Below are 51504 nucleotides of genomic sequence, written 5' to 3'. Positions count from 1 at the left end.
CCTTCCTCGAGTGGGCGGCCAAGGACCGCATGGGGTCCCCTTTTATCACACATTATTTAGATGATTTCCTGATAATGACCCCCCCAGGTGGCAGTTTGTGCCGACCGCCTCATCGCCTTTCAGGCTTTGGCCAGCAAACTGGGGGTGCCCCTCGCGCAGGAAAAGACGAAGGGCCCCTCCTCCTGCCTCACATACCTGGGCATCGAACTGGACTCAGTTGCCAGCATATCTCGGCTCCCGGCAGACAAGCTTGCCTGGCTTAAGGCCTTCATAACTGCCACCCTTCCCCAGGAGAAGTGCACCCTAAGGGAGCTTCAGTCTATCATAGGCCACCTCAACTTCACTTGCAGGGTGGTCTCCCCAGGATGGGCCTTTTGTTCTCGTCTTTCCAGGGATTGCCGGGGGGTATCCGCCCCTCATCATCGCATCTGGCTCAACAAGGGCATCAAAGCTGACCTCCAGGTGTGGCTGGATTTCTTGTCACGATTTAATGGGGTCTCCCTCTGGCAAGACCTCCTGGACTTGGGCTCGAGCTTGCAAGTCCATTCGGATGTGGCCAGTAGCCTGGGATTTGGGGTTTATTTTAAGGGATGCTGGTGCACCCAGCGCTGGCCTTCCTCATGGGCAGGCTCGGGGATCCTCCGGGACCTCACATTTTTAGAACTCTTCCCCATTGTGGTAGAGGTGGTCATCTGGGGGTCCCTGCTTCAGGACAGGCGGGTCACCTGGTGTGACAATCTAGCCATGGTCAAGGTCATCAACCGGCAGTCCTCTCGCTCTGAGCGGGTCATGCGCCTCATCCGCCGCTTCATGTTAACATGTCCCGCTGCTAACATTACCTTCTCAGCCCGCCATGTTGCAGGTGTGGATAATGGGTTGGCTGATGCATTATCTCGCTTCCAGATGGAGAGGTTCTTCGTGCTGGCTCCAGAGGCTCGACGCACCCTCGATCCCTTTCTGGAGGACCTGTGGCTGATTGGAGGTACTCCGTGATGCAGGGAGTATTATGGTCAGTGGCCCCATCCAACCTCTGGGCTTACTCGGCAGCAGCCACCCACTTTCTGGCTTTCTCCAAGACTGTTGGTGGCCGGGGGTCCTGGCCCACTTCTCAGGACATGCTCTTGCAGTACATGGGGCACCTCAGGGGTCTGGGGCTTTCACCCCTGTCCATGAGGAGGGATCTGGCCTCCATTTCTTTTTTCAGCAAGGCTCAGGGCTTCCCCGACCCATGCTGTGGTTTCATCGCCCATAGGGCCCTTGAGGGTTGGGCCAAGCTAGCCCCCCCTGCGGCATGCTGTGGGATGCCCTTGTCCCTATGCTGACACACCAGGCCCGGCAGCAGGGCCCGCCTGATGCCATCGTGTTCCAGATCAGGGAGAATGATATCGGCAAGTGCGAGTGTCCGGATCTGAAGCGGTCGATATGCGCTGATTTGGAACACCTACAGGGGCTTTTCCCTCAGACGGCCTTGCTTTGTTTGGACCTGCTGCAGAGGCACGTCTGGCGAGAGGCACGCTGCCCCAAGAAGGTGGATGGCATCAGGCAGAGACTCGCCCACACCATGGAGCGGTTTATCTTGGATAAGGAGGGCCTCCTGATCAGGCACCCGGACATTTCACATCGCCTGGAGGCTCTATTCCGGACTGCTGGGGTCCACCTCTCCAGCTGGGGTCAGGACATCTGGCTGCAGGACATCAGGGATGGCCTGTTGACTTGGCTTCAGTGGTAGGAGCGTTGACGGGGAGCCCAGAGGAGGCTTCTGTGGTGGTGGGCATTGGGGCAGATCTCGTTTTTGGGGGGCCAGGTTCTGTGAGTCCACGCCCCCTATCAGGGGATCCCCAGAGGGGATCTTGGGAGTGAGCTACGGTAGGGCCTGCCCAGCTCGGGTGTGGCGAGGAAACCTCACTCCCAGGTGGCAGGGGAGTCCACTCAGGGGTGCACACCCAGGTGACTCCCCCAAATGCCACTCCTTGGGGGCCCCCCTTCGGCATGGCTGAGGGGGGTGGGTTTTCGGCTGGTGGCAGGCCAGCCGAAGTGTGCTGGAATCTGCCCCTCATGCTGCGCCAATGTTCCTATTGTTATGTTAATTTTACCCCAACGCTTGTCTCAGCATGGTCATTCCACGCTTCGCCTCCACACTCTCAGCATAGGCAGCAAATATGAAGAATGCCAGCCTTTTGAGTTGCGAGATGGGGAGTGAGCGAGTAAAAGGAGCAAAAGGGGCCTTGGGACTTTGACTATCTGAGTGCAGAGAGAACAATGAGCCAGGGAATGGATGGTAGGCCTTCTAGGAGAACACAGGAAGAGAGACATGCAGCCCAAACAGCCACACGTTCCAGTGAAGTCAGCAATGTGCATAGTGAGGCCTAGATTCTGGTTGTTTCAACATTTCCAAATGCCTCAGAATGCCTAAAACTGACCACTTTCTATGTGTCCGTGCCTCATTCCATTGGAGAAAACATGAGGGGGCAGTGCAGGTGAGGGAGGCTTCAGGAAATTAAGGACATCCTAATCCATCCTTAAGATTTTTTTTACTTATAAAAATAATTTCAGGAGAACAGAAATTTATATACATAATGTAAATAACGTAAAAATATAATCCTCACATTGTTTGTTCAATTTAACTTCATTTAAATCAATCCTTTTTACATCTTCACAATTTTTTTGATCCAAATTTCTAAATTTTATAGTGTAGAATAACTTTTTGCAGTATTGCTAATAAACAATTTATCGCTTAGGCAACCTTCAATTAAAAAATAAAAGTATAAATTATTAAAAAGACAATGTGAGTTGTTAAATTAAACTTATACTGCCAACCGTGCCAGGGGCTAGCCCCCTTTAGGCAGGTGGCAGCCATTTGACCCGCTGAAGGGAGGGAGACAGAGTCCTCCCCTCATCTGGGGTTTAGCCTTGGGGGCGGAGCTTTGCAGCGTTCGCTGGCTCCTCCGCCCCTTTTGGCCTCAGTCTTGCCTCCTGCTCAGGCAAGCAAGGTCGTGTTGGGTGCTTGCCTGGCTCGAGGCCTAGGAGGGCACGGAGAGCTCATCCCCGGTTCCCTCGTCGAGACGACGCTGAGCGGCCATTGGTGGTTGGGCGCTGTCGTCCCCATCTAGCCCGCTTTAGGCTCCTCCGAGAAGCCTCGCTGCAGGGGTTTGGGGCGGAGGAAGGGCCGCTCCGCGCTCGGCAGCCAGGGCCGGCATTGCGCCGGACTTTGCCCCGCACCTTCCATTTTCCCCGCGGCTTGCCTGCGCGTCCTGGCTCGGCGCCGCGGCTGGGGCCAGCATTGCTCAAGGCTTTGCCGCACACCTTCCTCTTTTCCCGTGGCTCGCCCGCGCGCCCCGGCTCGCCGCTTGGTTCCCGTCTGCCCTGCTTGTCCCGGCCGCGCCATGGCTTGTGGCTGGGCCACTTGGCGCTTAGTGGCCGAGGGTGGCGTAGTGACGGGTTTTCTGTTGTTTGAGGCTGGGTGGCCTTTACAGATTGCGTGGGTGCTCACGGGCGGGAAGGGCCTGCCTTTCGGGCAGCTTTTGTGTCGCTTGTGCCGGCACTCCCACCCCCATTACTTGGGGCATTCATTCCCATCTCTTTGCTGCCCTCCACCCTTCGTTTGGGTTAGGCTGGGTAGCCGTTTTGAGTGCTTCTGAGTGGCACTAGGGGTTGCCTTTTCCTTGTTGATGGGGTTGGGAGTTGGCTCGTCTAGGCAGCGGCCATTTTGTGGGTCAGGAGACGGCGGCCGTTTTGTTAGATTCAAGGGCGGCCTGGTTTTTTCCCGCTGCTATTACACCCCCTGGTGGTTTTGGCCCATCGGCCTCTGGTACTTTCTGGTGAGCAGTAGCCAGGGAGAGTATTAAAACAATAATAATAATAACATAATAGTTGTTGTTGTTATAAAATAAATAATAAAACCAAGTTGTGCTTTAGAATAGGATGGATCCAAAAAAAGGGATTGGCAACACCAAGGGCAAGCAGCCCGCCCGGCGCCCTCCCAAGCATCCTGTGGTAGCATTATCATCGGATGAGGAAGAGGAGGGTTCAGTCAGGCGGGATATATTGGCCAGGATTGCTGCATTGGAACAGGCCAGGCCATCTGTCCCCACACAATGGGAGCCTGCTAGTAAGAGGCCAGCTCGAGCGGCTTCCAAGGCTGCATCCATTAATGATATTCTGTCTCGTTTGGCTGCTTTGGAAGGATCTTCTGCTGAGTGTGCCACGGTTCCTTCAGCATCATCGGTTGGTCAGGCCACGGAGGAAGAGGCGGCAGAGCCTGCGGCATCTGAGACGGAAGCTGTCTGGCCTCAGGAGGCAGGTCAGGTGGCCCTGGTGGTTCAGCCCCCGGACAGCGATGGTAAGTGTCCCTGGCCTCAGCAGCTGGGTGCGTGGCCATGGGGTCAACCAAATCAGTCTGCACAACACACTACACACACACAACCCGCAGCTCTCGCAGGTACTTCGGGTGTTGGAATGGCTCCCGGGGCTGGGATGGCTGCGGAATGGGGCTCTTGGTGCCAGTCGCCGGGGCCTAGCCAGGTGCTTGGTAAAGGGCCCCAGACCAATAAAAGTGAGGGTACTTGGATTCGGTTTCGTTTTCTCAGCCATGCCGGACGCTCCTCTCGGCTGGTCCGGGAGGAAACGACCGGGCACCCTGACCGGGCGGCTGATCTGCAAGGATTAGCCCCCAGGACTCCCAGGGAGGGAGCCAGGGTCCGGGACGCGGCGGGAAGAACTCCCCGAAATCAATGCGGGGAGGGAATTGCCCGTTTGTCCCTATGGAGGCCGGCAGATGTGCGCGGCGCCTCGAGTGCCGCCGGGCAACGAGAAACGGCAAGTAAAAGAAACAGGCGGAAGCCTGTAAACAAGCGAATCCCTTCTGTTCTACAAGCGTTTGTGAAGGAGAGGTTGATCTGAAGAAGACTTGCTCTTCCCCTTCGTGGAGTTCCAGAATTTTGTTGGCGCCCCCCCCCCAAAATGGCAGCAAAGAAGCAAAGTCCCGCTCTCGGTAAGTCAATCTCGGCCACCTTGCAGAAAGGGGAGTCGCTCGAAGAATTGGTGCGCAGGGCGGTGGTGGAAGCCATAAAACCCTTTGTTGACAAGCTGAACGAAACTGATCAAAGGGTGGGCTTAATTGAAAGCGAGGTGAAAACCATTAAGGCAGCAGCGGGGGGGGGGGCAGAAAAGTCTGCTCTGGAAAGTGCGTCACTTGTGAAGGCTACAAAAAAGGAGCTGAAGTTGGTGGAGAACCAACTGATCGGGCTACAAGTGGAACGAACGCAGACAATTTTGCGTCTCCAAAACGTGAAAGAGGAGGAAAATGAGGATCTGTGGGATTTGGTCTCGGAACTACTGGCGACACCCGCGAGGACGACTAAAGAAGAGGTTAAAAGCGCCATTTTGGAGGTCCGTCGGGCTTCTTCAAAATATGCAACAAAGCGACAGTTGCCTCGTGAGATCATTATTGACTTTTCAACTAAAAAGATTCGGGACACCATCCTATATAACTCATACAATGCGGATTTGGACTTTATGGGTTTGAAAGTCAAGATTTTGAAGGACGTTCCATTTCTAGTCCGGAAACGGCGTTTTAAATATAAAAAGTTTGCAGCTCTTCTGAGGGACCATGGAATAAAGTACAAATGGTTATTCCCGGAAGGAATATGGTTCAGATATAAAGATCAGGCCTATAAGATATTATCAGAAGATCAACTAAAGGATTTTGAGAATAAAAACCCAGTACTCTGCTGCACCAAGAACGAAGAAAAGGAGGAGCCGGAGGGGGGGGGGGAGGAGAGCATTGCAACAGCAGTTGCACAGAGAGAATTGCGTCCGGGACCCAGAAGGGGGAGGAAAGTTTAATCAGAATTTGAAATGTTTATTCTCTGTATGATTAACCACTCCATCATTATTCTATGGAGCTATTTTTGTATTATGACAGTATGAAGGGAAACATTGAAGTGTAGTGTTTAGTGTTTGTAGTTCATTCCCCCCCCTTTTTCTTTTTCCACTCCCCTTTGTCCCTTCCCTCTTCCCTTTCCTTGTGATAGTCTGGTGTAGTGTTTTGTAGTTATGAAAAATAAAAAAATTTATTAAAAAAAAAAAAGTGAGGGTACTTGAGGCCATGTTGGCCAATTATCCTAACAGAGATGATGCCCAGTTTTTGTTACATGGTTTTTTGTTTGGCTTTAGGATACCTTTTCAGGGTCCCAGGACAGCCTTCATGTCACCGAATTTGCGTTCGGTGGTTGGCATGGAGGAAGTTGTAAGGGCAAAAATTCAAAAGGAATGTGCGGAGGGCAGGGTTTTAGGCCCTTTCCCCTTCCTTCCTGTTCCTTGTTTGCAGGTCTCCCCCCTTATGGGTAGTCCCTAAGAAGGCAGCTGGTGAATTCCGCTTGATTCACCATCTTTCTTACCCCAGGGGTGGTTCAGTCAATGATGCAATACCAGAGGACTTGTGCTCGGTGCGTTATACGTCCTTTGACCAAGCGGTCAAAGTCGTGAGGCATTGTGGAAGAGGCGCGGAGATGGCGAAATGTGACATTAAGTCGGCCTTTCGTCTTCTCCCCATACACCCGGAGGATTTTGAGCTCCTTGGGTTTGCCTTCGAGGGCAAATATTACATGGACCAAGCGCTCCCGATGGGTTGCTCCGTTTCATGTGCAGTGTTTGAACCTTTTAGCACGTTCTTGGAGTGGGCCCTACGTCAGAGGCAGCGCTGCCGTGACTCCGCCCACTATTTGGACGATTTTATCCTGGTTGGGCCCCCGGGTTCAGGTTAGTGTGCCTGGCTTTTGAGGGGGTTTATAGCTTTAGCTGATGAGCTGGCCGTTCCTTTAGCCCATGAGAAGACAGAGGGTCCCATGACGGTTCTGACCTTCCTCGGTATAGAGTTAGATACAGAGCATCAAACTTCCAGGCTGCTCCTCGAGAAGCTACAAGATTTGAGGGTGCGATTGTGGTCTCTCTTAGACAAGCGGAAGGTTTCGCTTTTGGAGCTGCAACAGGTCGTCGGACATCTTAACTTTGCATGCAAAGTGTTGGTGCCCGGCAGAGCCTTTTTGAGGCATCTCTGTGGTGCGATGGGGAAGCTCAGGCTCCCGCATCATAGGACGTGGATTTCTTCTGGGATGAGACAGGACCTGGAAGTCTGGAGCCAGTTTTTGAGCTGCTTCAATAGCATTTCTTTTTCGAGGCAGGAGTTGTTGTTGGAAGGGGATTTGCAGGTTTCCTCTGACGCAGCTGGCTCTATAGGTTTGGGGATTTATTTTAGGGGGCACTGGTGTGCCTCGCAGTGGCCCGCGGACTGGGTGGAAGCTGGCTGGTGCAGGGACCTGACATTTCTTGAATTCTTCCCAATCTTAGTGGCTGTTAACCTTTGGGGAGAGGAAACGGCCAACCACTCGGTGCACTTTTGGTGTGACAATATGGCAGTGGTACAGGTCGTGAATTCCCTCTCTTCTCGATCCCCCAGGGTGATGAAGCTGGTCCGAGCCTTCACTTTAAGGTGTCTGCACCTTAATATTTTGTTTTTAGCCAGGCATGTACCTGGGGTTAACAATGAGGTGGCAGACGCGTTGTCTCGTCTGCAGATGGACCGGTTTTGACAGCTTGCCCCAGAGGCGGATTTGCTGCCCACCCAGGTTCCTCTGGAGCTATGGAGGATTGGGAATCCGAGGCCTTCAGAGCTATCCAGTTAGCTCTGGCCCCTAGTACGAGGAGAGCTTACGACAGGGCGGTAAGTCGCTTCAGGGGTTTCAGGCAGGGGGTGGGTCTCCCTCAGTTTTGGCCAATCCCTGTCGAGCATGTAGCTCATTTTTGTGTTGCTCAGAAAGGTAGGGGGCACAGGGTTAAATACATTCGCAGTCAGCTTGCCACGTTGGGTTTTGCCTCGAAGGCCCGCGGCCTTGTTGACCCTACCAGTGACTTCCGCATAAGGAAGATGTTGGAGGGTTGGTCCCAGGAGACGGCTGTTATGAAGGCAGCCTATTTCCCCCAGTATCTTGCAGGGCTTGAGGAATGTGTGGCCCTTGGTTTGTAGTTCACCTTTTGAGGAACTGTTATTCCATGCCGCTTCCTTGATCGCATTCTTTGGAGCGCTTAGAGTCAGTGAGCTCGTCCCCCAGTCCCTTAAGGACGAATCTGGTCATGCTATTTCAGCAGCTGATGTTAAGTTTCAGGGGGACCAGGTAGTGATTCGTCTTAGGCGTTCTAAGACTGACCAGTGTCAAAAAGGGGTAGATTTGACGCTTAGTCAGTGTGCCATTAGGGATTTGTGCCCAGTGGAGGCTTTGAGGAAATACCTCAGGGCCAGGGACGCTGTTTTGCCGTGACATTGGTTCCCTGCCGACAAAGTACCAGTTTTGGACCGTCGCGGGCAGAGCCCTCTTGAAGTTGGGGTTAGAAGGGGTCAAATTTGGGACTCACTCGTTTCGCATAGGTGCGGCTTCCACAACCGCGGCAATGGGGTACTCAGGGGCCGAGATACAGAGAGTGGGGGAGTGGTGTTCCGCCGCTTATAAGTCTTACGTGAGGCCTCTGATCAGGGGCCAATCATGCTGACGCTGTTTTTCTTTCAGGTGCGGTGGCGTGGCGTGAGAGGATACGCATCCTCATATGTGGCCATAGTATGGTCTTTTGGGCGGCACACCAAGCGAGGAGGACACAGATGGGGTCCTAGCTTGGACTCAGCCGTTGGGCCACGGTGGAGTGGCAAGGCAGAAGAGGCCTGCGATGGGCTGGTTTGTTGCCACTGTTTTTTGGGGCAAGGACTTCCCCTCCCCCGCACATCCTTGTTGTCCATTTAGGTGGCAACAATTTAGGTCTTATGAAGGGTGTGGCCCTTTCTTGGCAGGCACAGGACGACTTCAGGGAGATTCTGAGGAGATGGCTCGGTGTCCTGATCTTTCGGTCGGCGATGCTTCCGCGCCGGGTGTGGCAGGAAGCACTGGACCACAGTGCTATTGAGAGGGCTAGGCAGATGGCCAATAGAACCCTCTTTAAAACAATGACAGGTGGGTTGGGGATCTATTTACCCCATCCGCAGATCCGGGCCAAGTCTGCAGACCTCTACAGAGGGGATGGTGTTCACCTCTCTAGCAGAGGTAACAATATTTTCTTGAATGACCTGCGGCACGGGCTGCGCTTGGCCTTAAGCCATTTGTGGGGCGTGGAGGCCTAAGCAGAGGCTTGGCCTCTGCGGTGGCAGGATGTTAGTTAGGGAACAATCTGTAGCAGGCTGGTGAGCACCCTTGGCAACTCCCCATTGGTGGGGAATTGGGGTCTGCCAGAAGTGACTGGCTGCCGTACGGCCCAGTTGCGTGGTTTGACGCCCTGGGTGGGGTACCCCTGTATAAGCCAGTCTCCCCCTGCTGCCGTACGGCTGGGTGGGGGAGCTTTGAAGGGGGAACCACTTTGCCTGGCCAGGCTAGGTCCCAGCCATTTGATGATGGCTCACACCCGGGGCAGCAGGTGTCTCGCCCAGACAGATCAGGGCGGGGTACGGAGTGACCCCAGGGCCTGACCTGTACGGCTAGTACGGCCCTTGCCGTAGTTTAATGTTTGCTTGTTGTTTATTAAAATGAAAACTGGCCCATTTTATAACCCGAGATACTGTCTCTGTCTCTTACTCCCAATAGTGGGGCAAATGATGTTTGTTTCAACTTGAGTATTGAGTCTACAATTTTACTTCGTAGAAATAACTATTGAGTATGTAAATACCCTCTTATCCCTTCTCTTATAACTCTAATTCCCCTTCCCTTTCCCCCTCCCCCTTTCTTGAGTACTTAATGTGTATATATATATTAAATTATACTTACAATAGTCTGATTTGTTCTGAAATATATTATAATTGTGCTTAAGTTTCCCCCCTCCCTTATCCTCCCCTGTAACCCAATTGATTTAAATCTAGTAATACAATATCACTCCTGGTATTACTCCCCCTAACTAAAATATTAATATAATTATTAACACCCCTTCTGTTAATTAATAAAATTTTGTTCTGGTCTGAAGGATTTAGAGTCAGATAATTAATTTTTTGAATTTATACTAATAAATATCTATAAAAGAACTAGTTCACTCTCCTTTCTTACTGTATAACCCAATTAATTATAGCCTTATATCGTTATATCGCTTCCTGAGTCTTGATATTGATGAGAGTTCAAAATTCAGATAGGAATATATAATTTTTGAAGAGATGAGGCCTTAACATATGAATAAAAGTCTTTCACTTTGTTCAGAAAATTTCTTCTCATTGGTATTTATTTTCTGTTTCCATACCATAGCTACCAGATGTTATAATATACCATGATATCATGTGGAGCCTTGTTGCGATAAATGCTGCATATCTTAACAAAAATAATTCTGGTGAACTTTCACTGCTTCTATTCCATTGGAGAGCATTATAAACACCATCTCCAAATATTTCACTGCTCTAATGTAGTTCCACCACAAACGTACGATATCACGAGGTTCATTACAGTATAAACAGTGGTTACTAATACCTCGATACGTCCTTCCCAATCAAGCTGTGGAGAAATGTCATTGGTGAAGCGTTTTTGTGGTAGTTTCTCTTAAGCTAAGGGTAGGCCAAAAGATAATACATTCCAAGTTCTACTATCTTTCTCATACCCTAAAGAGCATCTTGACCTGGACAGCCCAGGCAAGCCTGATTGCATCACATCTCATAAGCTATGCAGGTTCAGCCCTGGTTAATATTTGAATGGGAGATCTCCAAAGCAGGCCAAGGTTGTCATGCAGAGGCAGGCAATGGCCAACCATCTCTGTAAGTGTCTTGGCTTGAAAGCCCCAGCAGAGGTTGCCATAATTCATCTGTGACTTGATGGCACACTCTATCACCATTCTATAGAGCATTGCCATTTCTGTATATATTCTGACCTGATCCCCAAACACAATAAGCTGTAGAAGATATGCAGAGAACCATCACCCTTTGAAGGGACTCAAAACCCTACCAGGACTAGTAAATATCATCCCATCCCAATTACTCTCTCCCTCTTTTTTCTGTTTTCTTGCTAGTCTTCTGCGTGTACTGTGTGTTCTATGCTTTCTTGTCTTTTATTCCTCTTAAAATAAAGAAGCCTTTCCTGTTGTACATCCACCTGTTTGAGAGTTCTCTAAGAGAATAATCGTGGTATACATCAGTAGAGATTCCCCAGTTACCCTCTCTTGCTTCGTTACCTTTAATGTTAATTCCCCCAACTCACAAGGAGATCCTTCATTAGGACAACACTGGAAATTGGTAAGTGTAGAAGGAAGGTGCTTCCGGGGAAATTTTGCTTTTGGACCCATTGCCATCTCTGAGACTTCATCAATGTTGCATGTGTCTAGCATATTTTTCCTGTGAGATGGGCATCAAATGGAAAATGAGAGAGTATAGTTGTTTGTTCTAGCATAAGAGGCTTGCCCTTGGCGAGTCTGAACTGTGGGAAAGTAGGATATAAATCTTTACAATGAAGGAATAAACAAATTAATAATTTGTCAATTTATTACCTTTCACTTCCCCAAGGAGATCCAAGACTTATTTTTGAGCAGTTTATACACAGTAATTTTTAAAAATATATTCAAACATTATCTCCCAAAGAGAACAATTAAGGGAATCACTTTCCCCCATGAGATAATTTTAGGCATCAGGACTATGATAAAAGGACTGTGGGTCAGGCAGCAATTGCTTGTCATGCCATTTTCTCCTGAATGTTTTTTAGCAGAGAAGGACTAAACTTCCTCACAGATGAGCATGGCAAGAACACTTGGAGAGAGTGGTTTCTATCTATAAAAATGCAAGTATGGAGGAAAATTAATTTTATTGACTCTTTTTGCTTTCATGTATTTATTTGATTGTGAATACAAACAACCCCCAGGGAATAATGAAAATCTGATAGAAAATGACTTTTAGAGGGCTGTAAAAACAGAACTGTGTGGGGTGGAAAACAAAGAATGGTTATGATGCAAAGCAAGGCAATAGTATGTATACAACTGCCCCCAGACTCTAGATGGAAAGACACGCTAATAAGTACCGAGGGATGCTTGTGTGCGTAATGAAGATTGTATGTGTAGTCCTCAATACACATGCAGGCTTTTCTTGCTCAACACATCTGAATGTGCACGGCACACATGAATACCGCTTTCACGGGAGTTCCCTTTGTATGACTGCATCTGCAAGTGATTTCAGAGGGCAAGGTGCCAATTTAGCTCTGTTTGCACTGCAAGAACAAGAAATATAAGCTGCTTGAACTTGCTATTTTGCATTTATTGTGGATGTGGGGGAACTGGCATTCTTTTAGCAGTTGAGGAGGAACTGATAGTGAAAGCGTGAATGTATTCACGCACAGCAAATTGAAGTGTGACTGTGTGAGTGAGTACATGTAAAGTGAAATGAGGTTCACTTGAACATCCTTAGGTACTTAGTAAAGTGTATTTTCACCCTTTCTGCAGAGGGACTTTGCATTTCAGTGGGATGCAGCTTTTATCTCCAGATAAAAGGATCTCTGTCAAAACGAAAGCGTGTTCCATGCATCTCAGAAGGCACTACTGATGAGCAAGTGGTCTAAAAATATAAGACAGCTTCAGGAAAAAAGAGTTATCTTTGTAAATTAGAACATCCTTCTCACCCTGGGAAACATATCAATATTTTCAAGAAAACTGTTGCAAAATAAGCTTGTAATCTGACTGTAACAACTCCCAGCTAAAGGCTGATAACCACCTTATGAGGAAAACAGAAATCAAGCAAAATTTAAATTATTTCAAAATTCCAGAATTTATACCCAATCCAATCGTAATTCTTGGGATATGAAAGGGAGATGAGACACAGTTGTTTCTTGAATGGCTATATGCCCATGCATAAACTAGAAGACTCTAGACAGAAGTGAATTTTATGAATCAATTCCATATATGAATCAGTTTTATTCCTTGTTTCACTGGGGATTTACTGAAGCCCACAAAAGCAATTTTCATTTCTGCTATTTCTCTAGTCTCATACTTCCAGCTGTACATCAATCATGTTTTTCTCCCTTTGTATACATACTTACACAATAGTCACAACAGTGGCAACATCTTTTAATAATAGCCTTTTCTCTATGTTTTCAGTGCCCCCCCCCCGTTGTTTAATAGTAACTTTTCCTTATGTTTTCAGTGATGGACAACCGTATATATGTTGGTGAGTTTGTCCTCATGGGCTTAACAAAAGTCCCTGGGCTGCAAGATGTCCTCTTCTTTCTCTTCTTCATGCTGTATTTGACCATCATACTAGGAAACACCACTATTTTGTTGATAACACTGATTGAACCATGGCTCCATTCACCAATGTACTTCTTTCTTGGAAACCTCTCCTGCTTAGATATCCGCTACTCCACAGTCACTGTGCCAAAGATGCTGATTCATTGATTAGTTGTCTATCTCAGCTTCATTTTTTCCATTTCCTAGGGAGCAGTGAAGGTTTATTGCTAGGTGTCATGGCATATGACCGCTATGTGGCCATATGTAATTCACTGCGTTACACCATCATCATGAACAAGAAGGCCTGCATTTTTTTGGCAATGGCCAGCTGGACTACTGCGTTCTTCCATGCTCTAATGCACACCATTATGACTTCGAAGCTGTATTTCTGTGGCCCTAACTTAATCCAACATTTCTTCTGTGACATCAAGCCCCTCCTGAGGTTGGCTTGCTGTAGCACTGCCCTCAACCTCAGACTTCTCAATATTGTTACAGGCCTAATTATTGTTCTTCCTTTTTTTCTTACACTTCTCTCCTACATCTATATCATCTCCTTCCTCTTCTTGAAAATAAAATCCAAGGAAAGCAGAGGTAAAGCTTTCTCCACTTGTGCCTCACATCTCACAGTTGTAACACTTTTCTATACTGGGGCCATCTTGACGTATATTCCTCCCTCTTCTGGAGAATCCCTGGAACAGGAAATGATGGTCACTCTTATGTACACTGTGGTTACTCCAGCTCTGAATCCCCTGATTTACACCCTAAGGAACCAAGAGGTAAAAACTGCTATTAGGAAAGCAATAGGTCAAAGCTCCTTCCTTCACAAATGGGAAATTAACATGGGCTCTTTTGGTTCTTGTTCCAAAGAATAAAGACAAGCTATCCAGATGATTGGTGTCCATATTGGCTATAGACAACTAGGGAAGCTATTTATAGGTTAAGTCTTTCCCATTATATCTGCAATGTATTTGTTTTGAGCAGGGCTCTTGAGACGTGGCATAAAATCTCCTAAATTTGGACATTTATAAATAAATAATTAAAGTTGGACCTTAATGAAGTAAATTCCTCATCTCGCTTTATGAGCTGGAGCAAATGTGAAGTCCTCCTTATTAACGTAGGAGTTGAACACATCTGCTGGGTAATGTTTTCTAATGCACTCTACGTGGGTCTGCCTTTGAGAATGGTCCAGAAACTTCAGTTAGTCCAAAATGCTGTGGCCAGGCTGGTTAGAGGGATTGTATCACCTATGTGCTGAGACTACTGAAGGATTATCTCCTCCTATACTATCCAGCACACCAGTTAAGATCTGCCTCTCAAGCCCTGATTTCTGTACCCCTGCAGTCAGAAGTAAGGTGACTAAAGACAGGACATTTTCAGTAGTGGCACCTCTCCTGGGAATGCCCTCCCCCATTGAGGCTCACTTGGCACCGACTTTATTTTCTTTTAGGCATCAGATGAAAACACATCTTTTTACTTAGGATTTTAATTAGGGGGTTATGATATTAACTTTTTAATAGTCTGTTGGATAGTTTTTATGCTCCTTATGACCAGTGGCTTGTTTTTAATATTGTGGTGTTTTTAATTGTAAACCATCTTGAACAGAGCTCTGAAGAAATGACATAGAAATAGAAATAGAAAGTGGCATAGAAATAACCTAAGTAAATAAGATCAAACACTGGACTAAGTCATGAAGTAGTAGACACAGGACACAGAGAACATTATCACATGGACAAAAGATCCAGTAATAATAGTGGATCCAATAAGGCAGAAGAAGGCAAGACAAAATGCTGATGATACAGTGAGAAATAGAACATTTATCTTATCGATACACAAAAGAAGAGGCTCTATAGGTTTTGCACATAGCTTGACCAGGAGATTTATTTATTTATTTATTTATATTTCAATTTATATATCACCCAATTTTTAAATCAGTTTATGTAGTTTAAAATCAATACAGTTCATACAGTTTAAAATCAATAAAAACAAGAAAACAACAATACTAAAATCAATATACAAAACAATAACGAAATAAATTAACCAAGTGCAATGGTGGGGAGATCCCCCACCCCGATGGTGAGAGGCTGACATGACACCACTACCTTCAACCACCGAACGCTTGGTGGAATAGCTCTGTGTTATGACTTTTACTCTTGGGGGGGCAGATATTTCTTTTATTTTTTCCCTTCACACCCTCTGGGTTGTTAGCTGCCACCAGGAAGATTAAATTCCAATATATTTTATTTAAGTTTTCCCTTTGGTAACGTGTTTAAGCGTCAGGCTCCTTCGTGGTTTTATGTGGCCCTGAGGATAGGAATGGGATATAACAATGACAGCTACTCTGGGATATAACAAAACAAAATAAATGTTTATTCTTCAAGAAGCGTATTGGTTTCATAAAAGTAGTTCTTAAAGTTACTTCATTTAAACTCCTTCACACAGATCTCCTGTAAGGCTTCACACACAGTTAGCCTCTTTCTCTAGGCTCTATATTTCTCTCACAGAAAACTCCTCAGGCAGCACACAGCTAGCCTCTCTGACTCTTATTCACAGATTATATTTCTCTCATAACCACTTCAACATATTCAGGCAGCACACAGCCAGCCTGCTTTCTTCTCACTCCCCAAAACCTTTCTCCCTTGCCTGTCAGTCTCAACTGCGTTCACTCCACCCGGACTCTGTCATCAACCAATCATATCACTCACTCATCTCTCTCTCTCACCCCCACTCTTCACCTATTTCATCCAGCATTTAAAGAAACATGCACCCATTTCTTGAAATCATTACAAATCCTCCCCCCCCTTCTCCTTTAAGCGGAACACATCTCTTTTTCAGAAGAGTTGTGTGCAGCTTCCTCTGGCTTAGGGAATAGTTTATTCTCTTCATCAATTGGTGTATTCTGTTTCTCTAAGGACTCTAGCTGAAATCTGAGGTTTCTCTGGCTAGTTAGAGTCTTTTTCGGCATTCTATTTTCTATATCCAGATAAGAGTTTTTTTGCTCTGACATATCTATTTTTTCACAAATTAGCTTTAGTTTAGTAACCCTTTTCTGTAACAACTCATTTTCCCATTCAAAAATGTTTGTTTCTGCATTCATCTCATTCTGCCTGGCCTCCTCTCTTATGTCCTTTAACTCAGGATCCTTCATAATTTCTTTTTTAAACTCCTCAACAGTTTTTATTTATGCTTCCTGCTTTTTCTTGGGACATTTCAGCAGTACTACTAACAGGAGTTTGTGTCTCTCTTTTTCTCTCCTGCAATGTATCAATTGTGTCTGTTGCTAAGATACCTAGGGGCTTGTCTTCTGCTCCCTCGGCTTCAACTTGTAGCAAATCATCGGAGTCAGTGCATATTTGAATTCTTGCTTTTGCTCCCATTACATCTCTTCCCAATACTACTGGTATTTTTTGTTCTTTAATAACTGCTACAGGAAAATATTCTTCCTTTCCTCTCCAGTTAATTTTTAGCCGTGCGAGTGGCACTCTTTTAGAATTTCCCCACACACCTTGCAAGGATATTTGCTTATCTGCAATCAGGTTTTTCTTATTAGCAAAATCCTCCCTGACCAGTGTTACTGAGGCTCCTGTGTCTAGAATGGCTAAAGTATCTCTCCCATTTATTTGTACCACCTCTCTCAGTTCAGTACCCTGAGCAACCTTATCTGTCTTTACCCCACATAAGTAGACTGTTTCTTCAGTGTTTATGGGTAAGGCAGTGTTCTTACTGGGGGTTTCATTTGTGTTTGCTGAGTTAGGGGAGTTTCTAGCATCTTCCTCACGCCGATCATCTGAGTCAGTTCTAGTGACCCTCCTTACATGCTCAAACGTTGTTTGCTTGGGTTGGTTCTTTAGACATTTGTAAGCCAAATGCCCTTTCAGACCACATACAAAACATCTTTTATTATTCCAGTATCCCTCTTGGTTTCTTTCTATATTTTTATCCTGACTTTTTATAATCTCACCTCTCTCATATGTTCCTGTCCTTTCTCCCTCTTGTCCTTTACTTGATTTAAACTCTGGTTTATAAGAATAGTCTTTCCTTTCACGACAATCCCATCCTCCTCTATTAAGTGTTAATCTATCTGCCCATTCTGATGCTTGCTTGACATTCTCTGGAAGTTTATCTTTAAACAGAAGTCTGATCTCTGAAGGAAGTTGAAATAAAAACTGATCCAAAATCATTAAATCCCTTATTCCCTCTTTAGAGTTAGCTTTGGCAGATGAAATCCATTTATCAAAATAGTCTGTCAGTTTGGCACTCAAAGACTTAAATGACTACTCTTTCTGAGCCACTAGGCTTCTAAACTTCTTTCTGAAGTAATCAGCACCTAGCCTCAATCTGTCATATACTGCTTCTTTGTATTCAGCATAAACAACAGGTTTATCTGAGGGAAATGTGTTGTAGATCTCAGCCAATTCCCCTCTAATTAAGCTGGATAAATACTTCATATATTGTGTCTCTGGGATTTCCCAGTTCTGAGCAGATCTCTCAAAAGTGGACAGGAAAATTTGTGGATCTTCTCCTGACACATACACCATAAAATCTTTTGGGGTAACATGAGGTAAATCAGCTCTGGGTTCAGAGTTTCCCTCCTTTTTGTCCCCATTCTTAAGTCTCTCTCTTTCTAATTGTAATCTTTCTGCTTCCAAACTGGTGTGTCCTTCCGTCTCCTGAACTCCCATTTCAGCTTTCCACTTTTCCCTCTCAAACTGTTTTTCTTCTATTTCAGCTTCCCTTTCAGCTTGCCTTTCCCTTTGTTTTTGTTCTATTTCTCGAGTTCTAAGTTCTGCTTCAATTTTCAATTTTTCCCTCAGAAACTCTAAATATTCTGGACTAGGGTTGTAGATTCCCTCAGGGTTCCTCTCCTCTGCAGTTCTACTTGGCTCCACACTGCTTTGTATTAGTATAACTCTCAGTTCTTCTGCACTTTTCCCCTCATGAGGTAAATTTAACTCTTTGCACTTCTGAATCAGAGCCTCCTTTTTCATCCCCATAAACTCTGCCATTTTTCTCTTTTACTTGTATTCCTGCTACAATTTTACTAAACTTCACCAGATTATGTTCTCTCTTATAAATCCTACTAGTTCTTCTGTGTCTTTCCTTTATAACAGTTCTATATTCCTCACAGGATTTAACTGAACACTCTGTCTCTTTGACTATCTGTCCCTTCAGAATGCCTTTCTCTCAGAATGTTCCTTCCTCCCAGGCTATTATATCCCACTTAAAATATTTTCTTCTCCTCAGGATGTTTGAGATCCCACCGCTATGCCTCCATTTGTTATGACTTTTACTTTGGGGAGGTAGATATTTCTTTTAATTTTTCCCTTCACACCCTCTGGGTAGTTAGCTGCCACCAGGAATATTAAATTCCAATATATTTTATTTAAGTTTTCCCTTTGGTAACGTGTTTAAGCGTCAGGCTCCTTCGTGGTTCTATGTGGCCCTGAGGATAGGAATGGGATATAACAATGGCAGCTACTCTGGGATATAACAAAACAAAATAAATGTTTATTCTTCAAGAAGCATATTGGTTTCATAAAAGTAGTTCTTAAAGTTACTACATTTAAACTCCTTCACACAGATCTCGTGTAAGGTTTCACACACAGTTAGCTTCTTTCTCTAGGCTCTATATTTCTCTCACAGAAAACTCCTCAGGCAGCACACAGCTATCCTCTCTAACGCTTATTCATAGATTATATTTCTCTCATAACCCAAGCTTATCTGGTAATTTCATTGTCTGCTTCCACCATCCATCCCCACCCCCCACATAGACATACTGTCCTGATTGGCTGGTTCACTGCTGAGTGCTGATTGGTTTGTAAGAGCCTACCAGAGGTTGGGTATTTTTTTGATTATGACATGATTTGATCTTGTTTTCCAGACTGTCTTGGTATTGTCTCAGTATTTTCTTCATTTCACACCTGAGCAAGTGCACCTCCTGGGAAGGCAAGGTGAATCTTTGCAGGTCAGGGCAGTCTGTACAGAGATATTAACATTTTCTCATCTGCTCAGGCCAGCACTGAAATTCACAAGAAATCCAACATGGCATCACATTTTCCTCTGGTTCTTCCTGCAGGTTCCAGTGTCCAGTAGCCAGGATACTACCAACTGTCCCAGTTTTGAAATGGGGGATCTGAAGAAATTCCTAGCCGGAGGGGAATATGGAAAGCTGAAGGACTGTCCCCTTTTTGAAGGCAATTTTGTACAGGTGAGGCGCGGGGAAAGGGAGCTGTGAATACAACATGGCCAGTCCAACAGATTGAACAAAGCTGCCACATCGTGGCAGAGCAGACTTGGGGATTCTAAGAACATAAGAAGAGTCCTGCTGGATCAGCCATTAAGTTTTGCATCCTGTACTGAGGCTCTGATGCTGCCTCTGAGCATGTGTCTTCAGAGGCTTACTGCCTCTGTATATAGATCCATTGACAGGGGCCAAGCTGTCCCATAAATAGTGCTGTTTTTGCAGCAGTGGGGGGTAGGGTGTCATTTCAACTTTCTGCCTCAGGTCCTCAAAGGTTTCAGGACAGATTCTGTCCTGATTTGAAATTTATTCAAACCTTTTTCTTTCCTTGTCAAAAATAAATATTTCTCCTCCGACAGACAGTGTAGCTGGATTGGAGATAGAGAGGCCTAAATTCAAACTCCCATTCAGTCCCAAAGCTCAGCAGGGGTCCTTGGTCCAGTTACTTGAGAATGAGCTGGGGGGAATGTATGAGACATCTTGTCCTCCCTGAGACACTGGACTCAAATCCTGGGGTTCTACTGCAGACCAACATAGCTACTCGCCTAAAATTTGTCCTCTCTGGCTTTCGTAACGTCCTCTCTTCCCTGATCCATTTTTTCTCCTTGCAATTTATTTACATTCTGTATCCTGCTGCATACCAAAGGCTCGTGATATAGGTGGCTATTGGCTAATACATGCTCAAATCAAATGTCTCAATATATATATAGACACAACAGAACATTTCATCGTCTATTTTTTTAAAAAAAACTACAAGTGAAAAACAAATTACAAATTATACTGGGAAGATATTTTGGTGGGGCAAAACAAAAGACTCTCTGAACCAACACAACCAACTGCTGTTTTTAGCTATGGAGCAGTTGTAGCTCATGACACAGGACTAAGTCACAGGAGCTGCCTTGTGTAACAGTCAGACATGAGCTGTGGGTTGCATACTCACCTTGCCCATTTCATATCAGAATTGCAGTAGGCATGGAGAAGAGGTTTCCTCCTCCCTTGTACTCTCACTCATGCTGTCTTCCTGACTTGAGATAGCTCTGTGGTGGGGAGCTCAGTCAGTTCTATGCCACTTGGCTTTTATTTAGCTGGATGAGTAAGCAAATTCCCAGTATTAGAAATTTAGACTCGCAGTGTGTTTTCCAGCCTAGTAACAGTCATGTGATTGTTATCCTAAGAGTGATGGCCATTATTCTCCTGTAGGAGCCATTCAAAGTGATTCTCTTTTTCCAGGTCACCAAATTTGGGGAGTTAGCCAACAGGGTCACCATGGGCATTGTTGCCAGCAGTCCAAGCTTGAAGCTGCCTGACCTTATGTTGCTGGCACGGCCAGTGGAGAACCAACTAGAGGAATGTGCAGGCAAGCACAAAAAACCCAATTCTGTCCCTCAAGAAGAACTGCAACTAATTGCGTGAGTTCCCATCACATCTTTGCACAATGATATTTTTCTCTCAAGGGGGTTAGGTTGCCAATCTTCAAGTGGAGCCTGAAGATCTCTTGCAATGACAACCGATCTCCAGACATCTAAGACCACTTCTCCAGGAGAGAATGGATGCTTTGGAGGGTGGACTATATGGCATTATACCCTGCTGAGGTGCCAAACCTGCCCTACCCAGGCTGTACTTCCAAAAGTCCAGGGATTTCCCAAATTGAACATGGCAACCCTACATGCAGGGAGTTTGATGCTAGCTGGAAGTCTTGTTTCTGAATGTGTTTTCCTTACCCTCAAAGAGGGGTGTTGGCTGTGATTATTCAGTGGTAGAGAAACATATGCTCCGAGGGATTCCCTAGATTTTGTTTTCAATATACATAAAACCAATCCCAGCTAAGGAGATCTCAGGATCTTCCATGGTATCTTTGCTCACTGAGAAGGCCGTCATTATCAGAGTGATGAGGAAGTGGTGGGTTGTTCCAGGGGGTGATTCAGCAAAAATCGGCTCCATTGCGACCCGTTGCTTCTGTGTCTCACCAGGAATGACAACATTACCAACACAAAGTGAAAGCTTTCTGGAGCATGAGCTTTAGGGAACCTGGTAATGCTATTCTAAACAAAGATTCTGGTTTAGAATCCATTTGGCAGGAAGACCCCTGATGTAGAATGTTATTGATTGATTGATTGATTTATATTCCGCCTTTCTCGCTGAAACTCAAGGCAGATTACATAGTGTGAAATTAGTACAATTAGTGGCAAGGACAAGGGCAGTCATTTCCATAGTGTCAAGAACATTTCCAGAAACAATGTCATGGGGTAAAAGAATATAAGTTTACAAAGATATGGTATTAGCAAGGATCCAGTATGGGGTTGAGGAATTGCTGAAACAGAACATAATCAATCTAGGACTTACACTGAGCAACATAAAGCACAGGTAGGATATTTAAAGCAACAGATAATATGTAAGGCAACATAATGGTGAAATCTATGGTTTCTAACTCATTAGCGAAACATTTGGGATCCCTTTCCTACAATACCACCCTCTTAGTTGAGAAAAAAGGACCTTTTGAATAATTCAGTTTTGCATTGTTTGCGGAAAGCTCAGGCAGGCCGTTCCATAGGGTAGGGGACACCACAGAGAAAGCCCAAGTATGGGCTGCTGTTGATTTCGCCCATGTACAAGCTGGCACCTGCAAGAGACCCTGTTCAGATTAGCAAAGCTCTCATGGGGGGACATAGGGAGAGAGGCGGTCACGTAGGTATGCTGGACCAAGGCTGTGAAGGGCTTTGTATATAATAACCTATACCTTGAACTGAGCATGGTAACTGGTAGGTAGCCAATGGAGTGACTGTAGGATAGGAGTGATGTTCAAGCTCCTGCTCACTCCTGATAATAGTTGAGCCACAGCATTTTGCACCAATTGGAGCCTCCTAGTTACATGGAAAGAAACAAACCCTAAGTAATTTAAACTCCTATGCTTGAAGAGCATTGCAAACCAGAGTTAGATCAAAGAAGACTCCCCAAACCAGAAACTGGATGTGTGAAAGGAGGGCCAGCTTGAGCCCAAAATTAACCAGGTTCACATTCCAGTTTGCTAATGAAGCCTGAATACTGCCACATGCACCACCTAAGAACCCTTCTTTGGGAAGATATCTATTTAAAAATAGTTTGCTTGATTGAAATTCACAGGATTAATTAGCTAAGATTCCTTTCTCTGAGTGACCAATCTGACAAAAGTGTCTTCTAGAAGGACCTCTGGCTTTGGTGTTTCCAGGGGTGGGGTGGGGGGTATGCTACAAATTAGGAGAATCTGCTGTGAATACTTTGTATTCTGGTGGATATTGGTTGATCCGTAAATGTAAGAGGTGTGTTTTTAATCATTCTTAGAAGCTACGCTAAAATATATGGGAGATGATCTTTGAGGCATACTGCGTCTAGGCCATGTAAGGCTTTTTCGATCATCAGCAGCACTGGATTAATCTATAAGGGCAATAGGGAATGCTATCTACTAGGCATAATAGACAACATAGTCACAGATTGAGTCTGGGTAATAGGAGAGGGGTTTGCTTTTTGTGATCTCCTGATTCACATGCACACATATCTCCTATCCAACAGGCTCCATCCACTGAAGTTTGTCCGGATCTTCATCCATGATGCGAGACGATATCAGTTCAAAGTTAGCCTGGCCAGCGGCCGCACGTTCTATCTGCAGCTTCAGGCTCCTCCTCAAAAACTGGACTGTATCTTTTGGCAGTGGGTACGGCTGTTCTACCTTCTGCGCTTTTACCACACTGATGTTCCATCACCTACCAGCAGGGTTTACTAAGAAACCCGCATTGCACTATGCCCCGGAATGGGCCATAGGTGAGCTGCCGTATTCTGGAGACTCCATCCTTGTACCTGATTGGCTGTCATAAGAACTTTGAAGAATGCCAACCTTCTGAGTTGCGAGATGGGGAGTGAGCGAGCAAAAGGGACCTTGGGGCTTTGACTATCTGAGTGCAGAGAGAACAATGAGCCAGGGAATGGATGGTAGGCCTGTAGAGAAAAATGCTTAACTTTCTTTTGTATTTAGCCTTTCTGAGGTAGAATGGCTGCTTAAAACTTTGGTCAAGAGGCCTTGCTATTCTAAGACATTTTCTAGCCCACAAACTCCCCCTTTTCTGCTTCTAGCCGTTTCTCTTGAGAACGGAGATGCCTCTCGCTTCTCGAACACTCTGACCTTGCAGATTAGATAAGACACTCAGAGCGAGAGAACCTCCATGGCCAGACAGTAAACCAATTAACATTCTTGCTTCATGAAACTAATTGCACCTGCAAGATGGGAGGGGGTGTCTTGGACTGCAGCCATACACCTAACTCCTTTTTTGCACACAGTCACTTTTGACTATGAGATCACACTCTTGCTAGCCGATTGGTGGACCGGCCCTCCCTTCTCGGGTGGCAAGATTGGCATAAAAAACCCATTACCAATAATGGACCTCAGATTCTGTCTGGGTTGCAGTAACCACTATTGTAACTCGGTCAGTTTCTCAAACTGGCTCTGTCTGGGGATGGACGTTCCTGAACCCATCCATTTTGCTGTGCTATGAAGCCTGACTGATTTTGCCTCTGTGACCAGAGATTTTGCCTTTTGCCTTCTTGACAACTTTTGACAATCTACTTCTACTATGATATTGGTATGTATAAGTTAGAGCAAATAAAGCTATAGGTATTTTTGTTTTATTCCTCACAGTCTGTCTTGTACCATTGTATGTGACCTTGCACCTTAATAAATAATTATATTATATTTTGTGCTTGGGTGTGTGACTTTGGGGTCTCAAAACTCAAGGTACTTTGCCGAACCCATTTTTGCTCGTTCTCGTGAACCACCTACCTAATAACATTTTGCTGTGCACTCTACCTGCAAGCACAACCTTGCTAGGTAGACTTTGCTCCTTTTAGCTCCCTAATAGGCTTGGAGGGTGTCCCTCTCCTCCTAAAGCTTTTGGGAACCCTGAGGGACTGGTGGCAGAATTGAGGGCATTTGAGGGACTTTCCTTCTCTTGCCAATTTGCTAATTTTGTTTAGCCCGGCTGATAGACCTTTGCTGGCTCTTCCCCTAAGCTGGGTCGAGGCACTGAAGGCCTAAAGCCGTGACATGGTGGCATTGCGGTGTTGATTTAGTCTAATTACTGGCCTGGGGTCAGAGTTGGACTCTTTTGAGACTTTGAAGTAACTGCCTATTTTGTTTGTGCAACGGTCACTTTGAGATTTTCTGTGAGAGTTTTTTGTTTTGTCAGAAGCAGTTAGGCTTTTATGATGGCTGCTGGAGGGAAAAATACTAACCCCTTCCGTGGACCTGTTGATGAGTCGTTATACACCATTGATTCTGTTGGAGAGCCAGATAATCGGGAGGAAGACTTGCAGACTACTCCCCCTGTGCGTCCCAAGACACGGGCTACTGAGCAATCTACTCCTGCAGATTTGCAGCCTTGGCAAGATGACCAGAGAACAGACGACCGACCTGTTCCGCCTCCACGTGCTAAGACTCAATTTACTACTCCTGTGGACTATCTTGAGGATGCTGTGCCCTCAAAAAGCCGTTCCCGGCATTTTGCTGGAATTAAAGGACAAGCAATTTTGGAGGATGAGAGCCGTAGTGATTCAGAGACTGAGCTGGAGAATGAATTTTGGCGGCGGCGTAGGCGACGGCCCAATGTGAATTTATGGTCTGAGGAGGATGTGGAAGAGAGAGCTGCGAGTCCCCGAGACAGGACCCGCCAAGATGTTTCCTTGCCCAGACCTTCTAGAAGACGTATGCCAGATGTGCATTTCTGGTCAGCAGACGACGAGGAGGAGGAAGAGTCTATGAGGCCGAGGAGACCGGCTGACAGAGACATCTCCCCCGTCCGACCTGCTCGACCTCCACCGCTTTCGCCGTGGGCTTTTGACCGGCGCCTGTTTCCAACTTTTAAAGACGGCCAAGATCCTCTTGGATTTTTTTCGCTCTATGAACAGACTTGTAAGGACTTGGGTGTCCCTAATCGTTACTATATGCTGATTCTAAGATCTCAAGTTACTGGAGTCCTTGCTGACTTGCTGGGGAATTTGCCTGCTCAAGCTGCTGGAAGCTACCCCCAGTTTAAGACTTTGGCTTTGCAAAGATTTGCCTTGTCTTCAGAGAACTACCGGCGGGCCTTTAGGAGAGTGGAGCGTAGCCAGGAGAACTACTATCTAACTGCTGCCAAACTCTCCCAGAATTTGGACCGCTGGCTTGCTGCAGAAGGTGTCCACTCGTTCCTGCAATTAAAAGAGCTTATGCTGAAAGAGCAATTCTACAGAGTGTTGCCTGAAGACCTTACTGCCTTGGTCCAGGATTGGGACCCTCAAACTCTAGAGCAAGCAGCTGAATTGGCCCAGAAGATGAAACTGCATAGGCAGAGATTTGGTGGAAAACCTGCAGTGGGAAGTGGAGGGACTATTCGTCCAGCTGCTGAAGTTTCAAAGCCAGCTAAAGCCTCTGAGACTGGCAGCGCCTCTTCAGCAAAGAAGATCACCTCCCCCACTGTGGCTGTGAGACCACGTTTGGAACCACGATCGGGTCTGTGCTTCTATTGCAAGGAAAAAGGACATAATGTTGTGGACTGTCCTGTCCTGAAAGCCAAAGGACAAAAGAAGACTAGTACACCTGCTTCTACTACTCGTGTTCGAACTGTGCAAGCAGCTCCTGCTGCCTCTCAGCCTGAGAATTGGGAAGATGATGCTACGGTGCCTGTCCAGCAAGCTGCGACTGCTGTTCAGCCAGCCCAGCCTACACAGCCTCCTTCGGCTCCTGTTACAGCTTCTGTTTCTGCTGCTGCGCCCAGTGCCAGCCAACCTGTTGCTATGTCTTTCATTGACCCACAGCAAATAAATTGGGCTCAAATGGAATTTAGTCATGAACTGAGGATTAACTTTGTTCAAGTTTCTGGCTTAAGAGATTCTGGGAGCGACGTCTCATCTGTTCAACGTCAACTTGTGCAACCTGACCAGTTTTTGCAAGGTAAAACCTTAACAGTTACTCCTTATTCTAGCCAGCCTATTCAGAAGGAGTTGGCAAATGTGCATGTTGAATATAAGTTCTATAATGGATCACTGACTGTGCTAGTTCATGATACAGCTACTCCTGCATTTTTGATTGGAAATGACTTAGCTTATAAATCCTTTTGCTGCATGCCTGCTGAACTTAAACAACAGCAAAAGCCTGAACTTTGTGAAGTTAGTGTGTCAGCCCAGCCTGTTGCTGTAGCAACTGCTCCTCCTTCGGCTGACCGGCCAGCGTGCCCTGAACCTTCTGACTCTGCTGTTGTAAATTCTCAAGTCTTTGCTGATGAGCAACTGTTTATTCAAGCCCAGAAGGCTGATGTCTCTTTGAAATCGTGTTGGGAAGCTGTGGAAAAATCTCCTAGATGCTTTGACCAACCTAGAGTGAAATTCCTTGTGGAAAATGGATTGCTTTACAGAGAATATGTTGCTAAGAAACTTGATACTCCCATCAAACAACTTGTCGTTCCTCAGCCGTTCCGGGAGAAAGTTTTGCAGCTAGCTCATGAAAATTTGCTTTCTGGCCATTTTGGAGTTAAACGGACTTTGGAGAAAGTTAGCCGCTCATTTTATTGGCCTGAAGTGTGCCAAGCTGTTACTGCTTTTGTCAAGACTTGTGATGTCTGTCAACGTGAAGGATTTTCTGCAGACCACCCTCGTGCCCCTCTGCAACCGGCACCTATAGTGGAGGAAGTTTTTGCCAAATGGGGGATTGATATTATTGGACCTCTTGCTAAACCGTCCAGGAGTGGAAAGAAGTTTCTCCTGACTGTTATTGATTTTTCCTCGCATTATCTGGATGTGACCCCCCTAGCCAACATCACTGCTCCTGCTGTAGCGCGTGCCCTGCTTGTTGTGGCTTCCAGATGGGGTCTGCCTAAGACCATCCGATCAGATATGGGACCTTCTTTGGTGAGTGGCTTAATGAAAAAAGTTTTTGAGCTTGCTAAGATTGAACATCAAGTCACCATCCCTTATGCTCATTGGGAAAATGGCTTGACTGAACGTGTTAATCGTACAGTGGGCCAGATGCTGAGAAAATATGTACTGGACTTTGGCCCTGACTGGGAAAAATCTTTGCCTTTTATGATTGGGGCTTATAATGACACTTTGCAAGAGAGCTTGGGCTTTTCTCCTAATCAGATTGTTTTTGGCCGCTCTCTGAATACTCCTTTGACTATGCTTCGCCAGCAATGGGAAGGCGTGTCTGCATTGAAGCCTATGTCTGTTGTGACTTATTTCCACCAACTGAAAGAGACTTTGGCTGCTATTTGGGAATCTGCAAAACTTCATTTGACCAAAGCCCAGACGTTACAGAAGCGGGCTTATGATAGAAAAGCTGTGCCTCGAGAATATTTCCCTAAGGATAAGGTCCTAGTCCTCAGCCCTGTTAAACCGCATAAAATGGCTGTGATGTGGACTGGTCCTGCTGAAATTGTCAAAAAGGAGAGTGCTGTGCATTATTTGGTTGCCTTTCCTGAGGCTCACCCTCAGCCTAAGCTATATCGTGTGAACTCTTTGAAAAAATACCATGAGAGATTGCCTGGTATGTTTGCTCTGAAGTGTACTGAAGATGTGCCTGATCAACCCCTTGATTTGCTTGCTGAGAGTAAAGACCCTGGGGGCATTGACAGCATTATTTTTGATTCTGCTTTGTCATCTGAGCAAACTGCTCAACTTTATGCTGTTCTGGAAAAGTTTGCTGATGTCTTCACTAGCCGTCCAGGAAGAACCTCTTTGCTAACACATACCATCAATACGCAAGATGCTTTGCCTGTTGCTAGCCATCCTTACCGTGTTAGTGGCCAGCATGCTAAAGATATTGCTTTGGAAATCCAGGAAATGTTGGATCTGAATGTTATCAAGCCCTCTCAATCAGCTTGGGCTGCTCCTGTTGTGCTCGTCCCTAAGAAGGATGGAGGGATTCGTTTCTGTGTGGATTACAGGAAGTTGAATGCTGTTACAGTTTCTGATCAGTTTCCTCTGCCTCGCATTGATGAACTTATTGAGAGGCTTGGCAGAGCTAAGTACATTTCTGTTTTGGACATGAACAAAGGCTACTGGCAAGTCTGTTTGGATGAAGATGCTTCTATCAAATCTGCATTTGTCACTCATCTGGGACTTTATCAATTTATTACTATGCCTTTCGGCCTGAAGAACGCGCCCATGACCTTTCAGAGGTTAATTAATACCATGCTTCAGGGCCTCTCTGAGTACTCTTGTGCCTATTTAGATGATGTGGCAATTTTTTCTGATACCTGGTCTGATCATATGTACCATTTGTCTCAAGTTTTGACTCGTGTAAGAGATGTTGGGCTTACTATTAAGGTCTCCAAATGTCAGTTCGCTTTAGCTGAAGTTTCTTATCTAGGCCATAGAGTTGGTGGTGGTACTATTAAGCCTTTAGAGGCTAAAGTGCAAAGTATTTTGGACTGGCCTGTACCTAAAACTAAGCGAGAAGTTCAGTCCTTTTTGGGCCTCATTGGCTATTACAGGAGATTTATTAATCATTTCTCTACCCTTGCTACACCACTCACTGATCTGTGCAAAAAACGTCAGCCTCTTAAAGTGGTTTGGACTGCTCAGTGTCAGTCTGCCTTTGAGTCTTTGAAGGCTTGTTTGATGCAGTCCCCTGTAATGATTGCTCCTGATCCTGCTCAACCCTTTTTTGTACAAACAGATGCAAGCCAAACTGGAGTTGGAGCCGTCCTGTGTCAAAAGGGGCCTGATGGAACTTTACATCCTGTTGTCTTTTTGAGTAAGAAATTGCTGCCCAGAGAATGTAACTTGTCTACTATTGAAAAAGAGTGTTTTGGAATTGTCTGGGCTCTGACTAAACTAAGATCCTATTTGTGGGGACAAAAGTTTACACTTCAAACAGATCACTCCCCACTTTGCTGGTTAGACAGAGTTAAAAACTCTAACCAGAAACTGTTAAGATGGAGTCTTGCTTTGCAAGATTTTGATTTCACTGTGCAACATATTAAGGGTTCTGAAAACATTGTGGCTGACAGATTGTCCAGAATTTACTGTGATGTTGTTGGTTAAATTGTTTAACCTTGATTGCTTTCTGTAACTGCTCTTATTACCTGAATTACAGTATATTTTGCTTTGCTTCCAAATGTAAAACACTGCCTTTATATTTTTTCTTTCTCTTGCATTCACAGCGGCTGCTAATTTCTCAAGTTACCTCATTTTACTGTTTTTATGTGTTTTTACCCATCCTTTTGTGTTTTATTTATGCCTTTTGGAAATACGGGTCTTTTAATATTGCACATTTTTTACTACTAGCATTTTTCTTTTAGTTTTTTAGATGAAATTTGAGTAAACCCAGTAATTTCATCTCCTGAAGGGGGAAGATGTAGAGAAAAATGCTTAACTTTCTTTTGTATTTAGCCTTTCTGAGGTAGAATGGCTGCTTAAAACTTTGGTCAAGAGGCCTTGCTATTCTAAGACATTTTCTAGCCCACAAACTCCCCCTTTTCTGCTTCTAGCCGTTTCTCTTGAGAACGGAGATGCCTCTCGCTTCTCGAACACTCTGACCTTGCAGATTAGATAAGACACTCAGAGCGAGAGAACCTCCATGGCCAGACAGTAAACCAATTAACATTCTTGCTTCATGAAACTAATTGCACCTGCAAGATGGGAGGGGGTGTCTTGGACTGCAGCCATACACCTAACTCCTTTTTTGCACACAGTCACTTTTGACTATGAGATCACACTCTTGCTAGCCGATTGGTGGACCGGCCCTCCCTTCTCGGGTGGCAAGATTGGCATAAAAAACCCATTACCAATAATGGACCTCAGATTCTGTCTGGGTTGCAGTAACCACTATTGTAACTCGGTCAGTTTCTCAAACTGGCTCTGTCTGGGGATGGACGTTCCTGAACCCATCCATTTTGCTGTGCTATGAAGCCTGACTGATTTTGCCTCTGTGACCAGAGATTTTGCCTTTTGCCTTCTTGACAACTTTTGACAATCTACTTCTACTATGATATTGGTATGTATAAGTTAGAGCAAATAAAGCTATAGGTATTTTTGTTTTATTCCTCACAGTCTGTCTTGTACCATTGTATGTGACCTTGCACCTTAATAAATAATTATATTATATTTTGTGCTTGGGTGTGTGACTTTGGGGTCTCAAAACTCAAGGTACTTTGCCGAACCCATTTTTGCTCGTTCTCGTGAACCACCTACCTAATAACATTTTGCTGTGCACTCTACCTGCAAGCACAACCTTGCTAGGTAGACTTTGCTCCTTTTAGCTCCCTAATAGGCTTGGAGGGTGTCCCTCTCCTCCTAAAGCTTTTGGGAACCCTGAGGGACTGGTGGCAGAATTGAGGGCATTTGAGGGACTTTCCTTCTCTTGCCAATTTGCTAATTTTGTTTAGCCCGGCTGATAGACCTTTGCTGGCTCTTCCCCTAAGCTGGGTCGAGGCACTGAAGGCCTAAAGCCGTGACAAGGCCTTCTAGGAAAACAGAGGAAGAAAGAGAGACATGCAGCCCAATCAGCCACACGTTCCAGTGAAGTCGGCAATGTGCATAGTGAGGCCTAGATTCTGGTTGTTTCCAGAATGCCTCAGAATGCCTAAAACTGACCACTTTCTATATGTCCGTGCCTCATTCCATGGGAGAAAACATGAGGGGGCAGTGCAGGTGAGGGAGGCTTCAGGAAATTAAGGACCTCCTAATCCATCCTTAAGATTTTTTTACCTGTAAACATAATTTCAGGAGAACATAAATTTATATACATAATATAAATAACATAAAAAATATAATCTTCACATTGTTTGTTCAATTTAACTTCATTTAAATCAATCCTTTTAACATCTTCATAATTTTTTTTGTCCACATTTCTAAATTTTATAGTGTAGAATAACTTCTTGCAGTATTGCTAACAAACAATTTATCGCTTAGGCAACCTTAAATTAAGAAATAACAGTATAAATTATTAAAAAGACAATGTGAGTTGTTAAATTAAACTTAATGATCAGTTTGTTTCAACTTGAGTACTGAGTCTACAATTTTACTTTATAGAAATAACTATTAAGTATGTAAATACCCTCTTATCCCTTCTCTTATAACTCTAGTTCCCCTTCCCTTTCCCCCTCCCCCTTTCTTGAGTATTTGTTGTGTATATATATAAATTATCCTTACAATAGTCTGATTTGTTCTGAAATATATTATAATTGTGCTTAAGTTTCCCCCCTCCCTTATCGTCCTCTGTAACCCAATTGATTTAAATCTAGTAATACAATATCACCCCTTGTATTACTCCCCCTAATTAAAATATTAATATAATTATTAACACCCCCTCTGTTAAATAATAACATTTTGTTCTGGTCTGAAGGATTTAGACTCAGATAACTATTGAGTATGTAAATACTCTCTTATCCCTTCTCTTATAACTCTAATTCCCCTTCCCTTTCCCCCTCCCCCTTTCTTGAGTATTTAATGTATATATATAAATGTATACTTACACTGGTCTAATTTGTTCTGAAATTATATTATAATTATAATATATTTAATATAATTTAATATAATTATTATAATATATATATATATATATATTATAAATATATTATAAATAATATTATTTATAATATTATAATATTATAAATAAACAATTTATCGCTTAGGAAACCTTAAATTAAAAAATAACAGTATAAATTATTAAAAAGACTCTTATAACTCTAATTCCCCTTCCCTTTCCCCCTCCCTCTTTCTTGAGTACTTGTTGTGTATATATATAAATTATCCTTACAGTAGTCTGATTAGTTCTGAAATATATTATAATTGTGCATAAGTTTCCCCCCTCCCTTATCCTCCCCTGTAACCCAATTGATTTAAATCTAGTAATACAATATCACCCCTGGTATTACTCCCCCTAATTAAAAGATTAATATAATTATTAACACCCCCTCTGTTGATTAATAAAGTTTTGTTCTGGTCTAAAGGATTTAGACTCAGATAATTAATTTTTTGAATTTATACTAATAAATATCTATAAAAGAACGAGTTCACTATCCTCTCTTACTATATAACCCAGTTAATTATAGCCTTATATTGTTATATTGCTTCCTGAGTCTTTTTTTTTAATTATTGGATGGGTCATTATACAAATATAAAAACATACAGTTAACTTTCCATCATATTGTAATACCCCCCACCCTTTCCCCACCCTTTTCTGTTGACTTCCGACAGTTTTCCATTCTCTTTATTACCTCTTAAATAAAACCTTAACCAAGCTAAAATATATATAATATAATAATACCTATCTAATGATAAATACCATTATCTAACATTCCATATCCTTTAGTGCTATCTATCCATAATATCCAATAACCTACAATATAATATGTCCCCTATATTAATAGCTATATACTACATTCTAAGAATGGGTCATAGTAATATATTTTATACCATTGCATATCTTTAGATAGCACTATTACATATATCTATCATATCTATAATGTTCAAGATTATTAATATCCTTTATATTTTTATCCAATGCATGACGTTATAACCTAGTAAATTATAACATATTGTACCTACATATATCAATAAAATGGTATATTATCACAAACTAGATTTTTTACCTCTAATATAATATAATGGTTACTACCTCTATATTAATTCAAAGTAACAGAACGCTATCCTCCCCTCAGAAAGTATCCAAAGATCACACCTTCCCTTTAATGTCCCACTTTTTTTCTATGTAATTCTTGAATTTCTCCCAACTTGTTACATACTCTTCCATATCTTCCTCTTGAAGTTTCCTTGTTAGTTTATCCATTTCAGCCAAGCTCAATGTTTTTAAAATCCAATCTTCCACCGATGGTATCTCTTTTGTCTTCCACAGCTGTGCATAAATTATCCTAGCCGCCGTAGTCATATAAAATACCATTATTCTGTCCATTTTGTCAAAGTCTTCTAGGTTCATACGTAACAATAACAATTCTGGGTTTCTAACAACTTTTTTCTTCAATATCTCTGACATAGCGTCTACTATTTCCCCCCAGAAATGCTTAGCTTTTTCACATGTCCACCACATATGATAAAAAGAACCCTCATGCTTTCCACATTTCCAACATTTATCTGACATCTGACTATTTCCATTGGCTAGCTTTTTTGGCATGAGATACCAGCTAAAAATCATTTTAAACACATTTTCTCTTATCGTGGTACATGTTGATATCTTTATAGTATTTTTCCACAATTTCTCCCAAGCATCCATCAATATATCTTTATTACAATTTATTGCCCACTTTACCATTTGAACTTTAACTGTCTCATCTTCTGTAAACCATTTCAACAAAATCTTATACACTTTAGATATCACTTCCCCCCCCTTTGCAGTAGACATTGTTCCAATTCTGAATTTTCCACTCTAAACCCTACTTTCCTCTGATCTGTGTCATACAAATCTTTTATCTGCATATATTGCAACCACCCATATCGAAATGGCAATTCATCATTATTTTTAATACTGTATAAATTCTGATCCACTCTAAGAATGTTCTGATATGTCATTCACTCCGCTCCTTCATAGTCAGTTTTTGGATTCACAACCTCTACAGGTACAATCCTCATTGGTGTTCTTTCATTCAAATATCGCTTGTATTTAGTCCATACTGCAAATAGACTCCGCCTCACAAAGAGATGCAAAAACATCGCATCAGCCTTATTCTTTCCATACCATAAATATGCATGCCATCCAAAGGTTTTATTGTACCCTTCCAATATCAATAATTTTGATTTTCTAACAACAGCCAATCCCTCACCCAAACTAAGCATATGGCTTCATGATATAGTTTCAAATCTGGTAATTGGAGTCCTCCTCTTTCCTTTGCATCATATAACACCTTCATCTTCACTCTAGGCTTTTTTCCTGCCCACACAAAGGTTAATATTTTTCTTTGCCATTTTTCAAATTGCTTATCATCTATCACAATTGGAATTGTCTGCATTAAAAACATTATTCTTGGTAACACATTAATCTTAATTGCAGCAATACGACCCAACCACGATAGATTTAACTTATTCCACACCATCACGTCTCTGTCTATTTGGTGCCAAAGCTTATCATAATTGTTTTTAAATAGATCAATATGTTTTGCAGTCAACTCAATACCTAAATATCTTAATTTATGAACCACTTCACAGTCCGTTATCTTCATTAACTCTTGTTGTTCTTGCTTAGACATATTCTTACAAAGCAGTTTAGATTTCTTCCTATTTATATAAAATCCTGCCAAATCTCCAAACTCTTTTATCTTCTCCATTAACCTTGGCATATTTTGTAGAGGGCCCTCCACTATCACCATCACATCGTCTGCAAAGGCCCTCACCTTGTATGTATATCCTTTAATCTTCAAACCTTTAATTTCATCGTCTTCTCATATTTGTCTAAGTAAAATTTCGAACACCATCACGAATAACTGTGGAGAGAGTGGACATCCTTATCTTGTTCCCTTTCTTATGTCCAGCTTTTTTGTTATTTCTCGGTTGACAACTATGGCTGCAGATTGATTCTTATATATCGCCTTAACTGCTTGAATAAACATCTTACCCATCTGTACTTTTCCCATCATTGCAAACATAAAATCCCAGTTCAAATTGTCAAACGCTTTTTCAGCATCCACAAAGAAGAAACCAACTTGTTTTCCTGGATTTTTATCATAATATTCTATCGCATTCAATACTGTCGTCAGGTTGTCTTTTATCTGCCTATCTCGTAGAAAGCCTGCCTGCTCCTCCCCTACAAACTCCACCATCCAGTTTCCCATTTATATTATTGGACTTAACTAATTAAGTAAAATAAAATAGAAAAGACGGAGCTGAGAAAGAGAGCCGATTCATGGGGTCCCAAGGCGAGTCCAATGGCGGGGGAAAAGGACAAAGAGTGGCAGGCAGCGATTGAAAGTTTAGACAAAAAAATAACAGAAGGCAATAAGGAAACAAATGAGACTATACAAAAAACACAAGAAATGGCCCAGGAATTACAGAAGCAAGTGAAAGACTCTCAATTGAATTGAAATAATTGTGGAATTTTTAAGTAAAGAGCAGGAAGAAGTGGCTGCCAACCTAGACATTGCCTACCGAGTTAATTCCATGTATGCAGAGCAAAAAAAACTTGCCAAGAGATGTTATTGTCCAGTTAACCATCAAGAGAATGAGGGAGGAGACTATCAGAAAGCATTATGAATCCCCATTGGTACTTGAAGGGAAGCGTGTTCGAATTATGAAGGAGTTACAGAGAACGGTCTTGCAAGACCGAAAAAAATACAGAGACCTGACTCAAAAATTAAAAACAATGAACATAAGATACAGATGGGAAATTCCAGAAGGGTTGAGCTTTGAGTTTCAATCAGTGAGGCGAGTCATCAAATCAAGACATGCAATGGATGTGTTTTTGACAGAATTTGAAAAGGACTTACCAAAATCAACTAGGCTGTAACTATGGAATACAAATTAATATCATGGAATGTAAATGGACTTAACTCACCTTCAAAGAGCAAAGCAATATTTCATTGGTTGTCCAAACAAAAATGTAATGTGATTTGTCTACAAGAAACCCATATAAGAGAACAGGATGTAAAATATTTACAGAATAAAAAATTAGGGAAGCAATTTGTGGCAACAACTAAGCAAAAGAAAAGAGGGATTGTGTTATATATTAAAGAAGAATTGCAACCGAAATATCGCTTCCTGACTCTTGATATTGATGAGAGTTCAAAATTCAGATAGGAATATGTAATTTTTGAAGAGATGAGGCCTTAACATATGAATAAAAGTCTTTTACTTTGTTCAGAAAATTTCTTCTCATTGGTATTTATTTTCTGTTTCCATACCATAGCTACCAGATGTTATAATATACCATGTTATCACGTGGAACCTTGTTGCGATAAATGCTGCATATCTTAACAAAAATAATTCTGGTGAACTTTCACTGCTTCTATTCCATTGGAGAGCATTATAAACACCATCTCCAAACATTTCACTGCTCTAATGTAGTACGATATCATGAGGTTCAGTACAGTATAAACAGTGGTTACTAATACCTCGATACGTCCTTCCCAATCAAGCTGTGGAGAAATGTCATTGGTGAAGCGTTTTTGTGGTATTTTCTCTTAAGCTAAGGGTAGGCCAAAAGATAATACATTCCAAATTCTATTATCTTTCTCATACCCTAAAGAGCATCTTGACCTGGACAGCCCAGGCAAGCCCGATTGCATCACATCTCATAAGCTATGCAGGTTCAGCCCTGGTTAATATTTGAATGGGAGATCTCCAAAGCAGGCCAAGGTTGTTATGCAGAGGCAGGCAATGGCCAACCATCTCTGTAAGTGTCTTGGCTTGAAAGCCCCAGCAGAGGTTGCCATAAGTCATCTGTGACTTGATGGCACACTCTATCACCATTCTATAGAGCATTGCCATTTCTGTATATATTCTGACCTGATCCCCAAACACAATAAGCTGTAGAAGTTATGCAGAGAACCATCACCCTTTGAAGGGACTCAAAACCCTACCAGAACTGGTAAATATCATCCCATCCCAATTACTCTCTCCCTCTTTTTTCTCTGTTTTCTAGCTAGCCTTCTGCCTGTATTACGTGTGTTCTATGCTTACTTGTCTTTTATTCCTCTTAAAATAAAGAAGCCTTTCCAGTTGTACATCCACCTGTTTATTTGAGAGTTCTCTAAGAAAATAATCCTGGTATACATCGGTAGAGATTTCAGAGTTACCCTCTCTTGCTTCGTTACCTTTAATGTTAATTCCCCCAACTCACAAGGAGATCCTTCATTAGGGCAACACTGGAAATTGGTAAGTGTAGGAGGAAGGTGCTTCCGGGGAAATTTTGCTTTTGGACCCATTGCCATCGCTGAGACTTTATCAATGTTGCATGTGTCTAGCATATTTTTCCTGTGAGATGGGCATCAAATGGAGGATGAGAGAGTATAGTTGTTTGTTCTAGCATAAGAGGCTTGCCCTTGGCGAGTCTGAACTGTGCGAAAGTAGGATATAAATCTTTACAATGAAGGAATAAACAAATTAATAATTTGCCAATTTATGACCTTTCACTTCCCCAAGGAGATACAAGACTTATTTTTGAGCAGTTTATACACAGTAATTTTTTTTATATATCCACACATTCTCTCCCAAAGAGAACAGTTTTCCCCCATGAGATAATTTCAGGCATCAGGACTATGATAAAAGGACTATGGGTCAGGAAGCAATTGCTTGTCATACCATTTTCTCCTGAATGTTTTTAACAGAGAAGGACTAAACTTACTCACAGATGAGCATGGCAAGAACACTTGGAGAGAGTGGTTTCTATCTATAAAAATGCAAGTATGAAAATTAATTTCATTGACTCTTTTTGCTTTCAAGTAACAGGGCAATTATGTATTTATTTGATTGTGAATACAAACAACCCCCGGGGAATAATGAAAATCTGATAGAAAATGATTTTTAGAGGGATGTAAAAACAGAACTGTGTGAGGTGGAAAACAAAGAATGGTTATGATGCAAAGCAAGGCAATAGTATGTATACAACTGCCCCCAGACTCTAGATGGAAAGGCACGTTAGTAAGTACCTAGGGATGCTTGTGTGTGTAAGGAAGATTGTATGTGTAGTCCTCAATACACATGCAGGCTGTTCTTGCTCAACACATCTGAATGTGCACGGCACACATGAATACCGCTTTCACGGGAGTTCCCTTTGTATGACTGCATCTGCAAGTGATTTCAGAGGGCAAGGTGCCAATTTAGCTCTGTTTGCACTGCAAGAACAAGAAATATAAGCTGCTTGAACTTGGTATTTTGCATTTATTGAAGGTGTGAGAAAGTGTCAAGATCTGCATTTCAACAAATGGATGTAGGGGAACTGGCATTCTTTTAGCAGTTGAGGAGGAACTGATAGTGAAAGCGTGAATGTATTCACACAGAGCAAATTGAAGTGTGACTGTGTGAGTGAGTACATGTAAAGTGAAATGAGGTTCACTTGAACATCCTTAGGTACTTAGTAAAGTGTATTTTCACCCTTTCTGCAGAGGGACTTTGCATTTCAGTGGGATGCAGCTTTTATCTTCAGATAAAAGGATCTCTGTCAAAACGAAAGCGTGTTCCATGCATCCCAGAAGGCACTACTGATAAGCAAATGGTCTAAGAATATATGACAGCTTCAGGAAAAAAAAGTTATCTTTGTAAATTAGAACATCCTTCTCACCCTGGGAACCATATCAATATTTTCAACCAAGCTGTTGCAAAATAAGCCTGTAATCTGGCTGTAACAACTCCCAGCTAAAGGCTGATAACCACCTTATGAGGAAAACAGAAATCAAGTAAAACAAAAATTATTTCAAAATTCCAGAATTTATACCCAATCCAATCGTAATTCTTGGGATATGAAAGGGAGATGAGACACAGTTGTTTCTTGAATGGCTATATGCCCATGCATAAACTAGAAGACTCTAGACAGAAGTGAATTTTATGAATCAATTTCATATATGAATCAGTTTTATTCCTTCTTTCACTGGGGATTTACTGAAGCCCACAAAAGCAATTTTCATTTCTGCTATTTCTCTAGTCTCATACTTCCAGCTGTACATCAATCATGTTTTTCTCCCTTTGTATACATACTTACACAATATTCACAACAGTGGCAACGTCTTTTAATAATAGCCTTTTCTCTATGTTTTCAGTGCCCCCCCCCCCGCTGTTTAACAGTAACTTTTCCTTATGTTTTCAGTGATGGACAACCGTATATATGTTGGTGAGTTTGTCCTCATGGGCTTAACAAAAGTCCCTGTGCTGCAAGATGTCCTCTTCTTTCTCTTCTTGATGCTGTATTTGACCATCATACTAGGAAACACGACTATTTTGCTGATAACACTGATTGAACCACGGCTCCATTCACCAATGTACTTCTTTCTTGGAAACCTCACCTGCTTAGATATCTGTTACTCCACAGTCACTGTGCCAAAGATGCTGGCTAGCTTCCTCGGGGAGCGTCAGAGAATTTCATTGATTGGTTGTCTATCTCAGCTTCATTTTTTCCATTTTCTAGGGAAAAGTGAAGGTTTATTGCTAGGTGTCATGGCATATGACCGCTATGTGGCCATATGTAATCCACTGTGTTACACCATCATCATGAACAAGAAGGCCTGCATTTTTTTTTGGCAATGGCCAGCTGGACTACTGGGTTCTTCCATGCTCTAATGCACACCATTATGACTTCCAAGCTGTATTTCTGTGGCCCTAACTTAATCCAACATTTCTTCTGTGACATCAAGCCCCTCCTGAGGTTGGCTTGCTGTAGCACTGCCCTCAACCTCAGACTTCTCAATATTGTTACAGGCCTAATTATTGTTCTTCCTTTTTTTCTTACACTTCTCTCCTACATCTATATCATCTCTGTCCTCTTCTTGAAAATAAAATCCAAGGAAAGCAGAGGTAAAGCTTTCTCCACTTGTGCCTCACATCTCACAGTTGTAACACTTTTCTATACTGGGGCCATCTTGACGTATATTCCTCCCTCTTCTGGAGAATCCCTGGAACAGGAAATGATGGTCACTCTTATGTACACTGTGGTTACTCCAGCTCTGAATCCCCTGATTTACACCCTAAGGAACCGAGAGGTGAAAACTGCTACTGAAGGATTATCTCCTCCTATACTATCCAGCACACCAGTTAAGATCTGCCTCTCAAGTCCTAGTTTCTGTACCCCTGCGGTCAGAAGTAAGGTGACTAAAGACAGGACATTTTCAGTAGTGGCACCTCTCCTGGGAATGCCCTCCCCCATTGAGGCTCACTTGGCACCGACTTTATTTTCTTTTAGGCATCAGACGAAAACACATCTTTTTACTTAGGATTTTAATTAGGGGGTTATGATATTAACTTTTTAATAGTCTGTCGGGTTTTGTATGGATAGTTTTTATGCTCCTTATGACCAGTGGCTTGTTTTTAATATTGTGGTGTTTTTAATTGTAAACCATCTTGAACAGAGCTCTGAAGAAATGACATAGAAATAGAAATAGAAAGTGGCATAGAAATAACCTAAGCAAATAAGATCAAACACTGGACTAAGTCATGAAGTAGTAGACACAGGACACAGAGAACATTATCACATGGACAAAAGATCCAGTAATAACAGTGGATCCAATAAGGCAGAAGAAGGGAAGACAAAATGCTGATAATACAGTGAGAAATAGAACATTTATCTTATCGATACACAAAAGAAGAGGCTCTATAGGTTTTGCACATAGCTTGACCAGGAGATTTATTTATTTATTTATATTTCAATTTATATACCACCCAGTTTTAAATCAGTTTATATAGTTTAAAATCAATACAGTTTATACAGTTTAAAATCAATTAAAACAAGAAAACAACAATACTAAAATCAATATACAAAACAATAATGAAATTAATTAACCAAGTGCAATGGTGGGGAGAACCCCCACCCCCACCCCCACCCCGAAGGTGAGAGGCTGACATGACACCACTCCCTTCAACCACCGAACGCTTGGTGGAATAGCTCTGTGTTATGACTTTTACTTTTGGGGGGGCAGATATTTCTTTTATTTTTTCCCTTCACACCCTCTGGGTTGTTAGCTGCCACCAGGAAGATTAAATTCCAATATATTTTATTTAAGTTTTCCCTTTGGTAACGTGTTTAAGCGTCAGGCTCCTTCGTGGTTTTATCTGGCCCTGAGGATAGGAATGGGATATAACAGGGGTGGCCAAATGGCAGCTCGCGAGGTTTGCAACCCCCCCCCCCCCGCAGGAACGCCAGTCACTCTCCCAAGCAACAGGAAGCACTGAGGTGGGCTCAGGATTTCCTACTTGCTGTCTGCACAACTGCCTCCTCTGCAGACAAGTTGGAAGATCCCAGCTAGGCTGGCATCAAGGCTCATTTGGAGCCAGAACGCATAGGAACGGCGTTCCAGTAGGTCTAAAAAGAAGTCACGTCGGTTTTGGCTCTGCCCATGTAATTTCTTTCCCTCCGAGTGAAAACAGAGGGGTGCTGGCCTGGGCTCCAAAGAAAGGCAAGGTGCTTGGATTAATTCTGCTGCACTCTTTTGCTTTCATTTCTGACCCGGGGGGGGGGAGAAAATGAATGCCGGGTGGGTGCTGGCCTGGGCTCCGAAGAAAGGCAAGGTGGATGTATTGTCGAAGGCTTTCACGGCCGGAGAACGATGGTTGTTGGGGGTTTTCCGGGCTGTCTTGCCGTGGTCTCGGCATTGTAGTTCCTGACGTTTCGCCAGCAGCTGTGGCTGGCATCTTCAGAGGTGTAGCACCAAAAGACAGAGATCTCTCAGTGTCACTGAGAGATCTCTATCTTTTGGTGCTACACCTCTGAAGATGCCAGCCACAGCTGCTGGCGAAACGTCAGGAACTACAATGCCAAGACCATGGCAATACAGCACTGTGACACTGAGAGATCTCTGTCTTTTGGTGCTACACCTCTGAAGATGCCAGCCACAGCTGCTGGCGAAACGTCAGGAACTACAATACCGAGACCACGGCAAGACAGCCCGGAAAACCCCCAACAACCAAAGGCAAGGTGCTTGGATTAATTCTGCTGCACTCTTTTGCTTTCATTTCTGACCGGGGGGGGGGGGGAGAAAATGAATGCCGGGTGGGTGCTGGCCTGGGCTCCAAAGAAAGGCAAGGTGCTTGGATTAATTCTGCTGCACTCATTTGCTTCCATTTCTGATGGGGGGGGGGAGAAAATGAATGCCGGGTGGGTACTGGCCTGGGCTCCGAAGAAAGGCAAGGTGCTTGGATTAATTCTGCTGCACTCTTTTGCTTTCATTTCTGACGGGGGGGGGGAGAAAATGAATGCCGGGTGGGTGCTGGCCTGGGCTCCAAAGAAAGGCAAGGTGCTTGGATTAATTCTGCTGCACTCATTTGCTTTCATTTCTGACGGGGGGGGGGGGGGTGAAAATGAATGCCGGGTGGGTGCTGGCCTGGGCTCCAACGAAAGGCAAGGTGCTTGGATTAATTCTGCTGCACTCTTTTGCTTTCATTTCTGACGGGGGGGGGGAGAAAATGAATGCCGGGTGGGTGCTGGCCTGGGCTCCAAAGAAAGGCAAGGTGCTTGGATTAATTCTGCTGCACTCTTTTACTTTCATTTCTGACCGGGGGGGGGGGGTGAAAATGAATGCCGGGTGGGTGCTGTCCTGGGCTCCAAAGAAAGGCAAGTTGCTTGGATTAATTCTGCTGCACTCTTTTGCTTTCATTTCTGACGGGGGGGGGTGAAAATGAATGCCGGGTGGGTGCTGGCCTGGGCTCCAAAGAAAGGCAAGGTGCTTGGATTAATCCTGCTGCACTCTTTTGCTTTCATTTCTGACGGGGGGGGGGGTGAAAATGAATGCCGGGTGGGTGCTGTACTGGGCTCCAAAGAAAGGCAAGTTGCTTGGATTAATTCTGCTGCACTCTTTTGCTTTCATTTCTGACGGGGGGGGGAGAAAATGAATGCCGGGTGGGTGCTGGCCTGGGCTCCGAAGAAAAGCAAGGTGCTTGGATTAATTCTGCTGCACTCTTTTGCTTTCATTTCTGACGGGGGGGGGGGGTGAAAATGAATGCCGGGTGGGCGCTGGCCTGGGCTCCGAAGAAAGGCAAGGTGCTTGGATTAATTCTGCTGCACTCTTTTGCTTTCATTTCTGACGGGGGGGGGGTGAAAATGAATGCCGGGTGGGTGCTGTCCTGGGCTCCAAAGAAAGGCAAATTGCTTGGATTAATTCTGCTGCACTCTTTTGCTTTCATTTCTGACGGGGGGGGGGTGAAAATGAATGTCGGGTGGGTGCTGGCCTGGGCTCCGAAGAAAGGCAAGGTGCTTGGATTAATTCTGCTGCACTCTTTTGCTTTCATTTCTGACGGGGGGGGGGGAGAAAATGAATGCCGGGTGGGTGCTGGCCTGGGCTCCGAAGAAAGGCAAGGTGCTTGGATTAATTCTGCTGCACTCTTTTGCTTTCATTTCTGACGGGGGGGGGTGAAAATGAATGCCGGGTGGGTGCTGGCGTGGGCTCCGAAGAAAGGCAAGGTGCTTGGATTAATTCTGCTGCACTCTTTTGCTTTCATTTCTGACGGGGGGGGGGTGAAAATGAATGCCGGGTGGGTGCTGGCCTGGGCTCCAAAGAAAGGCAAGGTGCTTGGATTAATTCTGCTGCACTCTTTTGCTTTCATTTCTGACCGGGGGGGGGAGAAAATGAATGCCGGGTGGGTGCTGGCCTGGGCTCCAAAGAAAGGCAAGGTGCTTGGATTAATTCTGCTGCACTCTTTTGCTTTCATTTCTGACGGGGGGGGGGAGGAAATGAATGCCGGGTGGGTGCTGGCCTGGGCTCCAAAGAAAGGCAAGGTGCTTGGATTAATTCTGCTGCACTCTTTTGCTTTCATTTCTGACGGGGGGGGGGGTGAAAATGAATGCCGGGTGGGTGCTGTCCTGGGCTCCAAAGAAAGGCAAGGTGCTTGGATTAATTCTGCTGCACTCTTTTGCTTTCATTTCTGACGGGGGGGGGGAGAAAATGAATGCCGGGTGGGTGCTGGCCTGGGCTCCGAAGAAAGGCAAGGTGCTTGGATTAATTCTGCTGCACTCTTTTGCTTTCATTTCTGACGGGGGGGGGGGTGAAAATGAATGCCGGGTGGGTGCTGGCGTGGGCTCCGAAGAAAGGCAAGGTGCTTGGATTAATTCTGCTGCACTCTTTTGCTTTCATTTCTGACGGGGGGGGGGGTGAAAATGAATGCCGGGTGGGTGCTGGCCTGGGCTCCAAAGAAAGGCAAGGTGCTTGGATTAATTCTGCTGCACTCTTTTGCTTTCATTTCTGACGGGGGGGGGGGAGGAAATGAATGCCGGGTGGGTGCTGGCCTGGGCTCCAAAGAAAGGCAAGGTGCTTGGATTAATTCTGCTGCACTCTTTTGCTTTCATTTCTGACGGGGGGGGGGTGAAAATGAATGCCGGGTGGGTGCTGTCCTGGGCTCCAAAGAAAGGCAAGGTGCTTGGATTAATTCTGCTGCACTCTTTTGCTTTCATTTCTGACGGGGGGGGGGGAGAAAATGAATGCCGGGTGGGTGCTGGCCTGGGCTCCGAAGAAAGGCAAGGTGCTTGGATTAATTCTGCTGCACTCTTTTGCTTTCATTTCTGACGGGGGGGGGGGGTGAAAATGAATGCCGGGTGGGTGCTGGCGTGGGCTCCGAAGAAAGGCAAGGTGCTTGGATTAATTCTGCTGCACTCTTTTGCTTTCATTTCTGACGGGGGGGGGGTGAAAATGAATGCCGGGTGGGTGCTGGCCTGGGCTCCAAAGAAAGGCAAGGTGCTTGGATTAATTCTGCTGCACTCTTTTGCTTTCATTTCTGAACGGGGGGGGGGGGAGAAAATGAATGCCGGGTGGGTGCTGGCCTGGGCTCCAAAGAAAGGCAAGGTGCTTGGATTAATTCTGCTGCACTCTTTTGCTTTCATTTCTGACGGGGGGGGGGGGGAGGAAATGAATGCCGGGTGGGTGCTGGCCTGGGCTCCAAAGAAAGGCAAGGTGCTTGGATTAATTCTGCTGCACTCTTTTGCTTTCATTTCTGACGGGGGGGGGGGGTGAAAATGAATGCCGGGTGGGTGCTGTCCTGGGCTCCAAAGAAAGGCAAGGTGCTTGGATTAATTCTGCTGCACTCTTTTGCTTTCATTTCTGACGGGGGGGGGGGGTGAAAATGAATGCCGGGTGGGTGCTGGCGTGGGCTCCGAAGAAAGGCAAGGTGCTTGGATTAATTCTGCTGCACTCTTTTGCTTTCATTTCTGACGGGGGGGGGGTGAAAATGAATGCCGGGTGGGTGCTGGCCTGGGCTCCAAAGAAAGGCAAGGTGCTTGGATTAATTCTGCTGCACTCTTTTGCTTTCATTTCTGACCGGGGGGGGGGGGAGAAAATGAATGCCGGGTGGGTGCTGGCCTGGGCTCCAAAGAAAGGCAAGGTGCTTGGATTAATTCTGCTGCACTCTTTTGCTTTCATTTCTGACGGGGGGGGGGGAGGAAATGAATGCCGGGTGGGTGCTGGCCTGGGCTCCAAAGAAAGGCAAGGTGCTTGGATTAATTCTGCTGCACTCTTTTGCTTTCATTTCTGACGGGGGGGGGGTGAAAATGAATGCCGGGTGGGTGCTGTCCTGGGCTCCAAAGAAAGGCAAGGTGCTTGGATTAATTCTGCTGCACTCTTTTGCTTTCATTTCTGACGGGGGGGGGGAGAAAATGAATGCCGGGTGGGTGCTGGCCTGGGCTCCGAAGAAAGGCAAGGTGCTTGGATTAATTCTGCTGCACTCATTTGCTTTCATTTCTGACGGGGGGGGGGGGGAGGAAATGAATGCCAGGTGGGTGCTGGCCTGGGCTCCAAAGAAAGGCAAGGTGCTTGGATTAATTCTGCTGCACTCTTTTGCTTTCATTTCTGACGGGGGGGGGGGAGGAAATGAATGCCGGGTGGGGTGCTGGCCTGGGCTCCAAAGAAAGGCAAGGTGCTTGGATTAATTCTGCTGCACTCTTTTGCTTTCATTTCTGACGGGGGGGGGTGAAAATGAATGCCGGGTGGGTGCTGTCCTGGGCTCCAAAGAAAGGCAAGGTGCTTGGATTAATTCTGCTGCACTCTTTTGCTTTCATTTCTGAACGGGGGGGGGGGAGAAAATGAATGCCGGGTGGGTGCTGGCCTGGGCTCCAAAGAAAGGCAAGGTGCTTGGATTAATTCTGCTGCACTCTTTTGCTTTCATTTCTGACGGGGGGGGGGAGGAAATGAATGCCGGGTGGGTGCTGGCCTGGGCTCCAAAGAAAGGCAAGGTGCTTGGATTAATTCTGCTGCACTCTTTTGCTTTCATTTCTGACGGGGGGGGGGTGAAAATGAATGCCGGGTGGGTGCTGTCCTGGGCTCCAAAGAAAGGCAAGGTGCTTGGATTAATTCTGCTGCACTCTTTTGCTTTCATTTCTGACGGGGGGGGGGTGAAAATGAATGCCGGGTGGGTGCTGGCGTGGGCTCCGAAGAAAGGCAAGGTGCTTGGATTAATTCTGCTGCACTCTTTTGCTTTCATTTCTGACGGGGGGGGGTGAAAATGAATGCCGGGTGGGTGCTGGCCTGGGCTCCAAAGAAAGGCAAGGTGCTTGGATTAATTCTGCTGCACTCTTTTGCTTTCATTTCTGACCGGGGGGGGGGGAGAAAATGAATGCCGGGTGGGTGCTGGCCTGGGCTCCAAAGAAAGGCAAGGTGCTTGGATTAATTCTGCTGCACTCTTTTGCTTTCATTTCTGACGGGGGGGGGGGGAGGAAATGAATGCCGGGTGGGTGCTGGCCTGGGCTCCAAAGAAAGGCAAGGTGCTTGGATTAATTCTGCTGCACTCTTTTGCTTTCATTTCTGACGGGGGGGGGGGTGAAAATGAATGCCGGGTGGGTGCTGTCCTGGGCTCCAAAGAAAGGCAAGGTGCTTGGATTAATTCTGCTGCACTCTTTTGCTTTCATTTCTGACGGGGGGGGGGAGAAAATGAATGCCGGGTGGGTGCTGGCCTGGGCTCCGAAGAAAGGCAAGGTGCTTGGATTAATTCTGCTGCACTCATTTGCTTTCATTTCTGACGGGGGGGGGGGGAGGAAATGAATGCCAGGTGGGTGCTGGCCTGGGCTCCAAAGAAAGGCAAGGTGCTTGGATTAATTCTGCTGCACTCTTTTGCTTTCATTTCTGACGGGGGGGGGGAGGAAATGAATGCCGGGTGGGTGCTGGCCTGGGCTCCAAAGAAAGGCAAGGTGCTTGGATTAATTCTGCTGCACTCTTTTGCTTTCATTTCTGACGGGGGGGGTGAAAATGAATGCCGGGTGGGTGCTGTCCTGGGCTCCAAAGAAAGGCAAGGTGCTTGGATTAATTCTGCTGCACTCTTTTGCTTTCATTTCTGACGGGGGGGGGGAGAAAATGAATGCCGGGTGGGTGCTGGCCTGGGCTCCGAAGAAAGGCAAGGTGCTTGGATTAATTCTGCTGCACTCTTTTGCTTTCATTTCTGACGGGGGGGGGGGTGAAAATGAATGCCGGGTGGGTGCTGGCGTGGGCTCCGAAGAAAGGCAAGGTGCTTGGATTAATTCTGCTGCACTCTTTTGCTTTCATTTCTGACGGGGGGGGGGTGAAAATGAATGCCGGGTGGGTGCTGGCCTGGGCTCCAAAGAAAGGCAAGGTGCTTGGATTAATTCTGCTGCACTCTTTTGCTTTCATTTCTGAACGGGGGGGGGGGGGAGAAAATGAATGCCGGGTGGGTGCTGGCCTGGGCTCCAAAGAAAGGCAAGGTGCTTGGATTAATTCTGCTGCACTCTTTTGCTTTCATTTCTGACGGGGGGGGGGGAGGAAATGAATGCCGGGTGGGTGCTGGCCTGGGCTCCAAAGAAAGGCAAGGTGCTTGGATTAATTCTGCTGCACTCTTTTGCTTTCATTTCTGACGGGGGGGGGGTGAAAATGAATGCCGGGTGGGTGCTGTCCTGGGCTCCAAAGAAAGGCAAGGTGCTTGGATTAATTCTGCTGCACTCTTTTGCTTTCATTTCTGACGGGGGGGGGGTGAAAATGAATGCCGGGTGGGTGCTGGCGTGGGCTCCGAAGAAAGGCAAGGTGCTTGGATTAATTCTGCTGCACTCTTTTGCTTTCATTTCTGACGGGGGGGGGTGAAAATGAATGCCGGGTGGGTGCTGGCCTGGGCTCCAAAGAAAGGCAAGGTGCTTGGATTAATTCTGCTGCACTCTTTTGCTTTCATTTCTGACCGGGGGGGGGGGGAGAAAATGAATGCCGGGTGGGTGCTGGCCTGGGCTCCAAAGAAAGGCAAGGTGCTTGGATTAATTCTGCTGCACTCTTTTGCTTTCATTTCTGACGGGGGGGGGGAGGAAATGAATGCCGGGTGGGTGCTGGCCTGGGCTCCAAAGAAAGGCAAGGTGCTTGGATTAATTCTGCTGCACTCTTTTGCTTTCATTTCTGACGGGGGGGGGAGGAAATGAATGCCGGGTGGGTGCTGGCCTGGGCTCCAAAGAAAGGCAAGGTGCTTGGATTAATTCTGCTGCACTCTTTTGCTTTCATTTCTGACGGGGGGGGGGTGAAAATGAATGCCGGGTGGGTGCTGTCCTGGGCTCCAAAGAAAGGCAAGGTGCTTGGATTAATTCTGCTGCACTCTTTTGCTTTCATTTCTGACGGGGGGGGGGAGAAAATGAATGCCGGGTGGGTGCTGGCCTGGGCTCCGAAGAAAGGCAAGGTGCTTGGATTAATTCTGCTGCACTCTTTTGCTTTCATTTCTGACGGGGGGGGGTGAAAATGAATGCCGGGTGGGTGCTGGCGTGGGCTCCGAAGAAAGGCAAGGTGCTTGGATTAATTCTGCTGCACTCTTTTGCTTTCATTTCTGACGGGGGGGGGGGTGAAAATGAATGCCGGGTGGGTGCTGGCCTGGGCTCCAAAGAAAGGCAAGGTGCTTGGATTAATTCTGCTGCACTCTTTTGCTTTCATTTCTGACGGGGGGGGGAGGAAATGAATGCCGGGTGGGTGCTGGCCTGGGCTCCAAAGAAAGGCAAGGTGCTTGGATTAATTCTGCTGCACTCTTTTGCTTTCATTTCTGACGGGGGGGGGTGAAAATGAATGCCGGGTGGGTGCTGTCCTGGGCTCCAAAGAAAGGCAAGGTGCTTGGATTAATTCTGCTGCACTCTTTTGCTTTCATTTCTGACGGGGGGGGGGGGAGAAAATGAATGCCGGGTGGGTGCTGGCCTGGGCTCCGAAGAAAGGCAAGGTGCTTGGATTAATTCTGCTGCACTCTTTTGCTTTCATTTCTGACGGGGGGGGGGTGAAAATGAATGCCGGGTGGGTGCTGGCGTGAGCTCCGAAGAAAGGCAAGGTGCTTGGATTAATTCTGCTGCACTCTTTTGCTTTCATTTCTGACGGGGGGGGGTGAAAATGAATGCCGGGTGGGTGCTGGCCTGGGCTCCAAAGAAAGGCAAGGTGCTTGGATTAATTCTGCTGCACTCTTTTGCTTTCATTTCTGAACGGGGGGGGGGGGGAGAAAATGAATGCCGGGTGGGTGCTGGCCTGGGCTCCAAAGAAAGGCAAGGTGCTTGGATTAATTCTGCTGCACTCTTTTGCTTTCATTTCTGACGGGGGGGGGGGAGGAAATGAATGCCGGGTGGGTGCTGGCCTGGGCTCCAAAGAAAGGCAAGGTGCTTGGATTAATTCTGCTGCACTCTTTTGCTTTCATTTCTGACGGGGGGGGGGGTGAAAATGAATGCCGGGTGGGTGCTGTCCTGGGCTCCAAAGAAAGGCAAGGTGCTTGGATTAATTCTGCTGCACTCTTTTGCTTTCATTTCTGACGGGGGGGGGGGTGAAAATGAATGCCGGGTGGGTGCTGGCGTGGGCTCCGAAGAAAGGCAAGGTGCTTGGATTAATTCTGCTGCACTCTTTTGCTTTCATTTCTGACGGGGGGGGGTGAAAATGAATGCCGGGTGGGTGCTGGCCTGGGCTCCAAAGAAAGGCAAGGTGCTTGGATTAATTCTGCTGCACTCTTTTGCTTTCATTTCTGACCGGGGGGGGGGGGAGAAAATGAATGCCGGGTGGGTGCTGGCCTGGGCTCCAAAGAAAGGCAAGGTGCTTGGATTAATTCTGCTGCACTCTTTTGCTTTCATTTCTGACGGGGGGGGGGGGAGGAAATGAATGCCGGGTGGGTGCTGGCCTGGGCTCCAAAGAAAGGCAAGGTGCTTGGATTAATTCTGCTGCACTCTTTTGCTTTCATTTCTGACGGGGGGGGGTGAAAATGAATGCCGGGTGGGTGCTGTCCTGGGCTCCAAAGAAAGGCAAGGTGCTTGGATTAATTCTGCTGCACTCTTTTGCTTTCATTTCTGACGGGGGGGGGGAGAAAATGAATGCCGGGTGGGTGCTGGCCTGGGCTCCGAAGAAAGGCAAGGTGCTTGGATTAATTCTGCTGCACTCATTTGCTTTCATTTCTGACGGGGGGGGGGAGGAAATGAATGCCAGGTGGGTGCTGGCCTGGGCTCCAAAGAAAGGCAAGGTGCTTGGATTAATTCTGCTGCACTCTTTTGCTTTCATTTCTCACTGTGGGGGAGAAAATGAATGCCGGGTGGGTGCCATGTGGCGAGACGATATCAATTCAAAGTTAGCTTGGCCAGCGGCCACACGTTCTATCTGCAGCTTCAGGCTCCTCCTAAAAAACTGGACTGTATCTTTTGGCAGTGGGTACGGCTGTTCTACTTATACGCTTTTACCACACTGATGCTCCATCACCGACCAGCAGGTTTACCTAAGCAACCCGCATTGCACTATGCCCTGGAATGGGTCATAGGTGAGCTGCAGTATTCTGGAGACTCCCTTCTTTTATCTGATTAGCTGTCATAAGAATCAGGGGCCTCAGACTTATTTGGGGCAAGGGTGCTGCCGGCACGACGAAGGGGCGAGGCACGGCGGCCGCCATGTTTGTGGGGCTCGCCCGGCGGGCCGCGGTGAGCCCCAGTCAATCGGTTTGAACCATGGCCGCCAATCTGGTGGCCGGGGTTGGTCGAGGGTGGCGGGGCTGAGGAGCAGACTGCAGGCTTGCAGTCTTCCCTCAGGTCCGGCTGCACGGCTTATAGCCCCGAGGCCGGCCCCGCTGCCCTTCAGTCGCCGGCGGAGTTTGAACAGGAAGGAACATGGAGAGCGGATTGTGCCGCGGGATGAATGAGCGGAGCAGTGGAAGTCCGAGTGGGCACGGCAGAGGCAGGAGGTTGGAGCTGAGCCTCCCGCCTCGACCTACTGAGAAGATTGTCGTCGGCCCGGCCTTAGCAGAAAACCCCTGGCAAGAGCGCCTGAAGAGCACGAAGGCACGAGGTCTAGCTGAGCCTCGTGCCTCGTGGAAGCAAACGGCGCAGTGGCGGTGCCCAGCTGAGCAGAAGTGAGCGCTGCGGCAAGCGCATCGCGCGGAGGCAAAACCCCGAGCTGGTCACCGCCGGCGAGAGCAGCAGGGAGGGAGTGGGGAAATCCCTTTACTCCCTCTTTCGGGCCTTATGGAGCCGCTTCAGCAGGGGTGCATTGGGCATTGCAGGG

General features: G+C 45.4%; 1 protein-coding gene and 2 pseudogenes across 1 annotated transcript; all 3 read left to right on the top strand.

Annotated features, from left to right (window-relative positions):
* Positions 1-13131: 13131 nt before the first annotated feature.
* Positions 13132-14084, top strand: LOC129339229 (olfactory receptor 12D1-like; annotated as a pseudogene).
* Positions 14085-19333: 5249 nt separating this feature from the next.
* On the top strand, positions 19334-23207 carry LOC129339228 (Golgi-associated RAB2 interactor protein 5A-like). Its single transcript, XM_054993824.1, has 3 exons — positions 19334-19417; positions 20681-20859; positions 22997-23207. Exons 1-3 carry the CDS (start codon positions 19334-19336, stop codon positions 23205-23207), a joined length of 474 nt encoding a protein of 157 aa, XP_054849799.1.
* A 15995-nt stretch (positions 23208-39202) lies between these two features.
* LOC129339227 (olfactory receptor 12D2-like) lies at positions 39203-50948 on the top strand (annotated as a pseudogene).
* Positions 50949-51504: the final 556 nt, after the last annotated feature.

Source organism: Eublepharis macularius, chromosome 12 (genome assembly GCF_028583425.1).
Source record: "Eublepharis macularius isolate TG4126 chromosome 12, MPM_Emac_v1.0, whole genome shotgun sequence".
NCBI lineage: Eukaryota > Metazoa > Chordata > Lepidosauria > Squamata > Eublepharidae > Eublepharis > Eublepharis macularius.
Note: the sequence above shows the minus strand (reverse complement) of the source record. Positions and strands in the feature narration are given on the sequence as shown.

Coding starts and splice junctions, on each gene's coding strand:
- LOC129339228 (XM_054993824.1), top strand. CDS start 19,334: ATGGGGGATCTGAAGAAATTCCTAGCCGGAGGGGAATATGGAAAGCTG. Junction 19,418..20,680: donor TTGAAGGCAATTTTGTACAG/GTGAGGCGCGGG, acceptor CTCTTTTTCCAG/GTCACCAAATTTGGGGAGTT. Junction 20,860..22,996: donor GAAGAACTGCAACTAATTGC/GTGAGTTCCCAT, acceptor CCTATCCAACAG/GCTCCATCCACTGAAGTTTG.